The sequence below is a fragment of the Megalobrama amblycephala genome, linkage group LG20 (assembly GCF_018812025.1).
Source record: "Megalobrama amblycephala isolate DHTTF-2021 linkage group LG20, ASM1881202v1, whole genome shotgun sequence".
NCBI lineage: Eukaryota > Metazoa > Chordata > Actinopteri > Cypriniformes > Xenocyprididae > Megalobrama > Megalobrama amblycephala.
Genome location: NC_063063.1, coordinates 32,466,601 through 32,538,689, shown reverse-complemented (window position 1 = coordinate 32,538,689; position 72,089 = coordinate 32,466,601). Strand labels below are relative to the sequence as shown.

Here is a 72,089-nt window from a genome sequence, read left to right as displayed (position 1 = left end):
AAGCCACTGGACGACTGCAGGAGATGATCTGCAAGAAACACGACAAGCTCCTTGAGGTTTTCTGCCGCACTGATCAGAAGTGTATATGTGTGCTGTGTACGATGGATGAACATAAAAACCACGACACTGTATCAGTTGCTGCACAGAGGACAGAGAAACAGGTATGAACTTCATTATGCTCATTTACAGGCTCTTAATTTTGTTTATGAAGTCTACTAGAATACATTTAGATCATTTAATGTCTGTTTTCACCCTCTGTCTGAACACTGTTTGTGTTTCAATTTCTTTAAAACCTGCCTTCAGAAAATCGCAGTCCGCTCTGATTGGTCAGTCAGTCCCAGTATGTTGTGATTGGAGGGATGCTGGAAGAATTGTCACTGGGACAGTGCAGTGACTGCTGTTTATATACTCTCATAATGATGATTGACAGGACTGAATGATTAGACTACTCCTGAACCTACGTTTGAAACTTTATTTATAACATCTGACCTGCATCGAACTGCACTCCACATTATAAAAGTGGGCGTAATCTAAGGCTGCATCCAAAATCGCATTCTGCCCTACTATATAGTAGGACGAAAAACAGTATGTGACAAGAGAAATAAGTCAGATTTCACAATATTCATGAAAGAGTAACCAAAAAATATCTGGATGACCTACTTCTTCCAGTGAAATTCTGAAGTTGATTCATACGATGGACACTTTTTGTGAATGACAGTGAAGCGATGCAACTGACGCTGGTGGGTTACATGATAATGACAACATGGCGAATGTAGTACGTCCAGGTACTACACACATACTATATAGAACATACTTTTTTAGCGTTTGTGAAGTAATTACTTATTTAAAATGTATACCTACTCAAGAGAGTATGTGATTTTGGATGCAGCCTAAAAATTCATAAAATGTATAAAAATGTAATATTAATATAATAATAATGTAATATAATAAAAACCTTTAACCTTACCATGCAAGATCTTTAACCCCTCAATCTCACCACTTCACTGATACTGGATTCATATCTGTTGTAGCAAATTAGCTCAAAAGGGAAATATGAATAATTAATCATAACTCGTTATAATAAATCATAAATATTTGAATCAGTTAATCAAATTAACTTGATGTAGCTGAGTTAATATGTAAGGACTGAGAACGAACCAGACAAATGAATCGTTCAGATGATTCTTTCAAAACATAATTCCAGAAACCCAAGCTCAGAGAATCTAATTTTCGGCTCCAGTCCGTCTGAAGAACAACCCTTGCTAGGTACTTTTATGGCACCACTTTTATGAAGGAGAGGTGAAAAACTTAAGCCATTTGTAGAAACCAAATGGTCACCAGAAGATAAAGAGTATTTGATCTCCAGATCAAAAGAGACAGAGAGACAATACAGGCCTGTTTCTCTGAGTGACCTAACATTACAGAAAAACCCACAGAGAATGTTTCTACAACTAAAACTGCATCAAATTGTTCCAAACTATTTGAAACTGACTTATCAATCATCTTTAAACTACATAAATTTTATATCATGTCCACACCCACAACTTATGTAACTGTAACCATTGAATGGTTGAATGAAAGTATTTTATGTTTGATATATATTTTAATCTCTTCTTCTCATTTAAATCATGGCTTCAATGAAATCTGTGTAAAATGTATCATATTCCATTTAATAGAAATTATGTCTAAATGGTAAAAAGCTGGCAATTCCAGAGACCGGAGATAACGCTTATTTTATGATTGGAGGCGGAGAAAAGCCACCTTTGAAACAAGACGATATCTGACTGGTCAGAACTCCTCACCGAGGTGGGACAAACACCTAAGTTTACATAGTCACATCACAAGACAAGGAATGAGTAACAAAGAGTAACAAAAAAGACCAGAAGAAAAAAAAGAAAGAGACAAGACTTAGCTGACATAGGACAGACAGGCAGCTCATTCAAGCCATCCAACTTTCACTCACTTTTCGTTTCTTTTACTTAACTTTCTTTTCCGTCGAGAGTCTCGTGTTCTAAGTTTTGCCCCAAAGTATAACCAAAGACTTTTGCCGCTTCAACTTTAACTCCAGCCACGACAAGAGACTTCCTTTCATTTCACCAGCACACTCATACGTGATTGTTTTTTACCTAACCACAATCCGGACCTAAAATGAGCCTGCAACAAATCAGTGACTCGGAAAAAACTTTCTCTCCAAGATAAGGACGACGATGAGGAGATTCACATTTAAATTTGACATGCAAGTACCTCCAGATTCTAAAGCTGAACTGGTGCATTAAATTAATGATTCATGGTTCGTTCAGGTCAGGTGTTTTGAAGTGCATATTTTGCTAGAAATCATGCTCATCATTTCATTCTCGCTTAAAACTCTTTCTCCTCTCATTTCCTTTCTTTCCTTTCTTTCAACGTGTATGAATGTTTGTGTGTGTGCGTGTTTGTGTTAGATTAGTTTGTGTTAGAATAAATAAAGTCTCCTGTAGATTTTAAAAGAAAGTGTCTTGTATTATGTGCTTGTAAATTTAATGTCTTAAGCTGTTGATCTTAAAGTTACCACGCTCTAATTAGTGTTCTCATGATAGTGGATATTCATATCCGATACAAGAGCTTATTACGATCCGAGCAGATGAACGCTGGATGACTCAGTTGCTCGGTCGTAAACTAAATGACTCTTTATAATTCCCTATAAATTAATTAATTTGAGCTGATTTTGGTCCTACAATCATTACAATCAATTAATCTGTTCGGCCAACGAACACTCAGTATTGATCATCTACCAACTCTTCAGAAAGGATATTTTCTGTGACCACAGAAAAATAACTCTTTCTTAGCATGTAGCTGTGATCATAATCGTTATCAGGGACATTGGTTTATAGGCAGATCAGAATCACCTTGCAAGAATGTGCACACAAGTTTTATTTAACTAAATTATGAACACATAACTAGACTAAACACACACACGCTTACATAGGAAATGAGAGAGTGGAAATGAATTTGAACCGTAGCATAACAGGGGAAAGGAGCTATGAAAAGAGTAATTTAACGAGCTGGAAGAACCATCAGTTTCTCACTATAAAGCACCTTTGTTAACAAAGGGATTTAAACTAAATACTAAATCGCCGTTTAGTGTTCAAATGTAAGATACTTGCAAATGCCTTAGCTGTTGAGGAGCGTTGGGTTATTTTTAATCTCTACAGAAGTCACACCTTTGAGTTTTGGCTTGACCAATGAGAAAGGTGCGATTTCCAAGCGGGAAATGTTTCTCAGCGCAGACATTACGGAGTCAGCATGTTGTGAAGATTGCCTTTGACTTGATGATTTATGATGTTTCTCCCGTTATTGGTTTGTGCTGCAGAAGGAGCTGAAGGAGACGCAGAGGTCGGTCCAGCAGAGGATCCAGCAGAGAGAGAAAGATGTTCAGCAGCTGAGAGAGGCTGTGGAGTCTCATAAGGTGAGTCTGGAGAAGAAGAGAAGTTTGAGAAGTCTCAGTCAGACTCACTGAAGCCACTGTGTGATTGTGATGTGTGTCCTAACAGCGCTCTGCACAGACAGCAGTGGAGGACAGTGAGAGGATCTTCACTGAGCTCATCCGCTCCATTGAGAGAAGCCGCTCTGAGGCCACACAGAGGATCAGAGATCAGGAAAAGACTGCAGTGAGTCGAGCTGAAGGACGACTGGAGCGACTGGAGCAGGAGATCAATGATCTGAGGAGGAGAGACGCTGAGCTGGAGCAGCTTTCACACACACAGGATCACATCCATTTCCTGCAGGTAACAGAGATCTAGAAGAACAGGATCATAGTGGACTTGAGCAAGAGACTCACAGAGAAACATTTCATTAGAGCAGAATGAGCCGTTGACTGAAGTGTTGATCTGTGTGTTCGGTTATTATATAATCATCAGTCAGACTCTCATCTGATCTTCTTTTGAAAGAGACGCACTTACAAATGCAGTTCAGCTCTGGAAATCTCTTAGGAAACATTTTTCTGAAAGTTATATTGAGTTTCCAGACAGCAACATCTCAAAATTTAACCATTTAAACTCCATATGTTATATATATATAACAATGTGTAATCCTGAATTTGATGGTACCACTTTCATTAATCAACAAGAGCCAATCAAATCTGACAGTAGTGCAGGTTATTGGCTGAAGTGTGGAGGTGATGAGCTTTGATTTCTGTTTTCTGTAGAGTTTCCAGTCTCTCTCAGCTCCTCCTGAATCTGCAGACGTAAATGACGATCCCTTCAGTTCTCTCTCCTCTTTTGATGTTGTGAGAGAATCTGTCCTTCATCTGAGAGACAAACTGGAGGATTTCTGCAAAGAGGAGCTGAAGAAGATCTCTGACAGAGGTAAAGTCCTGGAGCCAGTTGTTCAAAAAGTTTAATCAGAATATGAAATTTTGAAATCCCATATTTTGCTATCCAGGATCAGGTAAAACTTTTGTGCCAATTTGGATTGGATCACCCTGATCCAGATGCACTTTTTCAGATTACCAAATCTGGATTACTAGTGCTCTGCAGAGCCCCTGAAAGGGACATGGTGATGGGAAAAATATGAGATGGAAAAAAAAAAATATTTCAGTGCTTTTGCGTTTTCTCAGACAAGTTTTGCATAGTGTTCACTCAAGAAACTTTGCGTTTGCAAAGAACTTTTGACTGGTTCATTTCTTATAATTGTGCCAATTGATATATTACAAACAGTGATAAACTCTTTAAATTAAATATATTTTTGTTTGTTATTTACAGCTGTTTGGGAATTATTTTATGGTGTCAAAATCCCTTTTCTACTTTACTGTAGCCTTCCGAAAGGCTTAGTATGTAGCCTAATAATGTCTACTTCTAATTTGTTACTTTAACTGTTAAACTAATCAAGATTAAGACTAATCAAAATAAAAAATATGTGGTGTATGTACAACACGAATTACGGAAATGTTGGACATTCTTTAAATTTGAAAAAAATGAAAACGAGAAGATTTTCAAATCACATGAGCCAATATTTTGTTCAAAATAGAACATAGATAACATAACAAATGTTTAAATGGAGAAATTTTACACTTTTATCCACTAAATGAGCTAATTTCGAATTTAATGCCTGCTACAGGTCTCAAAAATTTGACATGGGGCAACAAATGGCTGAAAAAGCAAAATATTTTGTATATACTACAGCTATTACAACAGCATGGCTTTGTCGTAGAAGAGTCCGGGTGCTGAATTTGGCCAGCCTGCAGTCCAGATCTTTCACCTATAGAGAACATTTGGTGCATCATTAAACGAAAAATACGTCAAAGATGACCACAAACTCTTCAGCAGCTGGAAGCCTATATCAGGTAAGAATGGGACCAAATTCCGAAACCAAAACTCCAGAAACTCATAACCTCGATGCCCAGACGTCTTCACAGTGTTTTGAAAAGGAGATGCTACACTATGGTAACCATGCCCACGTCCCAACTATTTTGAGACCTGTAGCAGGCATCAAATTTGAAATGAGCTCATTTTGTGCATAAAATTGTAAAAAAAAAAATTCTCACTTTAAACATTTGTTATGTTATCTATGTTCTGTTGTGAATAAAATATTGGCTCATGTGATTTGAAAGTCTTTTACTTTTCATTTTATTCAAATTTAAAAAACATTTCCCAACATTTCCAAAATTCAGCTTATATATTACTTGATGTAAATGTTGTATTTTTGACCAGTTTTAAAGTTTTATTAAATTTTTGTTCCTGAAATCCACCCTTCTGATGGGATCAGTATAATCCAGATTTTTTGGATCAAAGGTATCCCAATCTTACTAAAAAGTTTTGAACAACCCAGACTGATGATTTGATCCAGATCATGTAGAAGATCATATTAGAAATGTCTTAGTAATGGATGCAGGGATCTTTTTCTCTTGACATGATAATCACACTCTTCATGTCTGTTGATTTCCACAGTCACTTTCACCAAGATTGTTCCCAGAACCAGGAACGACTTCCTACAATGTAAGTCACTGAGAAAACAAGAAGAAAAATCACTGAGTGTGTTCATGTTCTTCCTGTAGAAGGAGAAAGAAAACATGATTTACGAGTTTAATAATTGATCATGTAAAAGATGATTTGCACAGGATATCTGGTAAACTGTACAGGGACACTGCTGATATATTGTACACGAAGAGTTCAGCTTCTTTAAACAATCAGACAGGTTCATAATTCCTGATTCGGATGTGTTTTCTCTCCATCAGATTCCCATCCGATCCCTCTGGATCTGAACACAGTGCATAAACACCTCCGTCTGTCTGAGGGGAACAGAGTGGTTACATTTACTAACACAAAGCAGCCGTATCCTGATCATCCAGACAGATTTGATGTGTATCAGGTGTTGTGTAGAGAGAGAGTGTGTGTGGACGCTGTTACTGGGAGATTGAGTGGAGTGGACGTGATGTGTATATATCAGTGTCATATAAGAGCATCAGCAGGAAGGGATCGGGTAATGAGTGTTGGTTTGGATATAATGATCAGTCCTGGAGTTTGATCTGCTCTTCCTCCAGTTACTCATTCTGGCACAATAACATACAGACTAAACTCCCAGTAAAGTCCATCAGCAGTAGAATAGGAGTGTATGTGGATCACAGGAGAATAGGAGTGTATGTGGATCACAGTGCAGGAACTCTGTCCTTCTACAGCGTCTCTGGAGACACAATGATCCTCATCCACACAGTCCAGACCACATTCACTCAACCGCTCTATCCTGGGTTTACTGTTTGTTGTAATTCATCAGTAAAACTGTTTATGAATCAGAATACACTGTAGAGAGATTCTACCCATAATGTTTTGAGCTCATGATAAACCAGTAACAGTGAGATGTTTTAGAATCTATTTTCTCTTCATTACATTAATAATATAGCTGAAATTCTGAAGCTCTATTTGTGTTGATTGAAATCACAAGCTATGTTTCCATAGCTATTTTATTTACTGTTGGAAACTAGGTTACCATACCATTGTCATTTGCTCCTAGGTCCAGTTGTTCAAAAAGTTTAATCTGGATCCAAATTATCTAGATTTGGAAATCCCATGTTTTGTTATCCAGGATCAGGTAATCCATATTACATTTGTGATTTTTCAAACCAAAATAGGCTTGGATCACTGTGATCCAAATAGACATTTTTTCAGGGCCCAGTTGTTCAAAAGTAATCTGATCGGAGATTCAAGGATCAAATCTTGAAAAAGGGTTGTTAAAAAGAAAAGGAAAAAAAAAAAAAATTCTGAAATCAGATTAGATCATGAAATCCAATCTTGGTTTTGATCTGGATACCTTTGATCCCCCAAAAAATCAGGAATACTCTGATCCCAGCAGAAGGGTGGATTTTAAGAACATAATGTAATAAAACTTTAAAATTGGTCAAAACATTTGTCCTTGTTACACAAATTATACATCACAACCCTAAACTAAACCCTAATTTTTCAGTGCGCATAGACTCCTAAACTCTATTTATTCCCAAATTGTGGGCAACAGGACAACCTGTTTACTGCCTATAAATCGTGCCTGCAGAAAAGGCATGTTAATGTATGCTGCATCTATAAATGTTATGCAACTTGTGGGTGTGGACCCCAAGAGGTAACCTTAGATGACACCAGATCAGTATTTTGACATGAAAAACAACCTGCAGCAACAGCGTAAAAGCAACCCAATTTCGCTGGAAATCCACGGACTTGGCAACACTGCATATGGCCTACATTTACTATACAAGCTGATCTGAGATCTGCTAGAATAACAGCCACGTTGGTATAATTCAGGCAAGCATTACTACTTGCATGAAAATGCATGATACAATAGGGTTGGATTAGGCTCCTATTCCTGAGATATTTGTTTTCTAATGTCATCATATAGTGCATTTTACCTAAAGGAAAATTAAGCAAGATTTAGTCAAGAGTCTTTGTCTACAGCAGAAAAACAGGTGCAACATGTTTAATATTATGCAGTAACCAATACAGCTTACAAAAAACATGAATCTGTAGTTGTTGATGATGATGGCTAATAGGTGACATAATTGTAGTTTTGGTGAAATAAACAAATTAATACAGAAATATCATAATTGTTACAATCAGAGGTTGTAAAAAAAATCTGCATTCTCCTGCCCCCTTCATGGCAAATAGTCAGAAACTACTATCTTCTACCAGAGCCCTAATAATAGCCCTTTACCCTCATATCTCCAAACTTTCCATTCAGTTATATTAGTAGAAAGTAGTAGAAGTAGAAAAACTACTTAAAAACACTTTTCATAATAATGTATGCTTCATACTGTAGGTCATTATGAAGTCTGGTCAGTCATCTTCCTTTAAAGCGAATTTTCTTCAAGTCCCCCCGACTCTTTTCAATAATTCCTTGTGTCTTGTCCTGTGCGAAATTCTGATAAGAAAATAAAAAGGGCTATAGTATCTTATCTAAGGACTTAGTACAGAGTGAAGTAATGGGTTCAAACATTTAAACATGATATTGCATATTCATCCAAATTATTCTAAACCTGGCTTTTTTTCTTTGAAATCTTTGACAATTTCTTTGAGAATAGCTGGTATGGGGTCCTTCACCATGCCTGCCTAGGTCCCCTGAGGATACAGTATAACACATTAGTTTTACATCTTGTTTGGTCATGGTTTATGTACACATCTCTGCATCCATCATACTCTACATCATATCTGTACAGTACTTAGAATAACACAACATCTGTACAAAGCTGAAAATTTGCCCTGAAAGCGGAGGAAAGGTTATGAGACCAAAACTGACAAGATCCACACCCCTTAAATAATTAATTTGCATGACAAATTTAATAGATTTTGATATTTGCCTTGGAGCAAGCATTTAATGAGCTGACTGACCCACATGACCATAAGTACTGAAGACATCTGACAAACATACTACTTGGTCATGTCAAGTACAACTTTACACCTAAATTTTTGTGACTAACCAAATGTTTAAGTCTTTCTCTGAGTGTCTCTTTCAATCACAAAAAGTATAACTGACCCAGCATCATGCTTGTCCAAAGAGCTGAATAAGTGTTTCGTCCCATATTATAATTGATACCTGAGTGGGTATCTGAGTGGCCTATTCATGGAGATGCTTAGTGGCGACCACGCACAGCTTCACCAATGAGGGCACGCTACGTGATTATAAAGAGCGCACCTGTGCGGGTAGCAGGAGTTCTAGAAGTTTACTATAATTTTTTATTTTATTTTTTAGTAATATTGGTTATGTTTTATATAAGTTGTAAATGTATGTAAATAAGTATCTTGGGGTAAAACTTTGTCCCGTTTTTTTTTTTTTCACTGTAATAAGCAGACACTTTGCCAAATTCAGAATGGTTTGTGTGCGATCGTTTTCCAGTACATGTTCTGTGTTTTGATGTTTCACCCCCTATTTTCCCTAGACTTGAAAGGATTTGTAACAATGAGCTGAGAAGTAGGCAGCCAATGACGAGATGAATGTCACACTGTAGTACTCAGTAGGATCACCTTTTTTGCTGATGTTTCATTATATGGCTTAGACAGCGGTGGAGGAAAGGAAGACTGAAGTCTTCAGCAGTGCCTTTCCCAGTCAATATTTGATAATAACTTTGGAGCAAGGCATTGAGGTTGGTTTGGCAGAAGAGTCAAGTGGCATGCATGAGTATCATCATGGGTCCATCACATATAATCATGAGTGGACTGATGTTTTTGTGATCCGTCTGGAAAGCACTGAGAATATACAGAATAGATGAGGTGGTGCGGTCACAGATCACATAGGTATAACTGCTGGAAAAGGAGAAGAACCAACCAGCTCGTATATGTAAAAAGGACCTGTGCTGTGTTTACTTTTCGTCACAATGCTACCTGCTGCATTGAGATAGCAGACAAGGCCATCTTTACATCTTTGGTGGAATATGTCAATGCTTTTCTTTGACCAAAGCATCACATCGGTTCATCTCTTTTTTTCTTCTACCATCATCTGGAGACTGAGAGTTTCATTTTTATGTTTCCTGTCCTTCATTCTTTGTCTCCAGAAAATGGATTTCAGAACACCTGGCGATGGTGCCTCATCTCAACAGCCAAATAAAAAAAGAGAAAATCATATTTAATGCTGCTCAATATTTTAACAAATCCATTGACTTGTTACTTCCCTGACATGATTTATTGCATACCAATCACATTTGTCAATGTCGTGTTAGCCCCACTCATGTTCATGCTGTCTCAGGTGACCTCACACAAAGACATCCATTTTTTCCATGAACAAACAGTACTTTATCATTTTATATACTTTTCCTTTAAATGGAAAGATGAGTTTTATTAGCTTGCACACAAAGCTAATCTCAAGGTCAAACCATTAGCCTTAAAGACTGACTGCCAAATAATTATGCATGTGAACTACAAACACTACAGGTTTTGTGATTCATTTATATGAATTTACATCATTAATTATTTTGTAGAGCAAATTATTTTCAAAAACTAACTTTAAAAAAAAAAAAAGGGCTTAAATGTGGGCACAATAAAAATTACTACGATGCTTAGTCCACATTATATTTAAGCTCCATGCACATCTTACAAAACATTGTCTATTTTCATCATCTCACTGTGGAACAATTTAAGCCCACCTGATGCATTTCAATGAGGAATCCTCAATTACAAACTTTGATCAGTTTTCTGAGTGAACGTGTTTAATGATAACATTTCTTTGTGTGCTTTTACCTTACTAACCTTTTACCTTACCTTACTTGCTACTTTAATTTACAACTATATTTAGATAGGCCTACAAATTACACACATTAATTCAATTGAGACAGAGCCCTTTTTGTCCTAAAGTTCCTTATGTATAACCGGGCATAACTTGGGAGCCAAAGTTTCACTTGAACACCTGACAACTGGACAATTTGTTTGTTTATGAATGTATTTATTGATTCGGGCATGTCATAGAAAATTACTGCAGTAACGCAACATTGAAAAAATGTCAGTACTGCCTGGAAACTTTGTTATCCACCACATATTAGATATTGCTGATACTTTCTAGATTATTTAATACATTGATGGAAGACTATTTGTAGTGAGGTTTGATTTATTTTTTATTTTCCCATATAAAGATTTCGGAAAATGCAGCAATAAACCAACAATAAAGTCATGACAGGAATGTACGGATGCCTGTCAGCTGCTGTCCATGGTGCTGAAGCTCATTCCAAGTCAAATCAAGAATCAAGTCAGACCTGCAGCCTCTTCGATAGGGATAGGAAGTTAGATTTTTTTAGCCTGATCACTGTATGGCAATTTTCAATTTAGTTGAGATCCTATTTTGCAGAAATATGAACTATTTTCTCTGTGTTTATGTGCAGCAAAGTCACAAGTCAAAGTCAACACTAAAGACACAAAAACATACTTGACAGACACTGCGTCCACGATCCGCTGAAAATCACCATTATCAGCAGCAGCAGACACGTGCCCATCTCGACATTTTCCATGAAATCACTTCAATCCAGCAGCACAAAGGAGAGCAGAATATCCAGATATGACGCAGTAGCAGACTTTCTTTTTCAGTTGCTGCCCAAGTACTGTTCCAATTCAAAGTTTACATCTAGCCAAGTACAGTTCAAATCCCCGGATGTGTTCTTGATCCACCCCTTTTATCGAGGATGCATCGAGAGGTGACTTATGCGTACTGGAGACAGCCAGGTATCCCAGAATGCATTTTGCAATAACCAGTAAGCGTCAATAGTAAAGGAGAAAACCCATGTAATTTAAACATATCACTGTTATTATGTCATGATATGTAGTTTTAAGAGTTTTTCAGGCAAGAATGTACTGGTTTAAAGCCCAAATATGTGGTTTATTTATAAAGATAGCGCCTATTCGAAAATTTGATCGGACGTTATCTGAGTTGTGAGATCCAGGCGATCACCGGGCGCTCAGCACTCATGTACTCAGCCGAGATCAGCCCTACCTCGGCTAATCCTTCTGACGTTTGCCGCTGGCTCTGATGTCTCTGTAGTGGTTAAACATGAGATATAATTAATCTTTTGTATATCTAACGGGTGATCTTTGACCTCATGAATTTATAATTTGTTCCCAGGTAAATCGTTTTGTCTCAGGGCAAAGTGAAGTTTCATAACTTTATATATTTAGGCGATTTAACTTTACAGTTGTAGCTTCCTAGAGCACTTAATTTGTATGTTTGACTGAATTGTTTGCTTTATTTCCTATGGTACAGACATTTAACAAGGAGACAGGGTTGTGTTTTATGTTATATTTCATTTTATTATAGTGAAGATAATCAGAAGATAATCAACTACATATTAATATTTAGAAAATGTAAATGAAAAGAGGAAGTGTGTTTTATATTTTGTACTATACATGCAGTGAAGATAATAGATAGAACAACATTTGTGAGGATATTAATATGTTTAAGATTTTTTAAATGAAAATGAAAAGAGGCAGAGTGGTGTTTTATAACATATTTCCTTTTATTGTGGCTTAAAATATACATACAGAGATAACCGGAGTAGAGTGAGCTGAGTGACGCTAACAAGTACACTGCTGTGCCATTTGCAGAATCACTAAACTTGCGTCCTGTCGTCCTCGTGAGTCCGTTCTTCTAAGTCGAACATGTCAAGTGCGAACTTTGCATACTTGGTATTGAGAAATGCCTCTAGTGACATCCTAAAATTGTTGCTTATACTTCACATGATATTGCAGTATTGCGCTGACCTCTAATGGTGAGAAACTGCTGTTGAAACTATTCCAATTACACTCCAGTTATGGCTACTGAAACTTTTCAAACAAAATAAAATCATCAAGTTTTTATTTGTATATTTACACAATATGTCAATACATTTTAAAAATACAATATAATGGCAAAAGAGAAAAACAAAAAAGTATTGAATAGATATAAAAGTATATAATAGATGTATGGGCACGTGAATGCGCTCAACTGGTAATACTAAATATTAGGTAGTCTGGGAGAACAGGCATCATCCTCTCACTGTACATCAGTCAAAGCTTTGTAGTCTTATGTGCAGATATATTTCTGCATTATGAGACAGGACTTTATAGAAATTTAAAAATATATTCTGAATATAAAATGAAAGAAATATAAATGTAAAACAGATTAATGTAAAATAAAACAATGATAATAATATCAACAACGGTGTAAAGAAATATATATCTGACATTGATAAGACATTAATACATCTGACATTGATTTAAATCTCTGTACATGTCTTCACGATGATTTTTATTTCTTTATTAATAAGTTTATTTGAATAGAGATGGCTGGAAAATATGTATTGTACATTGAGAGTATAGCATGAGCTAATTTGCATCTCGGGTCCCGAGAAAGGCTTTTCTAAGAAAAAAAAAAACCCTACTAATCATAAAATAAAGCTATTAGCTAATATAGCATATCATTTATACACATACACCAAAATAACCTGTACCTATATTAAGGATACTTCTAACCCTGGTAATATGAATAACTAGTTAGCTCAGAAGAAAACATTCCACCAATATTAATTTAATATATATTTAAGTACAATTTGATAATTAAAATTAGCAATGTTTTAATTTCTTAATTATGGACGAGTTTAATCCCAACATCATTATGATGTAGGAAACTAAAGACTCTCATTACTGCTAATCCACCTAATTTTAGCTATGCTTAGGCTCTTCTTCCTTCTCTATTTTACCTCTAAAAAAAAGTAAAATAACAACAACTGTATACATTAGAAATCATTTTTAGTAATACACAAACGTGAGTATGATAAGATGAACGTTTGTTAAACCAATGCCATTTGAAGTGGTTTAAATTTACTATGCAATGTGTGTATTTAAACAGCTTGAATTAATAATAGCTGAAGGTTTTGCAGTATTAGTATTTATGAATTGCTGTATAGCAGCGTCTCATCAAAATTTCCATCACACAATGACACATATTCTTTTATTACAGTATTATATTAAGAACCTTTGCAGGATCTTTCATCTGATAATTACTTTTCTTATGTTGTTGATTTCACAGGTCTCTCCCAAGCTTTAGATGAAGTAAACAATCTACCAAAATTAACCAAGAGGTCTCTCCCTAGGCTGTAAGAAAGAATTAGAGAGAAAAGGGAAATGGAAAGAGAAAATAATCAGTGTTTAAGGTTGCAAATTATTATCAATATTTCAATTACATTGAGTATAAAGTGTAATACACTTAATGGACATTATTGTTATTGATTTCACTTTATTTGGTGACCATACACATTATTTCTAATAAATATTTATGTTTTAAATATAATACACTTAAACTTAAATTCCTGTTTGTTTGTTTTAGTGTGACTGCAAAAAGAATGTTTGCTCACCTCAGTTTACAGTGTGAGTCTCGTATCACTTCACTGAGCTGCTTTGAGTCTCTGATCGTATTATTTCTCAGATCAAGCTCTTTTAAAAACTGCAGTGCTTTAGTGCTTGTCAAAGACTGAGTCAAAGAAGAAACATCTGTAATGCCACAGTCATGTAGGCTAGAAAGAGACAAACAAACACACAGGCAGAAGAAGAGAAATCATTTTAACTTTCACCCAGAATTTCATCTTGGAAAGGTAAATGTGAGAGCATCTTAAGCCTGTCAGGAAACGTGGCTGATAGCTTAAAAAAATTACCAACCAGTGAGAGTTCTTACCAGCCAATTTATATTAAAAAAAGGAAAATATATTAAACATATAATTTGCTAATATGCTACATTGGCAAAAGGTTTAAAATATAATTAAAGGTGCCCTAGAATTGAAAATTGAATTTACCTCGGCATAGTTAAATAAAGTTCAGTACATGGAAATGACATACAGTGAGTCTCAAACAAGTCTCTGTTTCCTCCTTCTTATATAAATCTCATTTGTTTAAAAGACCTCCGTAGAACAGGCGAATCTCAACATAACACCGACTGTGACACAACAGTCGGGATCATTAATATGTACGCCCCCAATATTTGCACATGCCAGCCCATGTTCAAGGCATTAGACAAGCCAGTATTAACGTCTGGAGCTGCACAGCTGAATCAACAGATTTTATGCAGGTAAGCAAGCAAGAACAATAGCAAAAAATGGCAAATGGAGCGATAATAACTGACATGATCCATGATAACATGATATTTGTAAATTGTCTTCCTAAATGTTTCGTTAGCATGTTGCTAATGTACTGTTAAATGTGGTTAAAGTTACCATCATTTATTACTGTATTAACGGAGACAAGAGCCGTCGTTATTTTCATTTTTAAACACTTGCAGTCTCTATAATGCATAAACACATTCTTTATAAATCTCTCCAACAGTGTGTAATGTTAGCTTTAGCCATGGAGCACTATCAAACTCATTCAGAATCAAATGTAAACATCCAAATAAATACTATACTTACATAATTGGGTATGCTGCATGACGAACACTTTGTAAAGAGTTGCGAGCTTGGGGGCGGGGAGCGCAGGCATTTAAAGGGGACATGCACTGAATCGGTGCATTTTTAATGATGCCCCAAAATAGGCAGTTAAAAATTGAATAATAAAAAATCAATGGGGTATTTTGAGCTGAAACTTCACAGACACTTTCAGGAGACACCTTAGACTTATATTATTCTTGTGAAAAAGGGTTCACCTTTAAAGACAACAGGGCAGTTTAAAAATAATTTGAGTACAGAAAAAGAAACAAAATCATAATCGAAGTGTCAGAAGTAGAATGTACAGCAGGAACACATTCACTGCAGCTTATTGATATTATTTTTCTGTAAATGTTATAATCCTGTTACAGTTACTGTTCTTATCACAAACATTTCTTGAACAAATTTTAGAAAAATCAACAATTTATAATATTTTTTTTTTCTTTCTTTTTTTCGCTCCTTCTTTTGCTTAAGCTCTGTCTGGTTTGATGAATGTGCTTGCAGTTTTCCCACTGCTGTTTGCTCTGTGGTTTAAAGCATCTTATCATACATACACATTTTTTCAGGACTGACAGAAGTTCCTTGTGCCACAGAGCACATATAAAATTATTGATAATTATAAAATTATCAAATTGTCTGTGACACTATGGCCAAAGTTAACCTGTGCTTGGTACTCAGTGGGTGTCAATTTAAGACCCTGCTTTCATCAGATCATAAAGCACATCACTAGGAGAAATTATTTTCCGCAAATTTAAAGTTCACATTATTAAGCTCTTCATGAGATAATGATTAATAGTGTGGGTTAAATATTCAAAAGTTTAAGTGATTTTAAGCATTTTTTATTCTTGTTTGTGAACGTTACTGACCTCAATCTCTCCAGTTTGCAGTGTGAATCCTTCAGGATGTCACATAAGTGATTCACTCCTGTGTTTTCTATATTATTCCCACTCAGGTCCAGCTCTCTCAGGTGTGACGGGTTTAATTTCAGAGCTGAAATCAGGATGAGACACTTTCCCTCTGTAATACTGCATCTATACAGACTGAAGACAGAAAGAGAAAAGACAATGACTCAGATCTATGATGATCATCTTATTAAAGAGGTACAGTAGGCATATAGCCTGCCATATAATTTATAGTTCCCATTATCTGCTTGTAATCATGTCACACTAGTTCTGTCTGTTGGAAGTTTGTTCTCTTTCTTTTTTTAACTCTTTAGTTTATTGTAGCAGCAAATGCAAATCTCATGATATTTCTATAAATCAGTACATTGTTTCAAAATACTTTAAATGAATTTATTAGACACATAATTTTAATTGTGACCTTTTTTTTTTAACTCTAGTTTATTGTAGCAGCAAATGCAAATCTCATGATATTTCTATAAATCAGTACATTGTTTCAAAATACTTTAAATGAATTTATTAGACACCTAATTTTAATTGTGACCTATGACAAAGACCAGAAGATGCAATTGTCACGATCCCGGTGTTGACTTTTATGTTATAGTGTTTTTATGTTCCTCTTGTCTCTGTGTTCATTCCTATGTCCTGTTTCCTGTGGCCATGTTTGTAGTTTTCCCCATTGATTAGTCTTTCCCAGGTGTGTCTTGTTAACTTATCTTGTTTAGCTTGTTTGACCCTGTGTATTTATACCCCTGTGTTTCCTGTGATCTTTGTCAGGTCTTGTCCTACATGGATGCATGTCTGATGCTTCTCATTCTGTTTCCTGTTCCATGGTTCTCTGTAGTGATGGGCAAATGAAGCCTCATGAAGCACTGAGGCTTCGCAACCCATTGCTTCACCAAAAGGTTCATTACCCGAAGCTTCATTCAGCATTGCTCACTAGTGACACCTAGCTACTGTGCAAAGAAATAGCAGACAAAATTCATCCTGAGCCTATGACCTGTAACGAATGTAGCGGTTCGTACAGTTATTAATTAATTTATGGATGAAATATGAATATAATAATTCATAAGGTTATGAATAAATTATGATTCATATATCAACCCAACGGGGAATTAAACATATATTGTGAATCAATTACAACGAATTATAATCAATTACATATATGATTAGTTCTGGTTTAATAATTATCTAGAGAAACTGTTCGTTTGTCCAGCAAACTAAGTCCCTCACAGAATATTATAAACAGAGTTATTTTCTGGCCATGAAAATAACTAAAGCATAAAGCGATCGAAAAACGTTAAAGTGACTTGGTCTTCAGTTGAAAGAACAACAGAACAATCGAGCATGAATTATGTGTTTAATATATGCAGCTACGGCTACCGAGATTATACGTCAAAAATATATACAGAAGTATACACATATATATACACGAGTGAGAATGAAGAAAAGACATGGAAAGAAAGCTGATCAAAGGATGGCAAATTACACAGTTAACGTAAACCCTTTTGAGAGAGAGAGAGCCAGCACAGAAATCAGTTAAGACAAATTCAGATAAATGATAATACTTGCTTATTGGTTCAAGTCCGTGTGTAGCAGTTTCAATGCGCCTGGCTGGGTTGGTCCTTTCAGAGAGGGTTTCTCCGGCGGGGTTTTCAAAAGAGGTTTAAGCTTAAGTAACTTAGCCGAAGAGAGAGAGAGTCTAAAGAAGTGGTCCTCCCGAACTGCGCGCGTGGTTGGGAAGCGCGGTCACCTGAGGCGTCCGTGCACGAGGTGCTCGTGAGTCAGTCGGGAGACAAAGGAGAAGAAGAAGAGCAGCGCGAAGAGACAAGAGCGCGAAGAGACAAGAAGAGAGCGAAGGTGTGTGTCGTTGTCTTTATGGAAACCCAAGCTAACACACCTCCTGAATTGTAGCAGCCAATAGAGGCGCAGCACTATTTGGCGGGCAAAGTTGCTTTGTTTGGTCTCCTAGCTGAATTTGCATACTTAATGCCCATCAGATCGGATTTCGAGATGGAGTGGGTTCTTCACAGGATCATTAAACACATAGAAAAATGCATTTGTCCGTTTTGTGACATGTCTCAATGAATAGCTCGAGTCCGGAGCTTTGAAACGAGATCAAACTCGATAGGTCAGAAAGGCATAGAAACCAAGTTATGGTTTACAGACAAAATTATATCGTTAAAATGCACACTAGCACAAATACACTCATTTAAACACTAGGAAACATGCATAGGCTCTAAAATATATCATATATATATTCCAGCATAGTGGTAGTTCACATATACAGTTAAAAATGTATGATTGTGTGTTTCTGTATGTGCCTGTGTGTGTGCTTTTGTGTGTTCCTGTGTGTGTGGGGTGTTGGAATGTGGATCTGGTCAGTCTCTGGGGGGGGTGCTCCTTTTGAAGTCACCAAAGAGAGGAAGTTGGACTTTACTGTTTACCATCGCTTGTCCACAAAAGTGTCAAGTGGGCTTATCTTATGGCAGACTATGCGGAGCCGAGATGGTTTTATAACCCAGTCCAGCATGCTAAAAGCGTTCTGAACATTCCCAAGTTTATTGATTATCCTGATACGTGTGCATATGCTACAGACCCCCCTTCGGCCAACGAAGTCCCCGTGCGGACTTCGTTGGACGGTAACCAAGTTCGACGGCACATGGATCCGGATGGTCACGCAGCAGGTGGTTCCTACTGGTCCTTGAGGGAGGGCCGATAAGCACTTGTTCATGGACTCTTGCATCCCTTTGATCCCTTGGGATAGGATGAAGGCCAGGCCCAGGGCGAGTGTGTACTTGATTGCCATGGAGAAGCGACGGACTGTGTTGACAGCAGTCCAAGCTTGGGCTTTAGGTGAGCTGGGCAGGACAGGCAGTCGTGAGAGTGCTTGGAGGGCTGCATCAATAGGAGTACTGTCACTTAGCTGGGACCCCCCTTTGTCAATCCTCAGTTCCATTCCTGGATCTAAGGTGTGATGGTGATCCCTGGAGGAAGCTGGGATTTCCAGTTCTGACTGGTCCTCTTTGCTTGAGAGACAGTGCACTGCCAGATGGCTGCGATGAAGGATGGGACTCAGGGGTACCTGGATCCTCTTACTTGGAATGGGCAGGCCGACACGAGTGGCGGTGTTGTGCTGATTGTAGATTAGGATGGCAGCATGAGTGGGGGTGTGGACGAGCAGTCGATCACCCACAATCTCGGCTTGTGCTCTGCTGACTGGGGTGCGCGGCTTGGCCTCGGCAGGGCAGCGTGTGTTGCTGGTCATAAGCTGCAACCGGCCCATTCCTTCAGTGTGGTTTCTGAGGAAGAGCTGGTTTGGGCAGAAGTACTGCAAGTCTTTGGTGAAACCACACCTGCGAAAGTGGGGAACCAGGCACAGCCATGGGTTGCTGTTGTGGTGGGCTACCACATCTGAGGTGTGTTTCTTGGCATGGGTGTTACATTGCCACCACCTGATATTGACCTTGTCTTTGGGTCTGGAGAGGTTATCTCGTTCACCGCTGGGTAGATTGAGAAGGACAGCCAACTCATTCTGCTCAGGGTCGACGTGCAGTAGGATGGCAGCACCCAGGGAGTCAGTGAGGTGGGCTGGAACAGTCTTGGTGGGTCTGCCAGTAGCAAAGTCCAGCACACTTTGTGTAGGATACTGAGGGATCCTATTCATAGCCACTCTGTCCATAGAGAAGCTAATTTCTCGCAGCAGGTCTGTCAACAGAGCTATAACCAGCTGATTTTGGGCAAAGTCATTCTGGAGGACTGTAAACAGTTGCTTCCTTGAGTTCGCCGTTTGGATCAGCAGGAAACTGTGAGTATAGAGAACCACCACAATACCTTTCCGGGATTTGCAGGTGGTTTGCAGGGTTTGGCTCTGTGTTGCGAGTTGTTTCTCAGCTGTAGGCGGAGCTTGTTGCGATGCTGATGAGGGAGCAGGCTGTGATGAGACTCGAGTCTCCTGGTTGGTACAAGGTGCAACGGCAGTGGCACCTGCCGTGCCATCAGTAGTTCCGTGGGGAACACCTGAGTTGACTCCTGTATGGTGTCTGTGATGGCCATGAGCATCAGAGGAGGTTTTACAGTCCAGTCTTTCTGGTCGACTGACCGTGGAAACGTGACTCCTCGGTTTTGCAGTGGGCTCTGTGACTTGCGTTTGCAGTTTGGACTTGACAGCAAACCTGACATTCTCTGACATACTCTGCCACATCTTTCTGCATGCTGGGCCAGTATGCCACTTGTTCCAAAGTCTCATAAATAGTTCTGGTGCCATGGTGTTTGGCGCATGGTGTGTCGTGGGTGTATATCAGTTCACCCCCCTTTTGGCCCTGTGGCAGTACAAGCTTTGGCGCTGTGAGGGCATCAGGGACATATTTTAGAAAGTTCACTCCCACACGCAGCATGTGGTTGGTCTCATGTAGTTGTTTGTGGTTAGGGGCCGTCGTGGGACCAGATGCCGTGAACGGGAGGTTGGAGGGGTATGAGTGGTGGTGCAAAGCATTTCGCATGGAAGTGTTGGCAAGTTTGGTTGTCAGTGGCAGTGGCAGTAAGGCGGGAAATGTTGCGGGAACAGTCTGCTGGCTGCGGGTAGTTGTTGCCACACTAAGGGTGGGTGACTGGGGTGGGTGTGACCATAGTTTATGCAGGGTGCCAGTCTTGGCAAGGCCATTAGTTTGGTCGTTCACGCCTTTGTCACGCCCTGGTTGCTTTAAGCATCTTTTCACCTTTTCCCCGTAAGCGATCGTGTCGTGTGTTTGGGTGATGTCATCACGTGTTTGGAACATGTGTTGACGTTTCACCTGCTTGTTGCATTCAGTCTTGAAACCAGTTTGTTTCCAGCCTAGAGGATGGCATGTGAAACAAGATCTAGCATAGTGTGAGTCTGTGCAAATGAGTTCTCTGATGTTATGGACAGAGGAGACTTGAAGGGTTATGAGGGTAGCTGCTGCTTCACCATACTGACATGACTGGGGACCCCACCTGCTGTTCTGTGGTTGGCAGGGTTGGTTTCTTAACCATCGTACCCCTGCATTTGCCTGTGGGATGCCCTTATGGGTGTAGAAACGTCCATTGACGTAGGCCGTGGGCATTCCTTGGCACGCATTCTCTTTGAGGTATCTGTGACAGGCTGGTCGCTGTTGTTGGGGTACCATTATCTCCAGTGTCAATGCTGGTGTGCTGTTATAGCCGTTTTGGCAGGCAGCTGAATCTCTGCTCTGTGCAGACTTGTGCTTTCTGGCACGTCGTGGCAGTGGCACTTGCTGGTTTGACTTCCTGAAGTCGATGGTGGTCGCCACTTGCTGTCTGGTTTGACAACGGACCAGATAGGGACTGAATAGGTGCTGTTGCATGGGCAGATAACACCTTTTCCTTCTGTTGAATGAACAAACTCCCGCACTGGTTCATGTGGGGCGATGTGACCTTTGTACTGCCTGATGAAGGTGGGAGGAGCATTTGGGTGTGTTGCACTATGTACTGTGTGAAGTTTAGTGAGACCACAGCATAAAAGGTCTTTGTCAAATGTCACTTTGAATTTGTGCAAGACGTTTCTGAGTCTTTGACAGTCTGCGTCATTCTTTAGGGCACTTGCATCTTTCTGGATCTGTTGGCCTTTAGGCTCAAACCTTGGGAATGGCTCCTCTGTTGTGGTGTTAGCTGTCAGATTGGCTATCAGAGGTGCAGCGCTTTCCTGAGTTTCCCAGGCAGGCTGTTTAGAGACTGTGGGTACTGCAAGGTGTTTGTCCTCCATCAGCTCCGTTCTGCGCACCTGTGTTGTGGGTACCAGTTTGATGGGAGTGATGGAGATGCTCTTGACGGATGCCGTGAAACTTGTGTTGCTTAAGCTTCCTTCTGGGGCCATGGCAGCTGGTATTAAGTTAATGACTGTTAACCTGAGTTCAAAGTCATAGGGGCCGTGGTCCATTATCCATTCTAGATGGTAGGCTTTGGGAATGCTGATGTCTGTGACCATGCATTCGTTGAGCCAACCGTGGACTACATAGGATGACACTTCAGTTAGGGGTGTGGCTTTTAGAGTGAGTCCAAGTTCCACGCCTTCAGGTGAAAGTGTGAAGGATGCTGGCATGTGGCTTAGGGTTTGACCACATTGCCTGTTGAGCCAAACAGCACCCCCTTTGGTGTAAGGTGGTACTACAGTTTCCTGTGTGTGGAGCCAAACAGCACCCCCTTTGGTGTAAGGTGGTACTACAGTTTCCTGTATGTGGATCAGGATGCAGACCTCTTGGGTGGTCTGGCCTGACAGGAAGTTGGCAGTGTTGACAGGAACAACAGGAAGCTGTACAGTCATTGGGGCCCACAACAACTCATTTGCACGGTCCGTGTGAGCATTAGAGTGCATCAGGAGGTCTGGAAGGACCAGGAAGTGATGGGTTGAATGCCGGTGGTTCCATTTGAAGTTCAAAACACAGATGTACTTGACAGTCATCATGGTTGGCAGACGAAAGTCTAGTGGAAAGTGTGTTTGCTTGTTGACAAATGGGAGGTCCGGTGTCCCTTCACTGAGAGCACTTAACAGCGTGTGGCTGAAGGCTGAGTTGTCTGCCCACAGTGTGAGAATAATATCTGTTGTAGTTACATCATTCAGCTGTGAGTCTGTCGTGGCCTTGGAGCAGAGGGAGTTACAGTCTATGGTGAGTTGAAGTACGCCGGGTAGCGAACTTGAACTGTGCTCTGAGACGGGGTTCCCGCGGTTAGCTGGGAGATTTCCTGCGACCTCTGTGACCTGACCGTCTGGCTCAGGTGGTCTGGGTGACTGGGAAGGCAGAAGTTCACACACTTGAGCCCAGATTTTCAGCGGTCTGGCATTCAATAAGGGCTCAAAACAGTCTAGCAGGTCTTTGTGGGTGAAACAGAGAAACGTGTCCATTTGCGCTACGCACACAGGAGGTACCAGGCTCACTCGACCAATGGTGTGGTGCGTGGGAGCTGTGTGTTCAAGATGGACCTCATTTGGACTGTGCGACTGCACATTCAGCTCACATCTTTGTGACTTGAGAGTCTGATTTTGTCTTTCAGCTTCATTTCTCAGTCTTTCAAAAAGGTAAGGACAGGTTTCTGGGCAGTGATCGGAGCCTGGATAACTGGTTGGATTTTCTACAGTCCCTTTAGACGCAGTTCTCTGCTTGGCTTGAGCTTCGTTGACCAAGTCTCGCAGCTGCTGAATAGACATGCTGCGTGAGCAGGCCAAGGCTGCCAGATGATCACTCACCGCAGGGTGCAGCTCTCGGAGAAGCAGAGTGTTGAAGATGAAATCTTCCTCCATTGCTGGCTGACCACGTGCTCTGAAGTAGGCCATTTGCAGTCGGCTGTAGCAAGTGTATGGGTTTTTCAGTCTGCCCCGTTTTAGGTCCATGGCAGCAGGGAGCCCTTGATCTGATGCAGGGTCAGGAAGCTTTTGGATCAGAGCCTGTCGCAGGTGCTGGCAGTTGGACGTGACAGCTGCTGGCAAAGTTTCCTGGCCGCTGGACGTTTTGGGCAGTGGACTTTTAACCCCATTTGGAATTAGGGCTTCTTGACTGGTTAGGGGAAACTCTGTGATGTGTGTTTCCCCTCCCATGCCACTTTTCAGCTCTCTGTAACCATTGTCAAGTTCATTCACATAGTCTCTTTGTTGTTTCGGAGCCATAACCCCTTTCTGGGCCTGTTTAAGATGATTTTCACAGGTCAGGGCTTTAGTGTGTCTGTCTTTCGGCTTAGTCTCTGCTTTGGCTAGGGGAGCTTCGCTGTGTTGGAGTTTTTCAGTCAGTTCTCTACGCTCCACCTCCAGGTGGAGCTCTGCAAGGGCTTTTTGAAGTCTTTGCAGCTCCTCCTGTAGCTCGGGTTTGGATTCATCCGCTGTCCAACGCTGGTCCTGGGTCTCGACGAGTCGCTGATCGTGGTGACGATGAATCTGGGCCTGATTCCGCCGGGCATCCTCCGCCTGGAGCTTGAGGTTGTGGGCGATGGCTCGGATGACTTTCGCCCATTCTTTGTAGCTCGGCGTCGGATCGTGGGCCATCAGTCGTTTCAGGTTGTCGTCCAGCTGCTCGTTGCTTGGGTGCTGGGGATCCACAGCGGCGTTGGGCAGGAACGTGCTGGTCAGGGAGCCCAACCAGGTCTTGAGTCGGTCCCCGTGGGTGCTGGGGCTGGCTGCTCTGAACACGTTAGCTTGCTGTTGGCGAGAGAAAGACAGCACAAACAGAACCAATGCAAGCACGCGCAGAACTAACGACTTATAATAATGCATGATTATATAATTCTTTGGTTTGGTTCCAGTTAACTGGTGCAGACAGTTAGTGGAATGTAGGCTAGACACTTAATTGTCAATAGCCAAAAGGACCACGCGGGTCAATTTGTGTGGGTGAGTGCCGGATTTAAACAAAGAATTTGACAGGCGGTGGCCCTAAGAGTCCTTTGATGACTCTCGCTGCTCGGTCGTCTATCTATTCCTCAGTTTTCCGTGATGGCTCTCACAGGCTCTGCTTTTACATGAACTGAAAGAAACAAACACAGTGGAAAAGCAAAACAGAACAGAATAGAACAGGATGCAATTAAATGAGAAATAGAGCAGTAGACAAATAGATAGGAATAAAAATAGAATAGCAATAAACTAAAACAGAAGGGCTAGAGGGGAGAAGTGAAACTTAAACTTCCTATTCCAGCTGGGTTTATGACAGTGTCAGGCGAGTGCACTGTTGTGTCATAAAACCTAGAGGGATGGTATGGCTCAAGAGTATAAGGGTTGGCCCGCACCTGAATAATCAAAGAATATGTAATATTCTGTGGCTTTCAATTAGGTGAAGTGACTGTATGTCACTAATTTAGGCCTGGGTGAATTGTGGGTGCTCAGACAAGAACTCAATGGCAGGCAACCTTTCCTCGACGTTCAAACACTCCACTGCGGTGTCCGTGGTCACCTGTCCCCTTTGTAACACGGTGCAACCTCTCAAACAGGGAACATCAGCACAATTGCGCACTTCGGCAAGGTATTTGCGCCAACGGCCCGAGTGACCAGTCAAAATTGAGTTTTCCCTGAACCCAGAGTCTGTCCCCTTTACGGGCAGTTACTCCAAACGGGCGGTTCTGTCGTGCAGAAGCCTGAGCAGGGAAATTAAACAAAATTGCCGTTTGTTGTCACTTTGGGTCTCGTTGCCTCCCTGTACCTGATACACAACTCGCCGATGTCCTTGCGTGTTGCCCGTGATACGAGGTCAGAATGTCCACGATTCACACACGGTTAGTGTAAGACACGCTAGGCTAGGCAGTTCCACTCACTGGAACTCACTGGAGCAACCGTCAGCTCACCACCAGGCGGCAAAGGGCCTTATCTGCAAATACACAAGTGGTCACACAAACACAGCTTAATTGTAAATTTAAATCTCAGTTTAACTCTTGTTTAAACCAAATTTAAATAATTAAGTGTGTATGACAAAAGAAAATGAGCCTACAATGACAGTCAGAATGAACTAGTTAAACTAGAACTGAAATGAGCAGAGGGGGTAAAACAAAAACAAAATAGTTCAGATGCACTTGATTCAAATTTGCATTAAACGAGTGCGCCGAATAGCAGAATGGGAAAAGAGAAAGTAACGAGGATAATTCAGATGCATTTGATTCAAATTTGAATGAAATCTTTTTCAGTCAAATTTAAATGAGTGCATAGAATAACAGAACGGGAAAAAGAAAGGAGAAAGCCTTCCCTATTTGTAAGTTTCCTTGAAGAGAATTGCTTCTTTTATGAGCAAAATGCCAACTGATTGACACTACTTAATTTTAAAATTCAATTAAATGTTATTTAATTAAATTTAAAATAAGTGTATGAAATAAGGGAGGCTTGGGTGTGCGTGAATGTTATTACTTAGGCAATAACACACAGGACACAGGGCTAAGAGTGAATAAAATAAAACATTAAGTAATAAAAGGGAATGAATTTCCAAAGTAAAACTAAAGAAGTAACTTGAGAGAAAGAGAGAGAAAAGACAAAAAGGGAATAGATGAAATAAAACAAAGTAGAATAAAAATAAAATAAATAAAATAAAATAAAATAGAGTAGATCTGTGAATACAGGAAAAGAATGCAAGGAAAAGAGAATTGACTTATCTGGCAGTGTCCACCAGGGGGCGCACTCTCAGAAAGTGACTTCTCTTGTTGGAAGGGAAAGTTAATTTAAATTAAAAATTTAAACGTGTTTAAACTAAATTTAAATCAGTAAAACCCATTCCAATAACGATTGGAAAGCATAACCACCAAAAGCAAATTACTTTTACAACTCCCCGCAGTATAGAGAAGCAAAGATAATTTGGATATAATTTCAGTTCAAAGTATGGAGCGGCTTTAACTCAGAACGTCCACGCGGTGGCGTCAATGAGTCCACACAACCAATAAGTAGGGAGGGGTGGCACACCTGAGCAGACTGCCCTCTGGCGTCTGGTCAGAGTTACTGCATCCCCTTTCTTTAATTCGTGATATAAAAACCAACGCGCTTGTGGGGGTTCTGGCCCTTACGCTGTTTTAACTGCACGATCACGATTACAACTAATAAATATATATGTACCGTTTTACTCACGGGTACACAACTCTGGGAATCAGTCCCTTTGGTGCAACTTTAATGCACGCGAATACGTAACTTTTGCGGGATTGCTTCGCCGCTGTTACTAATCAACATTGGATCAGGATGCTGATATAGCTCCAAACTCTCACACATCAATCGTTAAAGCAGATGACTGCTCTCCGATTAGATTTGTAAGGGGGATCACGTGTTTGGTTAGCTAGGCCGAACGACGTAACCCAGGAGCGCCAACTATTGTGAATTATTTGGACGACACAATTAATTCAGATTTAATAGTGGCAGATACTGATAAGGCCTTTTTAGAGATAGATGGGAGAAACTCGTCCCACAACCTCGTTTCAAAACGCGTTGAATACGATTCAATTCGTCAATTCAAGCGGAAATTAATATTCAAACTGTAACTTACTGCAAAGATTGTCGTCCTTCACAGATACGAGCTTGAAATATCAATAGACTGCAGTGTATTTCACGGTCAACCAAGGCTAGGCCTGCAGTGTTTTTAGACACAAACAGCAGCTTGTTAACGGTGCGTAGTGAGGACCCGTGCGTCTTCTCACTGAATAAAGCGCGCATGCACATTAAGTCATACAAAACTATTCTACATTGCTCTTTTACCGAAAACCAAGTTTAAAACGTTGCTCGCGAATCCTCCACCAAATAATATATGTAACGAATGTAGCGGTTCGTACAGTTATTAATCAATTTATGGATGAAATATGAATATAATAATTCATAAGGTTATGAATAAATTATGATTCATATATCGACCCAACGGGGAATTAAACATATATTGTGAATCAATTACAACGAATTATAATCAATTACATATATGATTAGTTCTGGTTTAATAATTATTTAGAGAAACTGTTCGTTTGTCCAGCAAACTAAGTCCCTCACAGAATATTATAAACAGAGTTATTCTCTGGCCATGAAAATAACTAAAGCATAAAGCGATCGAAAAACGTTAAAGTGACTTGGTCTTCAGTTGAAAGAACAACAGAACAATCGAGCATGAATTAAGTGTTTAATATATGCAGCTACGGCTACAGAGATTATACGTCTAAAATATATACAGAAGTATACACATATATATATACACGAGTGAGAATGAAGAAAAGACATGGAAAGAAAGATGATCAAAGGATGGCAAATTACACAGTTAACGTAAACCCTTTTGAGAGAGAGAGAGCCAGCACAGAAATCAGTTTAGACAAATTCAGATAAATGATAATACTTGCTTATTGGTTCAAGTCCGTGTGTAGCAGTTTCAATGCGCCTGGCTGGGTTGGTCCTTTCAGAGAGGGTTTCTCCGGCGGGGTTTTCAAAAGAGGTTTAAGCTTAAGTAACTTAGCCGAAGAGAGAGAGAGTCTAAGGAAGTGGTCCTCCCGAACTGCGCGCGTGGTTGGGAAGCGCGGTCACCTGAGGCGTCCGTGCACGAGGTGCTCGTGAGTCAGTCGGGAGACAAAGGAGAAGAAGAAGAGAGCGCGAAGAGACAAGAGAGCGAGCGAAGGTGTGTGTCGTTGTCTTTATGGAAACCCAAGCTAACACACCTCCTGAATTGTAGCGGCCAATAGAGGCGCAGCACTATTTGGCGGGCAAAGTTCCTTTGTTTGGTCTCCTAGATGAATTTGCATACTTAATGGCTATCAGCCCGGATTTCGAGATCGAGTGCTTTCTTCACAGTATCATTAAACACATAGAAAAATGCATATGTCAGCCATGTGACCCACCTCAGTGAATAGCTCGAGTCCGGAGCTTTACGGAGAGATCAAACTCGACAGATCAGAAAGGCATAGACAAGAAGTTATGGTTTACAGACAGGATTCCCCTATTAAAATGCACACTAGCACAAATACACTCATTTAAACACTAGGAAACATGCATAGGCTCTAAAATATATCATATATATATTCCAGCATAGTGGTAGTTCACATATACAGTTAAAAATGTATGATTGTGTGTTTCTGTATGTGCCTGTGTGTGTGCTTTTGTGTGTTCCTGTGTGTGTGGGTGTTGGAATGTGGATCTGGTCAGTCTCTGGGGGGGGTGCTCCTTTTGAAGTCACCAAAGAGAGGAAGTTGGACTTTACTGTTTACATCGCTTGTCCACAAAAGTGTCAGTGGGCTTATCTTATGGCAGACTATGCGGAGCCGAGATGGTTTTATAACCCAGTCCAGCATGCTAAAAGCGTTCTGAACATTCCCAAGTTTATTGATTATCCTGATACGTGTGCATATGCTACAGACCTGAACAGACATTTGTGCATTGCCTGGGTATAAAATAAAATATGTATCTTCTCCATCTGACTTTACTTGTGCAGAGACAACTGGCTCAGACACACACACACACACAGATAATTAATTATTCATAAATTATACTATACTAACCTAATATAACCTAATATAATGTAAAATATAGCTCTAATAATAAATAACGACAATGACACAACTCTCTAACTCTGACTCGCCGACACTCTACTACTACTCTGGTTCTACTACTCCTGAAACACCCACAAGGTGGCGCGTGTTTCGAACCCCTTTATCCGGAAGCGACACTCAAACTGAACCGATGACGTATTCCACACAAACCAAGGCCTCGTTTGTCATTGGTCACGTGATTTCTACATTCTCAACACAAGCCTCGAATCGACGCTTCATCTGGCACGCCCATTTATGCTCGACACAAGCTCCGAAGCCTCGGTTCAAATGTCCCATCGCTAGTTCTCTGGTCTCTTTTGTGGTTATTTTTGTTTATTTTTATTATGAAACTATTTTGCATGTGGATCCAGCTCTTCTTTTGTTTTGGAGTTTACCAGACGTTACAGAAGACCTGACCAAAGATGGATCCAGCAATTAGTTTAATTAGGCTCCGGCAAGGCAACCGTTCCCTCGAGGACCACACCAAAGACTACCTCACAGATTTCCCAGACTTTGCCCTCATTGACTTTTACTGCCACGGACTCAATAACCACTGCCAGCACCTACTCATCTATGATGGTCCTCGGGGGGTCTCTGGTGGAATTATTTCAAATAAGTGGTTCATCTTACTCTGTAGGGGTTGTAGAGGAGGATTTTAAGATGGCCACCATCCCTGAGCCTTGTCGCAAGATGGCCGCCACTCCAGAGCCTTGTCACGTCTCAGCAGATCTTCCAGAGCCCTGTCATGTCTCAGCAGATCTTCCAGAGCCTTGTCATGTCTCAGCAGATCTTCCAGAGCCTCTTCATGTCTCAGCAGATCTTCCAGAGCCCTGTCATGTCTCAGCAGATCTTTCAGAGCCTCGTCATGTCTCAGCAGATCTTCCAGAGCCTCGTCATGTCTCAGCAGATCTTCCAGATCCCTGTCACGTCTCAGCAGATCTTCCAGAGCCCTCAGCCAAGATGGCTGCCATGCCTGAGCCCTCAGAGATTGCAGCGCTGGCCATTATGGCCACACCCATTTGGTGTGTGTTGGCTGCGCACACATCGGATCCAGCCCATGAATCCACTCCAGAGCCCGCTTCAGTCCTTTAATCCACTCCAAGTTTCCTGTGTGCTATGAGCTTCCTGTCTGCCTAGACATCACCATGGAGGTTGTCTGAGTTTCTTGTCTGCCCTGACTTTGTCTACCCTGAGTTTCCTGACTGCCTAGATAGACCACTGAGGCCACCCTTGAACTTCTTGTCTGTCTCGGCCAGAGAGGCAGTTCTAAGTTTCAGAGTCACGGACGAAGAGGCCATGATTAAAGACTCTACCTACCTTGTTATGGACATTACCCCTGGATGTCCTGCATGGCTCCAGAGGCCAACCCTAACCTTTCTGTGCTTATTGTTCCAGTTCCGCCTGTTCCACTGTGGTGGTCACCATCTTCACCTGATCTTTAGTTGTGGTGGTCTGCTTCACCGTGGGAGTCTTCAAGCCAGTCTGCGCTACAGTGGTGGTCTGCTCCGCCGTGGGGGTCCTTCAAGCCAGTCTGCGCTACAGTGGTGGTCATCTGCTCCACCGTGGAGGTCTTCAAGCCCATCTGCACTGCTGTGGTGGTCATCTGCTCCACCCTGGTTCCCTGCTTTGCCACAGTCTCCAGGCCCTCTTTCACTCCATGGGTCTGGCCCGCCTTCCTTCCCCCTGTTCCGGCTCCGCTGCACCTCCCTCCTGGACTGGTTAGAAGCATCTGGAAGCATCCCCATCCTTTGAGGGGGGGGCTCTGTCACAATCCCTGTGTTTTGTATGGACTTTTATGTTGAAGTGTTTTTATGTTCCTCTTGTCTCTGTGTTCATTCCTGTGTCCTGTGGCCATGTTTGTAGTTTTCCTCATTGATTAGTCTTTCCCAGGTGTGTCTTGTTAACTCCCTGAGGTCCGAAAACGCGCCGGCGAGTTTTTCAGGATTTTTTTCACATTGCAGCAAAACAGACTTAAAATACTCCGTCATTTCTTGTCATAGAGATATAAGTAATATATCAACTGAAACTATAGAATGTTTTCTTTTATTTGTGTACACTCAGAGTAAAAACACAATATTGTGCTTTTTGTAAAATAAAGAAAACTAACATGATGCGTGATCTCTCCTCTCCCTCTGAACGAAGTCCAATCTGATAGTTCTCAGAAAATTAACTGTAACTTATGAATACTAATGACAAAAAAAATGACACTTATGTCTAAAGAAACGTTGAAATGTCAGGTTTTAAATAGTGCAAGTCAAATCGAAAACAAACATTCTGTGTTTATGTAATCTGTATGAAAAAAGAGCCATGTCAGAAGTCCGAGATTCAGCTCATTACCCGCTAATGCGGCCACGCCCACGGAGCCAGCGCTATTCAGACGCAAATTCAGAGGCAATACATGTATACGTCGTCTCAATCGTGTATTTATTGTCTTGAAAAGTGTTTATTTGGATGTTAAAGCCATGGTTAGCGATCTCTAGAAGACATGCCGTTAGTTCCTAGTTCCTTTTCTTCTTTATATGAATTTGTGGCCTAAAGGTGTACAGAGAGCGCCCTCCGGCTGCAAGTATGAATTGAAAACACAATTCCTGAAATGTTCTCTTCTTCTTTATATGAATTTGTGGACTAAAGGTGTACAGAGCACCCTCCGGCTGCAAGTATGAATTGAAAACACAGTATCCAGCACTCATAGTGATGATAATAAATAGTACTTCTCAGTATAGAAAATTGACATAAATATATAATAATCCATCAATATTTCTCCAAATGTGCATGCTTTTAAGCTAAAAGCCTATGTAACGCCTGGATGGATCCGTTCAGAGTCAATAAACTTTGGAGTTTTCAGAACGCTTTTAACCTGGTGAACTTTGTTTTAAATCACTAAATCGGCGCCGGACGGCTGTGACTTTCGGCAGGTTTGTGGGCCTGCGATGGTAAACAGAAAAGTCCAACTTCCTCACTTTGGTGACTTCAAAAGGAGCACCCCCCCCAGAGACTGACCAGATCCACATTCCAACACCCACACACACAGGGACACACAAAAACACACACACAGACACATACAGAAACTCACAAACATACATTTTTGACTGCATATGTAAAATACAAATTATGCCAACATATACCCATCCTGTATTTTGAAGCGTATGCATATTTCCTAGTGTTTAAAGGAGTGTATTTGTGCTAGTGTGCATGGTAATAGTGGAATTCTGTCTGTAAACCATAACTTCTTCCCTATGCCTTTCCGACCTATCGAGTTTGATCTCGTTTTAAAGCTCCGGACTTGGGCTATTCATTGAGATATGTCACAAAACGGACAAATGCATTTTTCTATGTGTTTAATGATCCTGTGAAGAACGTACTCCATCTCGAAATCCGATCGGATAATCATCAAGTATGCAAATTCAGCTAGGAGACCAAACAAAGCAACTTTGCCCGCCAAATAGTGCTGCGCATCTATTGGTCGCTACAATTCAGGAGGTGTGTTAGCTTGGGTTTCCATAAAGACAACGACACACACCTTCACTCGCGCCTCTTCTTCTTCTCCTTTGTCTCCCGACTGACTCACGAGCACCTCGTGCACGGACGCCTCAGGTGACCGCGCTTCCCAACCACGCGCGCAGTTCGGGAGGACCACTTCTTTAGACTCTCTCTCTCTTCGGCTAAGTTACTTAAGCTTAAACCTCTTTTGAAAACCCGCCGGAGAAACCCTCTCTGAAAGGACCAACCCAGCCAGGCGCATTGAAACTGCTACACACGGACTTGAACCAATAAGCAAGTATTATCATTTATCTGAATTTGTCTAAACTGATTTCTGTGCTGGCTCTCTCTCAAAAGGTTTAACAAAGAATTTGCCATCCTTTGATCATCTTTCTTTCCATGTCTTTTCTTCATTTTCACTCTTGTGTATATATATATATGTGTATACCTTCTGTATATATTTTAGACGTATAATCTCAGTCATAGCTGCATATATTAAACGCTTTAATTCATGCTCGATTGTTCTGTTCGTTCTTTCAACTGAAGACCAAGTCACTTTAATGTTTTTCGATCGCTTTATGCTTTAGTTATTTTCATGGCCAGAGAATAACTCTGTTTATAATATTCTGTGAGGGACTTAGTTTGCTGGACAAACGAACAGTTTCTCTAAATAATTATTAAACCAGAACTAATCATATATGTAATTGATTATAATTCGTTGTAATTGATTCACAATATATGTTTAATTCCCCGTTGGGTCGATATATGAATCATAATTTATTCATAACCTTATGAATGATTATATTCATATTTCATCCATAAATTGATTAATAACGGTACGAACCGCTACTTCGTTATATATTACAGTTTTTGGTGGAGAATTTAAAGGCACGTTTTAAACTTGGTTTTCGGTAAAAGAGCAATGTAGAATAATTTTGTATGATTTAATGTACATGCGCGCTTTATTCAGTGAGAAGACGCACGGGTCCTCACTCTACGCACCGTTAACAAGCTGCTGTTTGTGTCTAAAAACACTGCAGGCCTAGCCTTGGTTGACCGTGAAATACACTGCAGTCCATTAATATTTCAAGCTCGTATCTGTGAAGGACGACAATCTTTGCAGTAAGTTACAGTTTTGAATATTAATTTCCGCTTGAATAAACGAATTGAGTCGTATTCAGCGCTTTGAAAGATTTGTGGGACGAGTTTCTCCCACCTATCTCTAAAAAGGCCTTATTATATTTGCCACTATTAATCTGAATTAATTGTGTCGTCCAAATAATTCACAATAGTTGGCGCTCCTGGGTTACGTCGTCTGGCCTAGCTACCCAAACCACGTGATCCCCGTTACAGATCTAATCGGAAAGCAGTCCGTCTGATTTATCGATTGTGTGTAATAATTCGGACCTCATATCAGCATCCTGATCCAATGTTGATTAGTAATAGCGGCGAAGCAATCCGCAAAAGTTACATATTCGCGTGCATTAAAGTTGCACCAAAGGGACTGATTCCCAGAGTTGTGTACCCGTGAGTAAAACGGTACATATATATTTATGAAAGAATCCGCTGAGGTTCTATAGTTGTAATCGTGATCGTGCAGTTAAAACAGCGTAAGGGTCAGAACCCCACAAACACGTTGGTTTTTATATCACGAATTAAAGAAAGGGGATGCAGTCACTCTGACCCGACGCCAGAGGGCAGTCTGCTCAGGTGTGGCACCCCTCCCTACTTATTGGTTGTGTGGACTCATTGACGCCACCGCGTGGACGTTCTGAGTTAAAGCCGCTCCCTACTTTGAACTGAAATTATCTCCAAATTATCTTTTGCTTCTCTATACTGCGGGGAGTTGTAAAAGTAATTTGCTTTTGGTGGTTATGCTTTCCAATCATTGTTGGAATGTGGTTTACTGATTTAAATTTAATTTAAACACGTTTAAATTTTTAATTTAAATTAATTAAGTTTCCCTTCCAACAAGGGAATTCACTTTCTGAGAGTGCGCCCCCTGGTGGACACTGCCAGATAAGTCAATTCTCTTTTCCTTGCATTCTTGTCCTGTGTTCACAGATCTACTCTATTCTATTTTAGTTTATGTATTTTATTTTTATTCTACTTTGTTTTATTTCATCTATTCCCTTTTTGTCTGTTCTCTCTCTTCCTCTCAAGTTATTTCTTTATTTTTACTTTGGAAATTCATTCCCTTTTATTACTTAATGTTTTATTTTATTCACTCTTAGCCCTGTGTCCTGTTTGTTATTGCCCAAGTAATAACATTCATGCACACCCAAGCCTCCCTTATTTCATACACTTATTTTAAATTTAATTAAATAACATTTAATTGAATTTTAAATTAAGTAGTGTCAATCAGTTGGCATTTTGCTCATCAACAAGCAATTCTCTTTAGGGAATCTGCAAATAGGGAAGGCTTTCTCCTTTCTTTCTCCCATTCTGTTATTCTATGCACTCATTTAAATTTAATTGAACAGAGTTTAATTCAAATTTGAATCAAGTGCATCTGATTTGTTTTTGTTTTATTTTATTTTTACTTTATTTTTACTATTTTAGACCCCTACTCTTTTATCCTACACACTTAATTATTTAAATTCTATTTAAACAAGATTTAAATTGAGATTTAAATTTACAATTAAGTTGTGTTTACCTGACTGTTTGTGCACTTGCAGATAAGGCCCTTTAGCGCCCTGTGGTGAGCTGACGGTTGCTCCAGTGAGTTCCAGTGAGTGGAACTGCCTAGCCTAGCGTGTCTTACACTAACCGTGTGTGAATCATGGACATTCTGACCTCGTATCACGGGCAACACGCAAGGACATCGGCGAGTTGTGTATCAGGTACAGGGAGGCAACGAGACCCGGGGTGACAACAAACGGCAATTTTGTTTAATTTCCCTGCTCAGGCTTCTGCACGACAGAACCGCCCGTTTGGAGTAACTGCCCGTAAAGGGGACAGACTCTGAGTTCAGGGAAAACTCAATTTTGACTGGTCACTCGGACCGTTGGCGCAAATACCTTACCGAAGTGCGCAATTGTGCTGATGTTCCCTGTTTGAGAGGTTGCACCGTGTTACAAAGGGGACAGGTGACCACGGACACCGCAGTGGAGTGTTTGAACGTCGAGGAAAGGTTGCCTGCCATTGAGTTCTTGTCTGAGCACCCACAATTCACCCAGGCCTAAATTAGTGACATACAGTCACTTCACCTAATTGAAAGCCACAGAATATTACATATTCTTTGATTATTCAGGTGCGGGCCAACCCTTATACTCTTGAGCCATACCATCCCTCTAGGTTTTATGACACAACAGTGCACTCGCCTGGCCCCGTCATAAACCCAGCTGTGATAGGAAGTTTAAGTTCACTTCTCCCCTCTAGCCCTTCTGTTTGATTTTATTGTTTTATCCTCTCTATTTGTTTACCAGTCTATTTCATTTAACTGCATCCATCCTGTTCTGTTCTGTTTTGCTTTTCCACTGTGTTTGTTTCTTTCAGTTCATGTAAAAGCAGAGCCTGCGAGAGCCATCACGGAAAACTGAGGAATAGATAGACGACCGAGCAGCGAGAGTCAAAGGACTCTTAGGGCTACCGCCTGTCAAATTCTTTGTTTAAATCCGGCACTCACCCACACAAATTGACCCGCGTGGTCCTTTTGGCTATTGACAATTAAGTGTCTAGCCTACATTCCACTAACTGTCTGCACCAGTTAACTGGAACCAAACCAAAGAATTATATAATCATGCATTATTATAAGTCGTTAGTTCTGCGCGTGCTTGCATTGGTTCTGTTTGTGCTGTCTTTCTCTCGCCAACAGCAAGCTAACGTGTTCAGAGCAGCCAGCCCCAGCACCCACGGGGACCGACTCAAGACCTGGTTGGGCTCCCTGACCAGCACGTTCCTGCCCAACGCCGCTGTAGATCCCCAGCACCCAAGCAACGAGCAGCTGGACGACAACCTGAAACGACTGATGGCCCACGATCCGACGCAGAGCTACAAAGAATGGGCGAAAGTCATCCGAGCCATCGCCCACAACCTCAAGCTCCAGGCGGAGGATGCCCGGAGGAATCAGGCCCAGATTCATCGTCACCACGATCAGCGACTCGTCGAGACCCAGGACCAGCGTTGGACAGCGGATGAATCCAAACCCGAGCTACAGGAGGAGCTGCAAAGACTTCAAAAAGCCCTTGCAGAGCTCCACCTGGAGGTGGAGCGTAGAGAACTGACTGAAAACCTCCAACACCGCGAAGCTCCCCTAGCCAAAGCAGAGACTAAGCCGAAAGACAGACACACTAAAGCCCTGACCTGTGAAAATCATCTTAAACAGGCCCAGAAAGGAGTTATGGCTCCGAAACAACAAAGAGACTATGTGAATGAACTTGACACTGGTTACAGAGTATTGAAAAGTGGCATGGGAGGGGAAACACACATCACAGAGTTTCCCCTAACCAGTCAAGAAGCCCTAATTCCAAATGGGGTTAAAAGTCCACTGCCCAAAACATCCAGCGGCCAGGAAACTTTGCCAGCAGCTGTCACATCCAACTGCCAGCACCTGCGACAGGCTCTGATCCAAAAGCTTTCTGACCCTGCATCAGATCAAGGGCTCCCTGCTGCCATGGACCTAAAACGGGGCAGACTGAAAAACCCATACACTTGCTACAGCCAACTGCAAATGGCCTACTTCAGAGCACGTGGTCAGCCAGCAATGGAGGAAGGTTTCACGGCCCCCCCACGGCCCCTATGACTTTAAACTCAGGTTAACAGTCATTAACTTAATACCAGCTGCCATGGTCCCAGAAGGAAGCTTAAGCAACACAAGTTTCACGGCATCCTTCAAGAGCATCTCCATCACTCCCATCAAACTGGTACCTACCAAACAGGTGCGCAGAATGGAGCTGATGGAGGACCAACACCTTGCAGTACCCACAGTCTCTAACCAGCCTGCCTGTGAAACTCAAAAAGGCGCTACACCTCTGACAGCCAACCTGACAGTTAACACTTCAACAGAGGAGCCATTCCCAAGGTTTGAGCCTAAAGGCCAACAGATCCAGAAAGAGGCAAGTGCCCTAAACAATGACGCAGACTGTCAAAGACTCAGAAACGTCTTGAACAAATTCAAAGTGACGTTTGACAAAGACTTTATAGGCTGTGGTCTCACTAAACTTCACACAGTGAATAGTGCAACACACCCAAATGCTCCTCCCACCTTCATCAAACAGTACAATGGTCCTATTGCCTCACATGAACCAGTGCAGGAAACTATTCGTTTCATGGAAGAAAAAGGTGTTAGCTGCCCATGCAACAGCACCTATTCAGTCTCCAGCTGGTCCATTGTCAAACCAGACAGCAAGTGGCGACCCACCATCGACTTCAGGATGTCAAACCAGCAAGTGCCACTGCCACGACGTGCCAGAAAGCACAAGTCTGCACGGAGCGGAGACTCAGCTGCCTGCCAAAACTGCTATGACAGCCCACCAGCGTTGACACTTAAGGTAAAGGTACCCCAACAACAGCAACCAACCTGTCACAGGTACCTCAAAGAGAATGCGTGCCAAGAAATGCCCATGGCCTACGTCAATGGACGTTTCTACACCCATAAGGGCATCCCACAGGCAAATGCAGGGGTACGATGGTTAAGAAACCAACCATGCCAACCACAGAACAGCAGGTGGGGTCCCCAGTCATGTCAGTATGGTGAAGCAGCAGCTACCCTCAAAACCCTTCACGTCTCCTCAGCTCATAACATCAGAGAACTCATGTGCACAGACTCACACTATGCCAGACCTTGTTTCACATGCCATCCTCTGGGCTGGAAACAAACTGGTTTCAAGACTGAATGCAACAAGCAGGTGAAACGTCAACACATGTTCCAAACACGTGATGACATCACCCAAACACATGACACGGTCGCTTACGGGGAAAAGGTGAAAAGATGCTTAAAGCAACCAGGGCGTGACAAAGGCGTGAACGACCAAACTAATGCCCTTGCCAAGACTGGCACCCTGCATAACAAACTATGGTCACACCCACCCCAGTCACCCACCCTTAGTGTGGCAACAACTACCCGCAGCCAGCGGACTGTTCCCGCAACATTTCCCGCCTTACTGCCACTGACAACCAAACTTGCCAACACATCCATGCGAAATGCTTTGCACCACCACTCATACCCCTCCAACCTCCCGTTCACGGCATCTGGTCCCACGACGGCCCCTGGCCACAAACAACTACATGAGACCAACCACATGCTGCGTGTGGGAGTGAACTTTCTAAAATATGTCCCTGATACCCTCACAGCGCCAAAGCTTGTACTGCCACAGGGCCAAAAGGGGGGTGAACGGATATACACCCACGACACACCATGTGCCAAACACCATGGCGCCAGAACTATTTATGAGACTTTGGAACAAGTGGCGTACTGGCCCAGCATGCAGAAAGATGTGGCAGAGTATGTCAGAGAATGTCAGGTTTGCTGTCAAGTCCAAACTGTAAACCCAAATCACAGAGCTCCACTGCAACACAGAGGAGCCACGTTTCCACGGTCAGTCGACCAGAAAGACTGGACTGTAAAACCTCATCTGATGCTCATGGCCATCACAGACACCATACAGGAGTCAACTCAGGTGTTCCCCACAGAACTGCTGATGACATGGCAGGTGCCACTGCCTTTGCACCTGCACCAACCAGGAGACTCGAGTCTCATCACAGCCTGCTCCACTCATCAGCATCGCAACAAACTGCGCCTACAACTGAGAGAACCACTTGCAACACAGAGCCAAACCCTGCAAATCACCTGCAAATCCCGGAAAGGTATTGTGGTGGTTCTCTGCAATCACAGCTTCCTGCTGATCCAAACGGCAAACTCAATGAAGCAACTGTTTACAGCCTTCCCAAATGACTTTGCCCAAAATCAGCTGGTCATAGCTCTGATGACAGACCTGCTGCGAGAAGTTAGCTTCTCTATGGACAGAGTGGCTATGAATAGGATCCCTCAGTATCCTGCACAAAGTGTGCTGGACTTTGCTACTGGCAGACCCACCAAGACTGTTCCAGCCCACCTCACTGACTCCCTGGGTGCTGCCATCCTACTGCACGTCGACCCTGAGCAGAATGAGTTGGCTGTCCTTCTCAATCTACCCAGCGGGGAACGAGATAACATCTCCAGACCCAAAGACAAGGTCAATATCAGGTGGTGGCAATGTAACACCCATGCCAAGAAACACACCTCAGATGTGGTAGCCCACCACAACAGCAACCCACGGCTGTGCCTGGCTCCCCACTTTCGCAGGTGTGGTTTCACCAAAGACTTGCAGTACTTCTGCCCAAACCAGCTCTTCCTCAGAAACCACACTGAAGGAATGGGCCGGTTGCAGCCCATGACCAGCGACACACGCTGCCCGGCCAAACCTCACACCCCAGTCATCGGAACACAAGCCGAGATGGTGGGTGATCAACTGCTCATCCACACCCCCACTCATGCTGCCACCCTAACCTACAATCAGCACAGCACCGCCACTCGTGTCAACCTGCCCAATCCAAGTAAGTGGATCCAGGTACCCCTGGGTTCCATCCTTCATCGCAGCCATCTGGCAGTGTACTGTCTCTCAAGCAAAGAGGACCAGTCAGAACTGGAAGTCCCATCCTCTTCCAGGAATCACCATAACGCCTTAGATCCAGGACTGGAACTGAGGATTGACAAAAGGGGGTCCCAGCTAAGTGACAGTACTCCCATCGATGCAACCCTCCAAGCACTCTCACGACTGCCTGTCCTGACCAGCTCACCTAGAGCCCGAGCTTGGACTGCTGCCAACACAGTCCGTTGCCTCCCCATGGCAATCAAGTACGCACTCGCCCTGGGCCTGGCCTTCATCCTATCCAAAGCGACCAAAGGGACGCAAGAGTCCACAGACAAGTGCCCATCCGCCCTTCCTCAAGGACCCGTAGGAACCACCTGCTGTGTGACCATCCGGATCCATGTGCCATCAAACTTGGTTAACGTCCAACGAAGTCCGCACAGGAACTTCGTTGGCCGAAAGGGGGACTGTAACGCCTGGATGGATCCGTTCAGAGTCAATAAACTTTGGAGTTTTCAGAACGCTTTTAACCTGGTGAACTTTGTTTATAAATCACTAAATCGGCGCCGGACGGCTGTGACTTTCGGCAGGTTTGTGGGCCTGCGATGGTAAACAGAAAAGTCCAACTTCCTCACTTTGGTGACTTCAAAAGGACCACCCCCCCCAGAGACTGACCAGATCCACATTCCAACACCCCACACACACAGGGACACACAAAAACACACACACAGACACATACAGAAACTCACAAACATACATTTTTGACTGCATATGTAAAATACAAATTATGCCAACATATACCCATCCTGTATTTTGAAGCGTATGCATATTTCCTAGTGTTTAAAGGAGTGTATTTGTGCTAGTGTGCATGGTAATAGTGGAATTCTGTCTGTAAACCATAACTTCTTCCCTATGCCTTTCCGACCTATCGAGTTTGATCTCGTTTTAAAGCTCCGGACTTGGGCTATTCATTGAGATATGTCACAAAACGGACAAATGCATTTTTCTATGTGTTTAATGATCCTGTGAAGAACGTACTCCATCTCGAAATCCGATCGGATAATCATCAAGTATGCAAATTCAGCTAGGAGACCAAACAAAGCAACTTTGCCCGCCAAATAGTGCTGCGCATCTATTGGTCGCTACAATTCAGGAGGTGTGTTAGCTTGGGTTTCCATAAAGACAACGACACACACCTTCACTCGCGCTTCGCTCTCTTCTTCTTCTCCTTTGTCTCCCGACTGACTCACGAGCACCTCGTGCACGGACGCCTCAGGTGACCGCGCTTCCCAACCACGCGCGCAGTTCGGGAGGACCACTTCTTTAGACTCTCTCTCTCTTCGGCTAAGTTACTTAAGCTTAAACCTCTTTTGAAAACCCCGCCGGAGAAACCCTCTCTGAAAGGACCAACCCAGCCAGGCGCATTGAAACTGCTACACACGGACTTGAACCAATAAGCAAGTATTATCATTTATCTGAATTTATCTAAACTGATTTCTGTGCTGGCTCTCTCTCAAAAAGGTTTAACAAAGAATTTGCCATCCTTTGATCATCTTTCTTTCCATGTCTTTTCTTCATTTTCACTCTTGTGTATATATATGTGTATACCTTCTGTATATATTTTAGACGTATAATCTCAGTCATAGCTGCATATATTAAACGCTTTAATTCATGCTCGATTGTTCTGTTCGTTCTTTCAACTGAAGACCAAGTCACTTTAACGTTTTTCGATCGCTTTATGCTTTAGTTATTTTCATGGCCAGAGAATAACTCTGTTTATAATATTCTGTGAGGGACTTAGTTTGCTGGACAAACGAACAGTTTCTCTAAATAATTATTAAACCAGAACTAATCATATATGTAATTGATTATAATTCGTTGTAATTGATTCACAATATATGTTTAATTCCCCATTGGGTCGATATATGAATCATAATTTATTCATAACCTTATGAATGATTATATTCATATTTCATCCATAAATTGATTAATAACTGTACGAACCGCTACTTCGTTATATATTACAGCCTATATGAAATGCCATAGAGGTAACATAATTGTAAATAATATTGTAACATAAATTGTAATAATATTTCACAGTATTGCTGTTTATGATGAGCTGAGACATTATTACAGAGGGTTTTTTTCACAGCCTACCTGACTGAAAGGCCTCATTAATATGCAAGTCATTTCAGGTCATTATTATGTGATTCTTTTGTCTTCTCAGGTGTAAATGGCCCATTATTCATGCAGATTCACACCTCCACGCATACTGTGTTTCTTGACAAAAAGTGTCTTACAAAAACTAAATCAATATATTGTTTTATATGAAGGAGTAGGCAGCATAATTTTTACATAATTCTGAAGCAAAAACTCTAGTCTACAACCTCCAATACCCAGAAATCTTGTGAACACAGATTTAATATACTTTTTTTGGCCTTATTTCAGTGACTTAAGTTTTTTGTTTTTTCAATAACCACGCATAAACATTATTCCTTCAAAAATACAAACATGTACATACACGTTCCTCACATATTATTGTAGCCTAGTTTGTGCTGAATACAGTGTAATGACACTTTTGTCATTTATATGTTTATGAACAACTGAAAAAAGCACAAATGTCAGGGCATGTCAAAACTTCTCCAAGCCCCAAATCAGTCTCAGACTCCAGAGGGTTTGTTAAGACCCTGTATCTGTGTCTCATTTCATTTAATTTTGAAGGCTGCATCCTCAAGAGGATGAATCCTGTGAAGGATGCGGTATATGGAGTATCCTTAGCCAGAATTAAACAAGACGTCCTTCGTAGGACACAGGCAGGAAAGGAAACAGAATATATATAGTTGCTATTTATTTGTTTTATTTTGGTTAATGCTTGAGGAGCTGGCTTATGTACAACAGATATGTTACAGAGAGAAGGAGGAGGATATTAAGAAGAACAAAGTTTAACAACATTTACCAATGCCGCCATTTTTTATTTATTTATTTTTTTCCCAAATAAATGAGTTTTTAACAGCGACACAAAGAATTGTGGGCTATCTGCAGCAGCAAAGGATACACCTCATGCATTTCCTGTGAAAGAAGGATGCATTCGAAGGTCGCATTCAGAGTGTCCTACTTACTTTTCTGAAATGATACAGCCTCAATGACGTATGCAACCTTCAGATGCGACCTCCTTAGGACGCAGCTTTTGAAATGAGACACAGTTTGTGTATTCTTTATTCTTATTTAGTCTTGTCCTACATGGATGCACTTCTGATGCTTCTTATTCTGTTCCCTGTTCCATGGTTCTCTGGTCTCTTTTGTGGTTATGTTTGTTTATTTTTATTAAACTATTTTGCATGTGGATCCAGCTCTCCCTTTGTTTTTGAGTTCACCAGACATTACACAATGCTATGATATAAACAATGTAACTTGTGTCCAGCTGTCTTAAACTAAACTGTAAACTTTTATCACACAGTAACTGCTGGACAGTATAATGATACTAACCGTAGTTTCTCTAACTTGAGTAGTGGGTTCATCAGTAGATCACTGAGGTTTTTCACTCCAGAGTCTCTTAGATAATTCACACTGAGGTCCAGCTCTCTCAGGTGAAATGGGTTTGATTTCAGAGCTAAAGTCACAGCAGAACAACCTTCTTCTGTCAGATCAAAGTATCTTAACCTACATTGAGAGAAACAAGAAAAATCATGTTTCATTCTGTTTCTTTTAAAGAACAAAACACTTTTTGATTCTTGTATGTGAATGTTACTGACCTCAATCTCTCCAGTTTACAGTGTGAATACTTCAGTACATCACATAAGTGCTTCAGTCCTGTGTTTTCTGTTTTATTCTTACTCAGGTCCAGCTCTCTCAGGTGTGATGGGTTTGATTTCAGACCTGAAGTCAAGATGACACACTGTTTCTCTGTAATACTGCATTCACACAGACTGAAGACAGAAAGAGAAAGTTTTGTCAAATATCCACATATGAAATAATTTTATAACCACAAAGTTGCTTCAAAGTTTTATGCTTTTTCTTACTGATACCAAACCATTAGTCTATTGGATAATAGCATAAAAACTTTATCACACTGTAACTGATGTACAGTATAATGACACTAACTGTAGTTTTTCCAGCTTGCATTGTGGGTTCATCAGTAGATCACTGAGGTTTTTCACTCCAGAATCTCCTAGATAATTCACACTCAGGTCCAGCTCTCTCAGGTGTGATGGGTTTAATTTCAGAGCTGATGTCAGGATGAGACACTGTTTCTCTGTAATACTGCATCTATACAGACTGAAGACAGAGAGAGAAAAGACAATGACTGATGTGTAATGATCATCTTAATTATGTCACACTAGTTCTGTCTGCTGGAAACTGTTGTTTCTTCTCTTTCTTTCTTTATAACTATGTTTTTTAATCTCTTTAGCATTCAATAGATGGTTCTTCCAAGATGGCACCAGTGTGTGTGGCATGCCGTCTGTTGCTTCTAGTCCCACTTGTGTTTGTGTTGTTTCTGTCAATTGCCTGTAAAAAGGCAGACTCTATGCTGGTACAGTGGGGCAAAAAAGTATTTAGTCAGCCACCAATTGTGCAAGTTCTCCCACTTAAAAAGATGAGAGAGGCCTGTAATTTTCATCATAGGTACATTTCAACTATGAGAGACAAAATGAGAAAAAAATCCAGAAAATCACATTGTCTGATATTTAAAGAATTTATTTGCAAATTATGGTGGAAAATAAGTATTTGGTCAATAACAAAAGTTTATCTCAATACTTTGTTATATACCCTTTGCTGGCAATGACACTCCAGGCCACTCCAGGACCTTGAAATGCTTCTTATGAAGCCACTCCTTCATTGCCCAGGCGGTGTGTTTGGGATCATTGTCATGCTGAAAGACCCAGCCACGTTTCATCTTCAATGCCCTTGCTGATGGAAGGAGGTTTTAACTCAAAATCTCACGATACATGGCCCCATTCATTCTTTCCTTTACATGGATCAGTCGTCCTGGTCCCTTTGCAGAAAAACAGCCCCAAAGCATGATGTTTCCACCCCCATGCTTCACAGTAGGTATAGTGTTCTTTGGATGCAACTCAGCATTCTTTCTCCTCCAAACACGACAAGTTGAGTTTTTACCAAAAAGTTCTATTTTGGTTTCATCTGACCATATGACATTCTCCCAATCCTCTTCTGGATCATTCAAATGCTCTCTAGCAAACTTCAGTGTGTATGTGGGATTATAAGAGGATTTTAATTTTTGGCGACTTCAGTATTGATGTTTGCTGTCCTTCGAAGCCACTAGTTAAAGATTTTTTAAATCTTATTGAATCTTTTAATTTGATACAGTTTGTGACTGGTTCTACACATGAGCATGGTCATACATTAGATCTTGTCTTATGTGGTTTACAAGTTTTTAATCTAGAAGTATGTGAAGCCATATTTTCTGATCATATGTCTGTTTTATTTGAAATCTCTCTTCCCTGTCATTCTAAGCCGAGTGGACTCTTCCACTGCTGTTCAGTTTTCTGCTGTTTTTCAAAGTTTTGGTGAGTCTAGTAATATGTCTCTCCCTTTTGTTTTAATACCGCAGAGTTATCCTCACTGTTTGATTTCACCTGTCTAAGTGTTTTGGACATTGTCACACCTTTTAGAGTTATGCGTTCAAAGCCAAAAACTGAACCATGGTTGAACAATACTACTCATGCTGTTAGATGAGAGTGCAGGCGAGCCGAACGCCAGTGGAAGAAAGACAGATTGTAGGTGTCTATAGACATTCTAAAAGATAACTGGTGTAAGTACCAAAAAATCTATTAAAGCTGAGAAAATTAAATACTTGTCTGATGTTATTTTGAAGAATTCTCACAAACCTCAAGCTCTGTTTAGTACAATTAATTCTGTGCTAAGTGCTTCTTAGCCATCTTGTCCTGTCTACTCTCCAGATGCCTGTGAGAAATTTTTAAAAAATTTTATAGATAAGAAAACAGATATTGGAGCAAACATTTTACCCTCTTCTGTAGACCCCTGTTTGTGTCACCTGCTCTGCTGTCTTTAACCAGTTTGGGCCTCTGTCCATATCCTTTTTCATGGATCAAATGAAACCCTCTATCTGTCCCACAGATACAGACCATGTTTTTTAAAACAAGTTTTTGAAACTATCGGGCCTATACTTCTAGAAATTATAAATAGCAGTCTGAACTCAGGTGTTGTACCATTGGGTTTTAAACATGCAGTAGTATAACAACTAAAAAAAAAAACTTAATCTAGATACTGTGGTTCTCTTCAACAACTGTCAGATTTCTAAACTTCCGTTTCTTTCTAAAGTATCAGAAAAAGCTATATGTATACAGCTGCAATCTTTTTTGGATTCATGTGGAATTTTAGAGGTTTTTGAGTATGGACTTAAAGACTTTCACAGTACAGAAACTGTACTTTAAAAAGTTTTTAATGACCTCCTTTTGGTCACAGATTCTGGAGATTATGCTATTCTTATGCTTTTAGACCTCACAGCTGCATTTGATACCATCGATCATAATTCTGATCTCTTGGTTGGACCACTGTGTTGGTATCAAAGGTATTGCTCTAGAGTGGTTTAGGTCATATTTATCCAAAAGGACATTTTCTGTCTGCCTTGGAGACATTGTGTCCTCTTCGGCCCCCCTTCATTGTGGAGTCCCTCAAGGGTCTATTCTGGGTCTGATGCTTTTCTCCTTGTACATGCTCCCATTAGGAACAATTCTCAGAAAACATAGCATTTCATTTCATTGTTATGCAGACGACACTCAGCTTTATCTGTCACTGAAACAAAAGGATACAAACTCTTTAAAATTATTGTTGGACTGCCTCAAGGATATTAAAGCTTGGATGGCTATGATTTTTTACTAGAGTTAAACTGAAATTGTGATTTTTGGCCCAAATAGTACTCATATGGTCCCAAACACAGAATTTGAGTTCCTTACTCCTCCTCCTTTAAAAATCTGGGGGTAATCATGCGCAGTGATTTTAAATTCGAAAAACGGATAAAAAATGGCTTTAACCACAGAATTGATCAGTTGAGTCTTTTATCCAAAGTCAAACCTTTTTTATCTTTTCTTAAAGACTTTGAAAGGGTTAAACACACCTTCAATTCTTCAAGATTGGATGATTGTAACACCCTTTATGTTGGTATCAGCCAGACATCTCTCTCACGCCTGCAGTTGGTGTAGAAGACTTTTAGACTAGACTTTTAAAAGGAATACGTAAATGTGATCACATTTCTCCTACACTGGCTTCCCTTCACTAGCTCCCAGTGTGAACTGTAAACTTTTATCACACAGTAACTGCTGGACAGTATAATGATACTAACCATAGTTTCTCTAACTTGAATTGTGGGTTCATTAGTAGATCACAGAGGTTTTTCACTCCAGAGTCTCTTAGATAATTCACACTGAGGTCTAGTTCTCTCAGGTGTGATGGGTTTGATTTCAGAGCTGAAGTCACAGCAGAACAACCTTCATCTGTCAGATCACAGTATCTTAACCTACAATGAGAGAAACAAGAAAAATCATGTTTCATTCTGTTTCATTTAAATAACAAAACACTTTTTGATTCTTGCATGTGAATGTTACTGACCTCAATCTCTCCAGTTTACACTGTGTATCCTTCAGTATGTCACATAAGTGCTTCACTCCAGTGTTTCTTATTTTATTCTCACTCAGGTCCAGTTCTCTCAGGTGTGACAGGTTTGATTTCACAGCTGAAGTCAGGATGAGACATTGTTTCTCTGTAATACTGCAATCCCACAGACTGAAGACAGAAAGAGAAAAGACAATGACTCAGATCTGTGATGATCAAACTAAGCTTTTAAAGGATTTGGGTCATTTTTCTGATAGTAATTCGTCATATTTGTAATTCTCCACAACAGCATTTTTCATTTCAGAAATGTCAAAAAAGTTCTGATGCAGAAAAGTTAGTTACACATTAATTTCAGATCAACTTAAAGACTTCTTTTTTTGAAAGACAACTTATTTTCATGTCAATGTCACACTTGGTTTGCTAACTGGGGCAAATGTGTTGAAGTCTGTTTCCAGAAACCACATTTCCAGAAACTCTCTCTAACACCAGTACGATATAATGATTTTCATGACACAATTCTGCACTTCTGATTCTCATTAGATTTTCTGTCCGATCAAATGCTTTCTGTCCTATCAAGTGCTCTCTAGAATTAGAAGCTTCCTGCTTCGTAAATTATAAAAGATGCAGAAACTGCACCTCAAATCTGTCACTTGTTCATTCATTTACTATTTTATATATGCCTACAAAGGCAAAGTGCAGTAACTACGCAAACACTTTAACTAAGAAAAATGCCTTTAAAGTTTTTACATCAGCCAATCAAACATATTGTGGGTAGATGACCATGACCACTGATGTGACCTGTGACCCCCAAAATGCAGATACTGCCCTCTGCCATTGGATGACCTTAAACATCTAAAACACTTTTGCAAAAGCAAAGTGCACGTAAGAAATCATTACTGGACTGTTATTTTCCTCCTGGTCAGCAGGTGGCACCTCTCTCCAGGCAACTGCTGAACACTACCACTCATTAAGCTTCATATGTGACACCTGTGTTTTGCCTTAATAAGTGGGTTTTTTGCCATGCCTTTTTTTCAGTTTTGAGCCTTTGTTACCTGTTGCCTGCTGAAAAGCTAAGTCTGTTTCATTCTTTGTTTTTTGGACCCTCAAGTGTTTTATTTTTCTCTGTCTTAGGAAGTTTGACTTTGACTTTGTTTTGTTGTTCTCTTGATTATCTTTTGTTGATGTTTTGCTGTTGTTACCTCTGCTCTTGGATTCACTATTGAGGAGTCACCTCAGTCAATAAATTCAATGACTTTGAATACAAGAGACCCGGGTTCAATCCCCATCTTGAACAGACACGTTACAGCAAAACTGAACCAGAAACATGTATCCAGCGGAGGAGGCTTCACCACCTTCTAATGTGGATCGCATTCTTTCTGCCATAGCAGGGCAAGCTGCAACCATCCAGCAACATGAACAGATCCTTCTACGTGTAAGTCTTCAGCCTGCAAGCCCTTTCATCCCAAGGCTCTCAGCTGCCACCTGGTAATCCTTCTCAAGCAATGGTAGCCTCTCTCTCAGAACCCAAACTACCAGCACCAGAACGATTTGATGGCAGTCCTGATAAGTGTCAGGGGTTCGTTACCCAGTGCACCCCAGTGTTTCAAGGTTGCATACATCATTATTCTTCTCACTGGCAAGGCATTAGACTGGGCTTCAGCTCTATGGGACCAACAATCTTCACTTGCTGCAAACAGTGATATCTTCATTGCTGAAATGAGGAGGGTTTTCCACCATCCAGTGAGCACAGGGGATGTGGACTATTGTTTGCTTCGACTCTCTCAAGGCACTTGGAGTATGGCAGAGTTTGCCATTGAGTTCCGTACCTTAGCCTCTGAGAGTGGATGGGATCAACGAGCATTGAGGGCCACATTCCACCAAGGGCCACATTTGTCTCCTGAACTCAAGGATGAGTTGGCCTTTAGAGACCCTGTCCCGGATTTAGAATCTCTCATTGATGTGGCTATCCGAGTTGATCATCATCATGAGAACAACAACTGGAACGAACAACTGGAGAGAACACTGTGACTCCTCCAATACTGTTCAACCACCATGGAAACCCAATGATTTGGAAGAACCCATGCAGTTGGGTAGAACAATGCTAACCCATACAGAAAGAGATTGATGGTTGAGAGAACAACGCTGTCTATACTGTGGCAAGTCTGGCCATTTCCGTTCTAATAGATATCTTTTTCCATCCAGCTACCTCTGGAGTTATGATCAAAGCCACTATATTCCACAACTATCAGTATCACCAGCTTGATGCTTTCATTGACTCTGGGGTAGCTGGATTTCTGGATTTTGATGTAGCAAGATGTTTGGTCGTACCATCTGTTCTCCTATAGAAACCTTTAACCATCACAGCTTTAGAGGGCAGACCTTTGGGGTCAGGACAGGTCAGTCATTGTACTTAATTTCTTCAGTTAGAAATTGGATGTCATAAGGAACTTATGCCATTTTTTCTGATCCAAACACCTGAACTTCCCTTAGTTTTTGGATTTCCATGGTTAAATTGTCACAACCCACATATTGACGGGTCTAGAGGTGTAGTTAAAGGTTGGGGAACTAACGGTTGTGTTTCTGCTCTTTCTTTTTGCCATTCTCCTGAGAAACTGGAGGCATTCCCAAGGCCTTCATCAGTACCTCCCAGGTGGCCTGCCAACCTCAACCCAGACATGCCTAACTCTCAGGGGCTACCTGTATCTCAGCTCAAACCTGCCATCACAAGGTTTCCAGTCATTCATTCCGAGCCACCTCAAGTTCTTCAGCTGGCAAAGCCACTTAAGCTACCTATTTCAAATACCCAAAATAGAGTGCCTCCTGTGTCCCTTCCTGAGCTCTCTAAGGTTCCTCCAGAATATGCTGATCTCAATGAAGTCTTTAGCAAGGCCACCTCTCTTCCTCCACACAGACCATATGACTGTGCAATAGATTTGGTGCCAGGAGCATGCCCTCCATGGGGTAGACTCTACTCCCTCTCTGCCCCTGAGAGGGCTGCTATGGAGAAGTACCTTAAGGAGTCCTTGGATAATGGTTTCATTTGTCCCTCAACCTCACCTGCTGGAGCAGAGTTTTTCTTTGTTGAGAAGAAGGATGGTGATCTTAGGCCCTGCATCGACTACAGGGGTCTTAACTGCATCACCATTAAGAATTGCTACCCCCTGCCTCTGATGACCACTGTTTTTGAGATCCTGCAGGGAGTCACCATTTTCACTAAATTAGATCTCAGACATGCCAACTATCTGGTCAGGATTTGAGAAGGGGACGAGTGGAAGATGGCATTTAACACGCCGACAGGCCATTATGAGTACAAGGTAAAGCCGTTTGGTCTGGTCAATGCCCCAGCCATTTTCCAGGCATTTATCAATGATGTCCAAGGGGAGATGTTAAACAAGATTGTTTTTGTCAACCTTGATGACATCCTCATTTTCTCATGTAACTACCAAGAACATATTCAACGTGCGACAAGTCCTCTACCAATTACTCGAACAGTCTTTTTGTCAAGCTGGAGAAAAGCGAGTTTCATGTGTCCTCAGTCCCATTCCTTGGCTTCATTGTTTCCAAGGGCAGTCTCCAGATGGATCCTGGCAAGGTGCATGCCAAATTCTATTTAACGCTATGAGGTCACGCGGAGCGCGCATATGATCGGTTTCAGCGCGGAGCTCCATGATGAGTTTAACAACACTAGCCACGTGGATCATAGCTCATATACAGAATAAAGTATCCGTGTTTAAAGTTTTTTAGACATATTTCACACACTCTTCTGCACCAAACATGAACCAACATGGTGTATGAACACATATTTCCTCAAGTCTTCTTTAAATGAAATATATGTGCAAACTGGACACAGTGGTGTATCTGAATGCGATGACATGATTATTCTAATAGACAAAAGACTGATTTAGATCGAAAATTCAAAGAAGAATGGACAGAAAAAAAAACTATGCCTTTATTCTTTCTCTGTTAAACTACATGTTGTTTATCACAAGACTGCAGTGCTCATAAACATAATGAAAGTATTATAAGCCCTTTTAAATATTCTTCCTCATTTCTCCCTTGTTGTCAGTTTGTAGAGTTTGTTGTCATTCTTTCCGTGCTCATATATTAATATTCTTTATTCTGTATAATGAGCGTGTTGTATATCTGTGTTTCATTGGTTGTTCTCTCCCCTCTTCCCCCCTTTGTTGGTGTTCATGACCCTTTAAATGAATATCGCCCACTGTTCACAGCCACCGGGTGGCAGTTAGCCCGGGTGCGAGGGCCCTTTCAGCACTGCTTGCAGATTTAATTTATTTTATTCTTTGTTTTTAAATGCTTATGTTCACTCAAAGTAAATTGTATAAGAGCTGTAAACTGTTTCTGTCATCGATATTCATTCAACTTTATTAATAATTTATCTTAAGGGATGAAAATGAATTTAGTAATGTGAAGACCGTTAAAGGGTAATGTGAAATTTTTTTTTTTATTATAACTTTCATAGTTGTAAAGGAAATATGTCAAATTGATCTGAATTAAGTACACAGAAAGGGACTATTATCCTTTATTTTAGTTCGTTTCTTTGTACATTTGTGGAACATTGTGATTCACACTGCGTTGTGAACCCTTTGTTTAAACACATTTTCTTCTGTTCTTTTCCTGCTGTTCTCCTCTGTATAAATTTTGTTTATACATCTTCCCTCAAACGGAAACCTTAGACATTAACGCAGCGTCTTTCTCTTACTTGGTCATAATTAAAGAAACCCTTTTGTAGATGTCTGGCTGTATTTGAATTTTTTTATAGTCAACACATTTTTACAGCCACATATACATGATTACTGTCTTACTGTGGTTGCTGAAAGAAAACTCTTAAGAAAAACAGAACAGACTCAAACAAATGAGGAAATAGTAATCCACTACTATAACAAAAATATTACAAGTAATGGGACATATAAAATACTCACGTCAGTGTGTTGAATTTACAGTGTTTATCCTGCAGTAGAGCAGCGATCTGATTCACTCGTGTGTCTCCTAGTTTATGTTCACTCAGATTCAGCTCTGTCAGGAGTAACGGGTTTTTACCCACAATTCCAGTCACATACTGACAGGCTTCATCAGCTGCAGGACTCAAAAACCTGCAGAAGGGAAGATGAAAGTTAAAAGAACCTTCTGGCTTTTAAGCAGAAGGTGTGAGAAACATCAACAGTGCGAAAACTGGCTTGTGAAACTGAATGTTTGTGAACGTCTGGAGACTCTGTCAGTGTCAGTAACATTTAATACTGTAGTACAAATGTATTTGACCTGTAGCTTGTACCAAAACACAACTCTGTTGTTATTTATCATCAATGCCAAAGTTTCCCCAGCTGCATTACTTAAAAAATATATTTTATGAATAATTATCCTGCAAATAATTTGTATGTTTTATTTCATCACGTCTCACCTCAGTGTCTTCAGTTGACAGTTTGGATCCAGTAGTAAATCATTGAGCTGCTTCAATCCTGATTGTCCAGGATAATTTCCTGTGAGATCCAGCTCTATCAGGTGTGAAGGGTTTGATCTCAGAGATGAAGCCAGAGCTTTATAACCTTCTTCTGTAATACTGCAGTTTGAAAGTCTAGGAAAAAAAAACACATTAAATAAAACACTTAATGCACAATATCAACACAAATGTATTACATTACATTTTACAAATACATTTTTACTCCTTGGATTGCAGGAAAACCAGTGTTGGGTGTAATTATCAGTTACTTTAATTGTAAGAACACTATAGTGATGTCCAATTAAAATAAAACCACATTACTATATTTACATTACTACATTTATGTGTGTTAGTGCAACCACTGATATTTTAATTTACTTTTATCTCACACATACATAAATTAACAGACATACCAGATACCTGTCGCACAAAATTGATAGATAAAAGGGTTTATTCTCTGATTCAGAGTTTATTATTAGCTCTAGAATGTGCACCAAAAAGTATGAAATCTTTTAGGCCATGAGGCCTATGTTTGAGAGAAGCCACGTGGGAAAGAATGGGATTTTAACTGAAGTTGCTTGCAGTTGCTATCTGCACTGATAGTAATTTTCTAAAAAATAATAAGGCAAAAAAAAAATTGTGGGACAAGCAAAATATGTTACTGATGTAGATTATTTGGCAGTTGACAACCCTTACAAAGAGAAGATTAATGAAGTTAGTATGCCGACAATGAATTTGCCACGGCACTCGCAGGTCTATGATTGGCCATAACTCCCCGCCTTTCTTGGGCACGATGAAGTAGGGGCTGTAGACCCCTGACTTTATATCGGATGGAGGGACCGGATTTCTGCCCATAAGACAGGAGTATCCTTAGCCAGCATGGAGGGGAAGCTGAATGCCCCTGAACTTGGGGGGAGGCCGGGTGAACTGAATCACATAGCTAAGCCTGATGGTCTGAATGAGCCAGCGAGACGGGCACTGATGTGACTAGGACATTTCTTAAAAAATAAACTGAATCCATTTTTCTCTGACATCAGGATCCTTCAGCAGCTTATGCAAAGATGATGTTTTTCCAAAGCCAGGAACAGCACAACTTCTGTGTGGCATCGAAATCTTGTTACTATCACAATCTTTTCAAACGTTGTGATGATGTAAAAGGAGGCATTGTTGTCTTGCTCCAGAGGCAGTCATATTCAAATGATTGTGCCCCTGTGATGTCACATGCCACCTGTTCCAAATGAAGCTTTTTTACAGCTTGATTGTCTAAAAGCTTCTTTATTGATGACAAGGACAAAGACCTCTTATATGCCAAAAGACCAAGGAAAATTAGATTTCTCATGTCATGACCTCTTTAAGCGCAGATACGTGAGGCAGCGATAGTGACTGCCAACCACAACCAGGTAATGAATAACCAAGCAACTGAATCATCCAGCGTTCATTTGCATGAGCCGTAACTATAAGCTCTGTAGTGGATATATCCAATCAGTGTAAAAAACACTATTTGCTCATTGAAGCTAAGCAGTGCTGAGCCTGGTTAGTACCTGCATGGGAGACCTCCTGGGAAAACTAGGTTGCTGCTGGAAGAGGTGTCAGTGAGGCCAGCAGGGGGTACTCACCCTGTGATCTGTGTGGGTCCTAACGCCCCAGTATATATTGACGGGGACACTATACAGGTGCTGGTCATATAATTAGAATATTGTAAAAAAGTTCATTTTTTTATTGTAAATTATTTAAACAAATGAAACTTTCATATATTCTAGATTCCCTACACGTAAAGTAAAACATTTCAAAAGTTTTTTTTTTTTTTTTAATTTTGATGATTAGAGCGCACAGCTCATGAAAGTCCAAAATCCAGTATCTCAAAATATTAGAATATTTCCTAAGATCAATCAAAAAATGGATTTGCAAAACAGAAAAGTTCAAGTTCTTTAAAGTATGTTCATTTGTGCACTCAACACTTGGTCGGCAGCACATATTACAGCAAATGACTTGCTCCTAGCACAAATTACAGCATCAGTGAAGTGTGGCATGGAAGTGATCAGCCTGTGGCACTGCTGAGGCACTATTGAGCCTTCAGATCATCTGTATATTGTTGGATCGACTGTTTCTCATCTTTCTCTTGAAAATATCCCATAGATTCAGGTCAGGCACGTCGGCTCGCCAATAAAGCACAGTAATATCATGGTCAACAAACCACTTGGAAGTGGTTTTTGCACTGTGGGCAGGTACTAAAGTCCTGCTGGAAAAGGAAATCAGCATCTCCATAAAGCTTGTCAGCAGATGGAAGCATAAAGCATATGACTCTTGATGTGCTGACTCCGGCTTCATTCTACTCATTGTGAAGCTCTCCCAAGTGTTTGAATCAGCTTTACTTGACAGTATTCTCAAGCTTGCCGTCATCCCTGTTGCTTGTGCACCTTTGCCTACCCAATTTCTTCCTTCCAGTCAACTTTGCATTTAATATGCTTTGATATTTCACTCTGTAAACAGCCACCCCATTCAGTAATGACCTTCTGTGACTTACTCTCTTTGTGGAGGGAGTCACTGATTGTCTCCTGGACCATTGCCAAGTTAGCAGTCTTCCCCATTAGTGTGGTTTCAAAGAACAAGAGATACCCAGAATTTATACAGTAGGGATGGTCATTTAATGAAACTCAAATGTAAATATTCGGTAACACTTTACTTGAAGGGGTGTGCATAAGACTGACATGACACCTTCATAATCTTGTCATGACGTGTGTCATGAATATGAAGGAGGTTTTATGCATTTTTATGACAACTGTCATTAAATGTCATTCGCTCAATTATGTCATTTTTAATGCAAAGATGACATTGTTTGAGATGTCTTTGTTACGACAACTTGACATAAACCAACACAACATAACCTGTCAGTGTCTTTGTCATGACAATTTGACATTTGCAAAACATCATAACCTGTCATAAACATGACATAGCAGATTAATTATCAAACTTAAAAAAACTACTTAGCTTTATGGGTTAACATTACATTACATTATTTTGGTAACATTTCAGTATAGGGAACACATTTATAAACGATTAACTATGACTTTTCCCTCAATGAACTCTTAATTTACTGCTTATTATAGTTAATTGTTAGGTTTAGGTATTGGGTAGGATTAAGAATGTAGAATAAGATCATGCAGAATAAGGCATTAATATGTGCTTTATAAGTATTAATAAATAGCCAATATTTTAGCCATATGAATGCTAATAGTAATAAGCAACTAGTTAAAAGACCCTAAAATAAAGTGTTACCATTATTTTATAACAGTGTCATCTTTTTTACGAAATTTGAAATTGTCTATTATCTGACCTTCTGTTGGAGGAAACAAAAACAAAACAAAAAAAAAAAACATGAAATGAAAAATAGTTATAAATGCTGTTATAAAATTATTTGTTAGAGTATTGTCACTTAATGACAATTTAATGACAAGTTCAATTTGTACCACTGTACTTGAGCTCAAGATACATATTTATGACACTATTATAATGGCCTCATGTCAAAACCAACTACATGACAGTTTAATGTAATGTTAACCCATAAAGCTAAATGATGTCAAGTTGTCATGACAAAGACACTGACAGGTTATGATATATTGGTTTATGTCAAGTTGTCATAACTCGGACATCTCAAACAATGTCATCTTTGCATTAAAAATGACATAACTGCTCTGTATTTAGGCCTGTTAACTAAAGATGTTGTTAGAGGGGAAGACATTCATCTATTCAAAGCTGATATCAAGTAAGAAAGTTATAACGAGGAATTGGTTGAAAAGTGAGCTTTTGAGTCTGGACCAATGGAAGAATATCATGGCGGAAATATTTGCAATGGAAAAAATGACCCACGACCTGAGATTGGAAGCACATAAATGTAAATTACGATGGTGGAAATGGACCAGCTATGTAACCCACTCAAATATATGAAACAAATGGAAGATCTGTAAAAGATCTTGTTCATTGTGAAAATTAAAAAATGCAAAAATAAAAAGTAAAAAAAAAAAGAAAAAGAAAAAGACAATTGAGCGAATGACACTTAATGACAGCTGTCATAAACATTCATAAAACCTCCTTCATATTCATGACATGTGTCATGTCATGATTATGAAGGTGTCATGTCAGTCTTATGCACACCCCTTCAAGTAAAGTGTTACCAAATATTCTAATATTTTGAGATACTGGATTTTGGACTTTCATTAGCTGTACGCTCTAATCAACAAATTAAAAAAAAAAAAAAACTTCTGAAATGTTTTATTTTACATGTAGGGAATCTAGAATATATGAAAGTTTCATTTTTTAAAATAATTTACAATAAAAAAATGAACTTTTTCACGATATTCTAATTATATGACCAGCACCTGTACTGTCAAAAAACACGGTCCTTCTGATGAGACCTTAAATCAAGGTCCTGACTCTCTGTGGTCATTAAAAATCCCAGTATGTCTTTTGAAAAGATTAGGGGTATGCACATTGGTGGTGGTTGAGGAGAAGCTAGGAAAGCTAGGTAAAAGAAAGGAAAGTAAGTGAGTGAGACGAGAGTAGTTGGATAGCTTGAATGAACTGCTTATTATTATTTTTTTATCTGATCTTGATCTGCCTTGATCAGGTCATCTGCTCTTCATCGTCTGCTTATCTTTGTCTTGTCTTTGTGTACTGAATATTTAAACTGAGGTGTTTGTCCAACCTCTTTGAGGAGTTCTGACCAATTAGGTATCATCTTTGGTTCTGATGTGGATTTTCTCCTCACCTGATCATAATTTAAATGTTATCTCCTTGTCTCTTATCTTTCCCACTCTCAGCTGAGAATACAGAGAATACAGTTTAGACATGATTTATCGAAAAATAATACAATATATTTTACACAGATCTCATTCATGCCATCCTTTGAGTTATTAGAAGTCAATCATGCACATAGTAAACAACACACTCTACTAATCAACCATTCAAAAGTTATAACAATAACATGAATTGTGAGTGTTTGGAGCATAATGGTCACGTATATTTGTTGTTTTTAGTTTGTAGACATAATATAGAATTATACAGCAGTTGGACAATATCGTTTAGAAATGTTTTGATGCATTTTTTTTATATGTAAAAGCAGACTCTGGTTTTCTTATGGATTTCAACTCTGTGTCACTCAGAACAAGGTCTGTTTTATATAGATGTTTCGGGGATCAGACTGTAGCATCTGGACTGAATCAATGATGATCGATTCAGCTTTAAATTTTAGGAAAAGCTTTTAACCCATTGAACTGCATAGTTAAATCACAGCCAGCTCCAGCCAGTCTGACTTTAATGGGACAGCTGGCTCTTTTGTTGCAGGGTATCGATGCTAAACAGCCACACCATGATGCACTTATTGACTTCAAAATTATCTTAATCAACTCAGATTAAATCCCTCCCACACCAGGCACCAAATTCCTGTGTGGCCAGATGATCACCAATACACACACACACACATAGAGTCTTTCTCTACATTTGACTCAAACTTCAACTATTCCAAAATGTACACTATGTATCCCTGTGTGTCTCCATATTATATGAGCATTAGTTGTGATTTTTAATTGTGTTAGTTAAACGCTAAGTCCCGGTTTCACAGACAGGGCTTAGCCTAAGCCAGGATTAAGCCTTAGTTCAATTAGGGCATTTAAGTAGCTTTTATAAACGTACACTAAAAAAAAAAAAACATTACTGGTGTGCATCTTGATACAAAACAATGGGACTGACATATTTTAAGATCTGTCAGTACAAGTTACGTTCAGTTACAACAGCTCAAATATGCATTTTAGTCTAGGACTAGCTTAAGCCTTTTCTGTGAAACTGGGGGTAAATATTTATATTCAAGTGTAAGGATGTATCTCTGCATTAATGCATTTCCACTCTATTGTATTTGGCTTTGATTTAATTCTCTCAGAATGTCTTAACCAACTAGGTGTTATGTTACGATAAAATGCATTATTCTATTTTTAATGTCCATTGGAGTAAAAACTACCCAAATCTGATACCATCATAAATCAGCCAAATTAGGTTGTAAAAAGAGACAAAAGACACTTTCTCCCACTCAAAATACACCCTTGTCATTGGCCAGTTCACCGCAAGGAGTGTAGAAGATTTGCATATATAACTGTGCGTTCACACCTCCACCGGCGAGAGCATCAAAGTGACAGGAAGTCATTAATTTTCAATGTGAGCCAGCAATGAGCTCTGGCGAGAGTGGCGCGGCGCGTTTTGGACAGTGAGAGTGTCAAGGAGAGTTGAAGTCAGGTCAACTTTATGGTAATGACCTATGACGTGGTTTGGAGGCAACCAGTCGGAATGTAGAGGTCCTCGCTTGAGAGGATTCCGATTGGTTGCCACAACTTGTCATTTACTTTGACCCTCCCGCCAGTGGCGGTTTGAACGCACAGTACAGCGTTGTTGGCAGGGCAACCAGGGCGAATTTTGACATTCTCACCAGCGGCGGTGTGAACGCATGGTAACAAACCGACACAAGCTCATCTGGGCTCCCCATCTTTGGACGAGACAGACTTTTCTTCTTTTATTTTTCTGGCGACTTCACTTTAACTCTGTTTAAAATTCCTGCACGGCTGAAGACTCAGCCTCAGGAAGAGACCAATATGAAGCTCCAGCTCGAACGGACAGACACGCACATCCACTACAGCAACAAAATTACCAATGCAAGTAAACCACTCTTTAGATGCGTTTTTAAGCTTTAAGTTCTGATTCATTGCTGGTTCTCAAAGGTTTAACAGTTTGTAATTTTGCCATTCTTTGATAATCTCTTTGTTTCTTTCTTTCTTTTTTTTACTGTTGTTATCCCATATTGTATTCTTTGCTTAGATTTAGTTGTATGTATTCATATATTCAAGTATTAAATTTATTATATTCATGCTTAATTGTTTCTGTTTATGCTCATGAACCAAGTCACTTTAATGTTTTGATTTCGCTAGCTATATGCTTTTGTAAGTACTACGATAAGAATTCCTCTTGGCCAGAAGAATAACCTCCTTTTTAAGAGTTGATAAAAGATCAGACTGATAATTTTGGTGGACAAAACAGACCAGTCTTTCTAAAATTTATTCTAAAACTAGAAGCAATTCTAGACCATATATATTCGTAATAGGGCTGTCACGATATTAGATTTTTCACACCATGGTTATTGTGGCCAAAAGAATTCACAATATCAGTCTAAATAATTTTTACTTTGTTTAATTTTTCTCGTTCAGGGTTGCTGCACATTTTTTATTCATTTATTATTTTTATTCAAGCTTTTTAAGATCTGAAGAAATGAAAATTAATACTAGCGTAGTAGCCTATACATTATGGCTGCTACCAATCAAATGAAATCATTATCAGCAAAATCCATCTTTGCAATACAGAGGTGGCACAGAATAAGAAGTGGCATTAATATATTTACACAGCATTTACAATTTGTCTACATAAATTTAATTCAATATTTAAATATTAAATTTTTTTCTAATTTTAACTTTTTAATTAAAATGTACTTTAAATATGAAAAAATATAAATTCACTGTCTTAATGAGTGAGTGAGTCATTCATTCAACTGATTTGTTCAAATGACTGATTCATTCAGAAAGCAAGCAAGTAACCGTCTTTATTAAACGGGTCATTTAATCATTAAACTGATTCGTTCTAAATGCAGATTCAGTCAGTATAATAAATACATTTCTGTCTGTTATATGGGGGCTCTGTTTTGCTGTTCATAATTTTGAAATTTTCATTGGCGAAGTAAAGGAAAAAACAAACAATATTAACAATACTGTAACTCACATTGTTCATTTAACAATAAGTTAAATGAACATTGCATTTGTGCTGATTTGGGGAAAATGGCACCTTTGCTCGTGATATTGTAATACAACTACGTTATATGATATATAGACAAACTCGTTGGGGCAAAAATGCCCATGTATCTTGAATTTTGAGGCTATATAACTGCATGAATAGCTACATCACGCTGAGTAAGACAAGTAAAGAAAATGCAGTACTTATTAAAAGAATCGCCCTTTATTTAAATATATGAACAGAAAATATATGAACAGTGAGGCTCAAACTGTGAGTCACAATGTGTTGTCTTTTGGCCCTTCGTCTTGTTTTCACTGCCCCAAGTTGACAACATTCTTCCTTAGCTAGGAAGCATGCATGACCATAAAGTACTTCGCTGGGAGTTTTGTGGAGCCGTAAATGGAGCCATAAATGACATATTCTCTGATTTTGGGCCCTGCGGTTTGATTTGGGATCTGGAGTGTCTAGATGAGTTTTGTATGGAATTATGTTTGAACGAATCATCTATAAAATAAATTAGTCTGGTTCGCCCTCAGTTCCTAGTACTGAAGTGCACAAGGGAAATGGTTGTGGCACAGTTCGCAGGAATTAGTGCAGTGTGCAGTAAGCTCTTTGAGGCTGTATTTAACTGCAGAAATGTCTTTTAGGCTGTATTAAACAGGAGAAATCTCACTGAAGATGCAACCACCACTGCAGCGCTGTCACACCAACACTGGATACACAAAACTTCTCCAGTTAGAGCACTCATACTCATAGACACTTATAGAGATGACTGGTAGAGCAGGAACCTCCACCTGGAAGGAAATATGGAGACTGGGCCTCTTGGAACTTTAACTTAATACCCCTGATCTATATACAGATTTGTTTATCTAGATTTGTTTATAATCCCTTTATAGTATTTTCATATTGATATTGCTATTCAAAGAAATGTTATTTTGTTTGCTTTTAAGTTAATGTCATATAAAGATGCTTGAATGTTATTTGCTTGAAATGTACCTGCAAAACATAAAATTATATTATATTTGACTTCCTTTGTTTATGATGTAAAACAGGATGAAATGAGCAAAAGGTGTGAAAATTAGGTTAATGAACACCCATACGGGGGTGAAGAGAAGGTGTTAGAACTACAAGCGGAGATAAGACTGATGAAGACCGAAGTAATGAAGGAGAAAAGTGCAAGAAAATTGACAAATAGCCTAGGAGAAGGCAGAAGAACATCTGGCTATTAGACATGATTCACAGAGATTTACATGGAATTGAAATCCTAATTAACGTCATTTACATATAAAAGATCACCAGTCATTGTCCAAATCCTTTAATTTAGAATAGCGAGCTGCAAGAATAGCTTAGATTTCAAAAAACCTGCAGTAATCTGACATGGAAAAGTGCATACACCTGCTCAGACCCTGACGTGGCACACTTTTCCACGTCAAAGACAGGTTTTATATGAATGTTGGCATGGATTTAAGTGTACGCAGCTTTATAAATGAAGCCCCTGGGCTCTGTTTCCCATTTAGGCTTACAATGCTTTTGGGAAACGCAGCCCTGTTCATTATCCAAGTCTGGATTTCAGCCTTTTTGTTGAGCTCAATGAGCTTTGTTTATTGTCATAATACTTACCTCAGTATTTCCAATTTACACTTTATATTCTCCAGTCCAGTGCAGAGCAGCTTCACTCCTGAATCCTGCAGATTATTATTGTTCATGTTCAACTCTTTCAGATTGGTATCTGAACTAAGAACTGTAGCCAGAGCTGAACAGCTTTTGTATGTTAAGTTACAATCATTCAGCCTACAAGGGAAATAAATAAGATTACAGAATAATTAATTTGAATACATTTGCTAAATATAAATATTATATATATATATTTTAACTATAAATAAGATAATAGTTTGAATACATCAGCCACATCAGAACCCTAATATAAATGTTTTTTTTGTTTTGCTTTTGTTTTTTTGTTTTACTGAAGAAAATAAAAAATGACTGTTTTACTTTGACTTACAGAGCTCTTTTGGATGTTTTAATGACTGCCAATAATGTAATGAGACACTCGTCTAATTTCTTGAATTTCTGAAGCTCAAACTCCTCCAGCTCTTCCTCTGATGTCAGCAACACAAAGACCAAAGCAGACCACTGGGCAGGTGAAAGGTCAGCCGATGAGAGACTTCCTTTGCTAAGATGGGTCTGAATCTCTTTCACCAGAGTTTGATCATTCAGTTCATTTAGACAGTAGAACAGATTGATGGATCTCTCTGGAGACAGATTTTTTTCAAATTTCTGCTTGATGTACTGAACTATTTCCTTTTTTATCAGGTCATTGCCATCTTGCTGTGTCAACAGACCTCGTAAGAGTGGACGATTAGACTGGTGTGACAGACCGAGAAGGAAGCGAAGGAAAAGATCCAGGTGTCCATTGTCACTCTCCAGTGCCTTGTCCACTGCAGTCTTGAGCAAATCAATCATGGTTTCATTTTTGTTTTCCTGTTCTGTGAACTCTTGAACAAACACACTTTTCTTGTGGATGTCTAGAAACAGATGTGCATAAAGGGCTGCAATAAATTCTTGAATGCTCAAGTGAACAAAGCAGTACATGGTACCAAGTGTGAGCCCTGATTCCTCCTTAAATATTTGGGTACACATGCCTGAGTAAACTGATGCCTTGTAGACGTCAATACCACAGGCTTCCAGGTCTGTGTCATAGAAGATCAGGTTTTTTTTCTTCAACTGCTGAAATGCCAGTTTCCCCAGTGAAAGAATGGTGTCTTTATCCCAGGAAACATCTGGTGCATATTCTCCATCATACTTTCGGCAGCTTTGTTGGATCTGAAAGCGGAAAAAGTGTGTGTACATTTGTGTCAGAGTCTTTGGAGTGTCTTCAGTATTTGATTCCTGCAGCATTTTAGAGGCATCATCTGCCTGATTGTTTTGCAGATCATCATTTCTTTTCTCCTCCAAAATGTTCTGAAGAACAATGGCTGAAATCCAGCAGAAGACTGGTATGTGGCACATGATAAAGAGACTCTTTGATTGTTTAACATGGTCAATGATTTTATTGGCCATTTTCTCATCTGTGAATCTTTTTCTGAAGTACTGTTCCTTTTGTGCATCATTGAATCCTCGAATCTCTGTCAGTCGGTCAATACAGTCAGGAGGAATCTTACTGGCAGCTGCTGGTCTGGTGGTGATCCAGATGAGAGCAGAAGGAAGCAGATTTCCCTTGATAAGGTTCGTTAGGAGAACATCCAGAGAGGCTGGTGACGAAACATCACGCCACGTCTCATTACCCTCAAAGTTTAGAGGAAGGCGACATTCATCCAAACCATCGAGGATAAACAGCACTTTAAAATTATTCCTTCTTGTAAGGTTCAGTCCTTTTGTCTCTGGGAAAAACTGAGTTATAAGATCCATCAAACATAGTTTTTCATTTTCTTTTAAGTTCATCTCTCTGAATTGAAGAGGAAATATGAAGCTGATATCTTGATTTTCTTTTCCTTCAGCCCAATCCAGAACAAACTTTTGCACAGAGACAGATTTTCCGATGCCAGCAACTCCTTTTGTCAGAACAGTTCTTAACTCCTTGTCTTGTTCAGGTGCTTCAAACATCGTTGTGCATTGAACTGGTATCTCTTGTGATTCATGACGTCTGAAAGCAACTTCAATCTGTCTTACCTCATGTTCAGTATTGACCTGTTCACTACCACCCTGAGTGATATAGAGATCTGTGTAGATGTTATTCAGAAGTGTGGAGTCACCTTGCTTTGCTATTCCTTCAAACACACATTGGTACTTCATTTTTAGGTCACATTTTAGTGGATGAATGAAGTGCAGCTCATCTAAACACAGGAACAACAAACAGACACATTTTTCATCTCAATTTCCCCTCCTACATTAATAAGGGACAATCTGACAGATGTTGAAGAGTCTCTTACCTTCTAGTGTATCGGCAGTTTCATCTTGCTTCATCTCTCTTAGGTAGTGTAGTGTGAGATCAAGAGCTGCTTCTTTGATACTGCATCTATTCTCATTAAAGTCCTTCACAAAGTATTGTTTGTTCTCTTTTTGTAATATTTTCTTAAACTTTTCCAGCTCATTCTTCAGAAACGTCATTATTTTACTCTCAAGATCCTACAAAGCAAAAAAGAGAGACAGAACAACAAAATGTAACCAAGCCGTACATGCATAGTTTGGTCAAAACTATCTATAATAATTAATTATTATTAAAATACTAGTAAAAAAAAATTCAGTTAAAAGACATTGTCTTAATTAATTAATTAATCAATCTATTTTTATATTTTCATATTTATTTATAGGTTCTTAAAAGGAAAAGTAAATGGTAAAAAAGAATTAGACATTAAATTTCTATTGAGTACTTTTGAAGGCAATCTTGATCAATAATCTATTTGTTTGCTGTAATTATTTAATGTTTATGAATTTTTTATTTATGTTTTTACCTGAAAGATCCACAGGAGATTGTCTGTTAAATTCTTGTGCTTCCTGTGAGTCTGGAAATCTGAATCTAATGTTTCACTTTGAAACCTGTTAGAGAATAAAAATAAATAAAAATAATGCAGTATTTTTCCAGGGAAAATATTACCGAAATCTCCAGTAAATATTTTTAGCAAAGAGAAAAAAAAATAGGGGAGAGTGGCATGAACCTAACACATTTTGACTTTCTCAGTTTGTTTAAATCTACTTAGGGTTCAGAGTATTTCGTTTTTTCCAAATTAATTCACATATCTGGCACAAATATGTCGTTTCATTAATACAATGTATACTTTTTTCATTATTTAAGCCAAAATAATAGAATTGAAGTGTGACAACATGCCCCATAGGTGGGGCATGTTGTAACATATGAGGGGCATGTTTTAACATGATAAGATGATATGATATAATACTTTATTGTCAGAACAAGTCTGAAATTTTTCTTGCATAACAGTATGTTTCTATGTTTGCAACAATCAACATCTCTTACACAACATCACTTAATTCACACACACACACACACACACACACACACACAAAAACCCTACCCTACCCTTACTACATCCCACTGCACAATATTCTTGATTTACGATTAAGTGTCTTATTCAGCTCAAGGATCGCCTGAAGCACAAACGAGTGTTTCAGTCTCACTTTTTTTTAATCTTCAACCTCCGACTTGATCGTAATAATTCAAACTCATTATGCAGGACATGATTAGGATCAGAATTTATATTATTAGCCAGTCTTAAACTATTATAATAAGTTGAGTCATATAGCTTCTCTAGAGGCAGGCCAACAATTAATTAATTTTAACTGATTGAACAACTGTGTTAGCTTAACAGACAAACTTTTATAGCAAATAGAGTTGCAATATTCAAGTACACTCATTATCACAGACATAAAGAATAACAGAATAATTTGTTTGCTTACACCGAAAGACCTAAGACGACGAAGAAAATAGATTGTCTGCTCTTTCTCTTTGTGATCTTTCCATGATAACATATCATCAATCATCACACCTAAATACTTGTAAGTTTTGACTTGTCTGATTTTTCCATTATGAACAAAAACAGGCATTGTATGAGTATCAGATGTGGACCCAAATATAATCTCTTCTGTTTTACTTGTATTAATGACAAGATCATTATTCTCACACCACTCAACCAAATTAGTCACACCCTGTTGATGAAACCTAGGACTGTCCAAACCATTCAACACAGATATTAACACAGTGTCATCGGAATACTTAAAAATATACTGATTTGTCAGTTCGACAAGTCATCTGTATACAAGGTGAAAAGTATGGCAGAGCTGACGCAACCTTGGGGTACTCTGACATTTGTTATGATAGCAGATGACAACGTTTTATTCACTTTAACTCTCTGAACTCTATTAGTGAGGAATGAGATATACCAACGAATCAAATGGGGATTTACACCCAACTGTACAAGTTTTAAATCCCCATATGACAGTGTAAATCTCCATATGACAGAATAATTATCCAAGACAAACAAAAATATTTTGCCAATAAAAGACAATTATCTTTTTCTTATAAAATAACAACATTTCAAAATAAAATAATTTGAGTATGACCATGAACACACTGCAAAACACAGCTATACAGCATATGTCAACACAAAGCATGCAAACAGATGAAGAAATACACACATTCAGAAAAACACAGAGCTGAACACAACACTTCTCTCCCTCCAGACACAGCATCCCAGAACAGGAGATAAATAGACGAGCCAGTACGAATGCTGTAAATTTCTTTAAATAATAATTTCTAAATATTCAGGTTCTTCCTCTCAGTCTTTATTCGTTTCTCATGGTTTCTCAATAGAAATTCATAAAAGTTAATAATGCCAATTTAATAATCCCATCGGTAACTGTATGAAATGGCAAAGTTCTAATAGCAGGGCACTTTTTAACGCAGTGTTGGAACGTTCCCCATCTGCGCAGCTGGGATTTAAACCTGGTTAGTGTCTTCTTCTAGTTAGCGAAGCATTAATGAACTATCTCAAATAACAGATATAAAATTAAAATATCAAATTTGTCTAATTTTAAGTAAACAAAAAACAGATGAAAAATTTACTTAAGAAATTTACTTTTTCTATGGTTAAATAAATGTTCTTTCAAAGAGTTCTGAATTTGGCACTTTTTTTTTCTCTATATAGTGTTGATACGGCAACTAGTAAATACATTAGGTTTCGTCATGCTAGCATGTGTGGAAGTATTTAAAACGTGTTACAACTAGCCCTGCGGTGGGTTGTGCCCTGCTCACCATTACTCTGGTAAATATTTGAACTATAGAGTGTTATGATAATAAAACTTGATAATTCATTGATACACTTTCTTTTTTTTTTTTTTAAGATTTATTTTTGGCGTTTTTGCCTTTATTATGATAGGACAGTGATCAGACAGGAAGCGAAGTGGGGAGAGAGAGAGGGGGACGGGATCGGGAAAGGACCACGAGCCGGGACTCGAACTCGGGTCGCCCGAAGCGCATTAGCGCTACATGTCGGCGCGCTACCCATGAGGCCACCGGCGCCGACTATTGATACACTTTCTAACAGTCTATGTGTGACCAAAAATAAGAAAAACATAAAATACCTTTTTATAGATGTTTTTTTCTCACTGAAGTTCGGTATGCCACCATCCTTTGAATGGTCACTCTTCACAGACACAGAGCTGGACACATATGTGCCTGATCTTTCACTAAAGACACAAAGAGAGAAGAGAAACCTTACTACAAAAGTTCATCTGTTTCTGATAACAGCACACACTAATGACACAAAGAACAGAGAGGAAAAAACACTTTACTACAGGAGATACTTCAGTCTCATTTGAAAAAGGGTTTATGTTGCAAATGATAATTAAATGTGGAGTGATTGTGTTACTGGAAAGAATAGGGTTGCCACCTTCAATACAGAAAAATAAGGGACGCCTGCCGCAGCGGGGGCAACACCCCTCGGGGCCACGATGACCATGGTCCCGATGGCGTGCCAGTGATGGTATATCATAACTTAAAACATATTTTCATAAAAATATTAAGATTGATACCAATGGACATTATAACAAGATATCTGCTATTGAAATCAGTGTGAACAGATGCAATCAGTCTCTCACTATCACAACTTAAGTGGTCATATTGAATACACAGCTATGACAATAATAAACATAGGCCAACACCAGCATTAACTCAGCTGCTGTAACCCAGAGGGGAGTAGGATAAGAAATTGCTAATTAACTAGAGTAATTTTATAGAGTGATGTGAACAAAGATTTTGGCTAAAATATTTGGCATTGTTTGCAGTAACACCATCCAAACAGTGAAACCACACCTAAATGACATAATATCTACAAACATTTCTTATTTAAGTAAAACACTTAACAACATTTTTTATAATTGGTAAGTAAATATATTTATGTATTTATTTATTCCATTTTTATATAGTCTATTGTTAATTCTATAGTATTGAATGATGCAGTTATTTAAATTGGTTAAGCATAACAAATAGTTGTTTATTTTATTCACATAGGTACTTTATTTTATTTTGTATTTCTTTATTTTATTCACATAGGTTTTGATTACATATGTATTAAATATCTCTCTCTAAACTCTTATTAAAGTAATGCTTATGTGTCTGACTGTACAACCTTAATAAACAAATCATACCATAACATGATTAATGTACATTATTAACATTATTTCTTAATAAGCAGCATATAAAACATTATCAATTAAAAAAATGGGAATTTTCCGTGGGAAATTCGTCCCGCCCTCCTCTGACTCTGATTGGCCGTGATTCACGGCGTGAACCTGAAACAAACCAATCAAACCAACGATGGCAGCGAGTATTACCCAATCAGGGGCAGAATAGGACACGTCTTCACACAATGATTTGCATGGGATGCTGCATAATGTGGACCTATGTAAAATACGGGACAAATCGCGTCCCGTTGTTTTGCCTGTAAATACGGGACGATTCCGTATTTCACGGGAAGGGTGGCAACCCTAGGAAAGAAGCTTCAGACCAAGTTCAATAGAGAGGAAAGCAGACTAGCAGACAATGTGTTCTGTGAATTACTGTTGTATTTGGTTAAGTTTCATCATATACACCATCGTGGGGATATTAGCAAACACAACACTATAATGTAAAACATATAAAATACCTTTTTGTAGATGTTTTTTTCTCACTGAAGTTCGGTTTGCCACCATCCTTTGAATGGTCACTCTTCACAGAAACAGAGCTGGACACATGTGAGCCTGATCTTTCACTAATGACACAAAGAGAGAAGAGAAACTTTACTACAGAAGTTCATCTGTTTCTGATAACGGCACACACTCTCTCTAGTCCTTCACAGAAACATGCACACATTTGCACAATAATTACTGTAAACTTAGACTTAGTTCTGTAATATAATAGTACTATTGAAGGAAAGACTAAATTTGATTTAGTTTGTAAATGATGATCATCTACTGGCCACTAAGTTTTATTTTTAAAGCTGCAGTCCATAACTTTTTTTGGTTAAAAATGATCCAAAATCAATTTTTGAGCAAGTACATAACCAGCCAGTGTTCAAAACTATCTCATTATCTTGTCTCGATTCACAACGGTAAGCTTGTAATAATGTTTTATAATAAAAGCGACATGGTGGATTTCCGTGGGAAATTCGAGCATGCAGCAGTTCCTCTATGCGTCATTACGTCACGTCCGTAAAAAGAAAGCAAGGAGTCCAGGCAAGTCGATTTTATCACGTGAGGATGCAGCTGGTAGCGGATCATTTATAGCCTGTTCTCACAGCAGCTGAAATAATTAAATTTATCATTTTGATGGCGGATTGTAATCCAGAAAGATCATCAGAGACAACTGGAGATTCACCCGTAGTCAAAAAGCAAAAGACTTTGGACTTGCGGAGTGGATACAGAAATTGAAATCTACAGGTAACGCTAATACACACTAAATACACAGTCACGCAATGCTGATGTTGTTAACATTAACGATTTGAGTGCAAAGTATAACATTAATAATAATTTGCACGGTTTAGCATGATCCGAGCTAAGCGATCATTAGATTTAATCACCATTGGCAGCGCAATTTTTTGTAGGCCTAATGCTTTTTTCCTCAGTTGGTCAGAACAAAAGTGGCAGACATGTTACTTACTTGTTCAGATGATATTTTCCAGTGAAAATTCTTATATTGGTCATACTATCAAGACGTAGAATCTGTGATTCTGAAGTTCAGTATCCACACCGGTGCGGTGACTGACAGCAAGCATTAGATTCATCCGCGCTGACGAGCTGTGCCGAGGCACAACGCACGTACAGATAACTGTTCCGCATATGACTGCAATTGCAGGTTTCAAACAGAGATGGCGACAAAGAGGAAAAATCGCGGACTGCAGCGTTAATAATAATAATTATGAAATTCTGCAAAGCATTTGCAAATATAAAAACATTGCTTAAAGTTTTGCTCTTCACAGGAAAAAACTGAAACTTTCTGAAAACAGACGCAGTCTTACCTCTGTTCCTCTGAGAGACTCATCTTTGAGAGAGAGTCCTTTCCTCGCTCCTCTGACATACTAAAGCTAAACTGCCATTGCAAACAGATCAGCACTGGTTTGTGAAAACAATCAGTCGTTCTGTATTACCTGGAGATGACAATATGTGTTACTGAAATGCAGTGTTGGGCAAAAATACATCAAAATGTATTTCAAAATAAAATACCAAATACCTTCATTTTAAGTGTATGAAAATAAACTACAAAATACAGCAGCCACACCATGTATCAAAATAAACTACTGTATTTTTGTATTTTAAAAATGCTAAAAAATACTTTTACAAGGGAGCATGAAATTTCTTCGCAAACCATCCATCAATTGGATCGATCCCTTCACCTTTACACTGACTCAGTTGATTAAGTAAACAATGTTTGATAGCAACAGCTTTTCTCTGCCCGAGTCATGCAATAAATATGACATATGAAACCAGTTAAAGGCACAACATGTAGATTAAAATTAAAATGTCAAAAAACCGCTAGAACAATTTTTTATATTTTGTTGACTTGTGTACTTACATTATCCCAAAAGTTTCCAAGAATGTTTAAATCCAGAGAAATAAGCAATTTTAACCAGGACACAGACTGTCCGTGCGTCGCCTATCAATGACATCATTACCCTCAATTTCTGTGGAAAAACCATGGAAACATCAAAGACACTTTTGTATATTATGTGTTTTATTAGTCAGGTGAGCAACTGTTTGGATACATTCATTAACAGAAAACTAATCATGTTATATAGCTCAACACATTAAGTCTTTTTGTTTGAATCTTGTTTTCTTGATTTATCGCGAGTACCATGTTTTACCATGACTAATATCGATCTAGCTTACTGCAGTGTGCAACAAGTGTCTCATAGTAGCCGCTGAGTGAA

General features: G+C 39.7%; 1 protein-coding gene and 1 pseudogene across 3 annotated transcripts; one reads left to right on the top strand and one right to left on the bottom strand.

Moving 5' to 3' along the window:
* The window catches only part of LOC125255536, a 7,392-nt pseudogene extending 436 nt beyond the window's left edge, over positions 1 to 6,956 (top strand).
* A 5,468-nt stretch (positions 6,957 to 12,424) lies between these two features.
* LOC125255515 (NACHT, LRR and PYD domains-containing protein 12-like) lies at positions 12,425 to 71,793 on the bottom strand. Of its 3 annotated transcripts, XM_048170819.1 has the most exons (18): positions 71,735 to 71,793; positions 71,181 to 71,309; positions 69,831 to 69,935; positions 68,269 to 68,373; positions 65,625 to 65,709; positions 65,103 to 65,298; positions 63,176 to 65,006; positions 62,794 to 62,964; positions 53,314 to 53,487; positions 52,838 to 53,008; positions 47,895 to 48,068; positions 47,629 to 47,802; positions 44,409 to 44,582; positions 44,060 to 44,233; positions 43,794 to 43,967; positions 16,246 to 16,419; positions 14,321 to 14,479; positions 12,425 to 14,060 (listed from the first exon to the last, which is right to left on the bottom strand). In XM_048170819.1, exons 2-18 carry the CDS (start codon positions 71,237 to 71,239, stop codon positions 13,976 to 13,978), a joined length of 4,185 nt encoding a protein of 1,394 aa, XP_048026776.1. In that variant the 5' UTR covers positions 71,240 to 71,309; positions 71,735 to 71,793; the 3' UTR covers positions 12,425 to 13,975. The 3 variants fall into 3 exon arrangements, with proteins under 3 accessions (XP_048026776.1, XP_048026777.1, XP_048026778.1); XM_048170820.1 differs by lacking the exons at positions 43,794 to 43,967; positions 44,060 to 44,233; positions 44,409 to 44,582; XM_048170821.1 differs by lacking the exons at positions 44,060 to 44,233; positions 44,409 to 44,582; positions 47,629 to 47,802.
* Positions 71,794 to 72,089: the final 296 nt, after the last annotated feature.

Coding starts and splice junctions, on each gene's coding strand:
- LOC125255515 (XM_048170819.1), bottom strand. CDS start 71,239: ATGTCAGAGGAGCGAGGAAAGGACTCTCTCTCAAAGATGAGTCTCTCA. Junction 69,936..71,180: donor AGTCTCTCAGAGGAACAGAG/GTAAGACTGCGT, acceptor TTGTGTCATTAG/TGAAAGATCAGGCTCACATG. Junction 65,007..65,102: donor AACTGCCGATACACTAGAAG/GTAAGAGACTCT, acceptor TCCTGTGTTTAG/ATGAGCTGCACTTCATTCAT.